General features: G+C 40.2%; 1 protein-coding gene across 4 annotated transcripts; it reads left to right on the top strand.

The window, feature by feature from the left end:
* Window positions 1-17,321: 17,321 nt before the first annotated feature.
* TMEM161B (transmembrane protein 161B) lies at window positions 17,322-58,841 on the top strand. Of its 4 annotated transcripts, none has more exons than XM_040089877.2 (12): window positions 17,322-17,393; window positions 24,864-24,967; window positions 29,333-29,413; window positions 33,793-33,890; window positions 35,599-35,737; window positions 40,870-41,021; window positions 41,531-41,591; window positions 43,264-43,404; window positions 46,316-46,429; window positions 47,512-47,686; window positions 49,708-49,804; window positions 50,552-58,841. In XM_040089877.2, exons 1-12 carry the CDS (start codon window positions 17,391-17,393, stop codon window positions 50,821-50,823), a joined length of 1,437 nt encoding a protein of 478 aa, XP_039945811.1. In that variant the 5' UTR covers window positions 17,322-17,390; the 3' UTR covers window positions 50,824-58,841. The 4 variants fall into 4 exon arrangements, with proteins under 4 accessions (XP_039945811.1, XP_039945810.1, XP_039945813.1 ...); XM_040089876.2 differs by having other exon boundaries at window positions 35,581-35,737; XM_040089879.2 differs by lacking the exon at window positions 46,316-46,429 and having other exon boundaries at window positions 35,581-35,737.
* The last annotated feature ends 13,248 nt before the right edge of the window (window positions 58,842-72,089 follow it).

Raw genomic sequence — 72,089 nt, 5'->3', positions numbered from 1 at the left:
GCTGTCCACGAACGCATGGTCACCTTCTCTGGGAGCAGCCTGCTGTTCGGGGGGCTTCTTCGCAGCACTCTGATGGGTTTTTAAGTCCAAAGGAAAACCACAGCCTTGCTCTGTGGAGTCCGGTGTTTCAGAGACGCTACAGCAAACGTCAAGCCTGACAGGTCTGTCTCTCTGTGAATGGGCCACGTTTCTGGACTCACATGCCTGTGTGAGGTTCCTTGCCACGTGCTCCACATGTGGTTCTTTGAGCCCTCTGGGAGCCCTTTGTGGCTTTGGGCACTATACTTCGGCACCACCTGAAGGTTCTCTCTCTTCCTCAGAGCCCGTGCTCGGTTTTAGCCTCTGCTAGCTTGAGAGAGAAACCACTTCACAAGGAATTTTCCTTCAGGGACCTAAAAGCGACCTAGAGGCTGCAAACCATTTCCTTCAGAGAGAGCAGGCATCTGTCGATGGCAAAAGGAAAGAGTCTGCTCTTTGTCCGGGGGGGACCACGGCTTTATTCTGGTGTCCTGCCATGCAGAGTCCGGAGCTCAGTCCAGTCCCCGTCCCCGTCCCGGTCCCAGAGCAAGAGAGATCCCCACCTGGTCCCAGGGCTTTTTACCCAGGGGGAAGAGGCTAGAGGCAGGGACAAGCCACTACCCAATTAGGGACAAAGTAGGAGTGGAACAGAGATGGGTTACATTCCAGCATGGGAGGATGGGCGGGGCAGAGGAGCAGGGACAAACTACTTGATACAGTTTCCAGCGGAACAGGGCGGTACAGAAGAAACCATTACAAAACCCAATATAAAAATGAAATACAATATGAACCATATTAATGCACTACAACAGACCTCTGCATCCCCCCATGCACTTAATGAATTACAGTTTGTTTGTTTATTGCATCATAGTCCTCATCAAGGCTTCTAGAAGAATCGCAGCTCCAACATCCGAAGCACCTCCTGTCCCTCCCTCCTTCCACCGACCTTGGTGTCACCATGTTGTTCTCCTCACGTGTCTTCACCTTTTCCTTTTCTCTGACTCAGGAGAGAATTGGTGTCCATCGGTTTGTTTGTTCTCAAGTTCTATCCATTGAAAAGTTCTCACAGGGTTTAGCAGTGCTGAAAGGTTGATCCTGTCCGGGCTCTGCATCAGGGAATGTCTCCTCATGCCGCCCCTCACTGTTGGCCATGGGGTCCCTGGCAGCTGCCACAGTGCCGGCTCCATTCAGTGCCTGTCTTCATGCGGGGCACCGAAAAGGAGAAGCTGCTGCTGCCCCTGCCCTTCTTCCCCGAGCATGGCGAGTTAAAAGCAGCAAAACAGGCACAGTTCTCTGTGAACCTTGCTGAGATTGCCCCAGCTCCATGGACTGGTGGCAGGAGATGAAGAAAGATCAATTGCATGTGTTTTTTTCCTTCTTAAATATGTCATCACAGAGGTGTTACCAGCTACTTTAATTTGCTTTGGCAGCATGTTTATTTTCGCCAGCCCGTGATTGTCTTTGCCAGGCATGGAGGAAGCTTCTAGCACCTTCCCACAGAAAAAATCACTTCTGTGGCTGGCTTTTTCCCTCCTCACCAAAAAATCAAGCCATGCAAAATTAACAAACCTCCCTACAATCCCCAGGGTTCAGTTTCATCAGACTTATAAGAACTTAGTATCTTTCAGGCCAGTTAGCTAGGAATTGGACAAGGCCTGAAGTAACCAGGTTACTATGAATGACTATGAAATGATCATGCACACGCTCACATACAAATAAACATAGAATTATTAAAACCAGCAGGATTTCTTAGAAAACACATTGAAATGTTTAAGGATGGAAAAACATGTTTATTTCCAGCATGTCTGAGTCCTCCTGTTCCCCACAGTGTGGCAGGCTGTTAGAGAGCCACTATAATGAGTTTGACAGGATCATTATTTTTTTTTAATAAATATTTTTCAATTTTTAATTTATTATTCCCTTTAATCTTGGAGAAACAGATGGGTGCAATTGAAAACATTCAGCTTTTTCCAACATTCCAACAAAATTTAAGGATCCTGGCATTCAAAACTGTATAGCCCCTGTTAACATCAAAACAATGATTGTTTCAGCATCATTTATCCAAAGCCAGTTTATAAAATTAATTGATCTCTCCTTAGCATACCAGGGAACTAATGCTAACTCTGCCTCTGTGACACTACACATTACTAAAGAATGGAAGAATTCTTCACAATTTTTACCCCAAGGCTATGATGGAATCACAATAAGGCACACAAGGACATACTTGAAACCATTCAACAGATGCATTGTTCTGTTGCACTTCTTAATTTAAGCCTTACATCATGACTACATTGCTTTTGGATATTTTTGACCCAGATTTATCCTGTGTTGAAAAAAATGGATTTACATTGGGGATTAGTTAGGCCCGTTTTCCTAACATCCCTATGTCTTCATACTAAGCCTGTATCAAGATGTTTTTAAGATTTTATTTTAAACTGATTGAAGATTTGCTCCTATAAGTATCATTCTGATAGGAAGCACAGAGAAGATCAAGAAAAAAATGGAGAGAGAAGTCGGTACAGGCAACAAAACTCCTTGATAGCTTTTATTCTATGATCACAGAGAACCATTTCCAGTTAATGCTACTGAAGCAGCACAAGACTTATTATTGGATACAAACAACACATAATGAGCATCTATGGGACACTAGATAATTCCCATTAGTGAAGGAAGATCTTCATAACTCACAGGTTGCTTTACCACTTCATTTTATTAACTCTCTCTTATTAGACAGCCGTAGTTAATTCCATTATGACAACAGCTAATTTCCTCAGGGCCCACTGTGTGACAGTGACAATGCTAGCCTTTTGGGGATTTTTCTGAAGAAAGGATTGCACATATGATTTGGTTTTGTGTTGGAAAGGCAGACAGAGACAACAAATAAAAATGAGGGGCTGCTTCGTTTTCTGTGCATGCAGCCCTCTGTACAAAGCAGACTGAGCCTGACCTGTTCCCTTCCCTGACAGCACAGGAAAGTTAAAAATTCATTACTGACCTTGATGAATAGCAGAGGGGGACTGGGGGTGGGGGGGGGGGGGGAGGCGGGAACTTACATTCTGACCCTTATCTCCCCTTTGACAACATGGGACTAGAATAAGTAATTACCTGATCACCACCCACTCATGGTCAGTCTATTTGGGGCCCCTGCTATGGTGTAGAGCTCTACAAATCATCATTCTTGTGAGGAATGGAGAGCCACGTGATCAGAGAATCAAGAGGGGCTGGAGGATTACTAGTCCTGAATCTTAAAAATGCTGCCTTTATATTCTGATTTGTAATTCTTCTAGTCAGTGTTTCATTTGCTTGTTTGTTTGGCTTTTTTAACATATGTTTGTAATACTTACAAGTGCTTGGTATACACTTCCCAATGCCCAAGGAACTGAGACACTGAGTAGAGGCCTGTGGCACCGTCCCCACATAGTCAAAGAACGCTCCTGACAGGTAGCTAGCTTGCTTCCAGGCCTCCAAACGTACTCTGCCCACTACATTGCTTCTCTGAGAAGCAGAGGATTAATTTTAAAATTCTGGTTTTTACCGGCAAGACCTTCAGTGGTCCAGCTCCTGCACACACATACACAGGATCTTTTCCCCAACTCACTGCAGATTCCAGTCCACTGATCATCATCTACTGCTGGCTCTAATACCAACATACGAAAGAACTTCCCCTTTTTTGCATTACATATCTGGAATGCTTTGCCAATTTGTAGACCTTGACTGAGAACAGGATTTTTACGCACTGTTGGGGGTTAGATTTGTTTCTTTTTTACTTATAAAATTTTTCCCATAAGTTCCTAGGAAACTAACTACTGGGTACTTATAAGTACTCAAGCAGAACAAAGGGGCCAAAAGAGAAGGACTTGTATGTAGCATCTGGCTACACTTCTTTTGTCTCTGGGAGTTTCTCTCAGAGTGGGGAGATAGAGCGAATTTTGGGGCAGGTAAAGGACAGGGCTGGGGACAGTTTCACTCCCTTGCTCTGGGCATCAGAGATGACGGCCTGAGTCATTGAAAACCGACATAATCAGAGACAAAGACCCTCTAACTAATTAAAGTTAGACAGTGGTATGTTTATTCACCAGCGGGCAACACAGGAGTCATCTCCAAAAGGCGTGGCTGCCCCAAACAAGGCTCTTTGCTCTCTATTTATTTTCCAAGATCTTACATACAATACATATGCATAACCCCAGCACCTCCCATCCCTGCTCTCTATTAAAATGAGGCTATTAGTCCTTCATGCGTGCCCAGTTCTTCTCTTGAACTGGGTCGGTGGTCTCGAATTGGGTCAGTGGTCTCAAAGGATGAAGTCAGGAGAGTCTTCATCAGGTCTCTGTGACCCTCTGGCACAATCCAAGGTCCCCTGCTTCGTGATTGATTGATACCAAGTCCAGGTGCTGGCCATTGTTCTTACTGGTTTCAATCTGTTCTTATGACAGTTCACTTACTCTACTTTTTCTATAAACAAGCTCATAATATAACACTTAGCTCTAGCTTAGACATCTAATAATCATTAACCTACCATTTACTAATCTAACTTACATCTTGATCAATATAAATTGCTTCTAACCCTTAGCTAAAATCTTAACTCTTTAAAATCATGTTTCAGGCCAGGCTGCTGCTTGCTGCGGGAGGAGTTCACTATCACCACCAAGTTCAGTCCTGGGAAATCTACCATCATCTGCTCCTGTGCTTCAGAATTCTGAGCTCGCCTTCTCCTGCCCTGCCGGGCCGGCTCTGTCCCACAGTTGCGGCTTCTTCAGCACTGCCCTCTTTGCTATGGTGTTGGCCCTGCAACCCCTGCCCTGCCGGGGCATCCCGCCCCTGCCTGCATGGGACATCCTGCTGTTCCAACTTACAACTGCGGAGCCTCTGATATATCTCATCCACCATCATGGGATTTTCCACCGTTCCAGCTTGGTGCTCTTGAGAGTCCTGCAGGGGCACAGAGATCAAACTGCCGTGGGCTTTGTGAAGCAAAGCTCTCAAGGTTCATGGTTCGGTTTTGTTGTTAATGCTGTACTTGTTGTTGTTCGTTGTTGTATTTCCCCATGAGACTAGACGACCGCCAATGGCAAAAGGAAAAGAGCCTGCTCTCTCTCACCAGGTGGGATATTACAGCTTTTACTCTTGAGTCCTGCCTTGCTTGGCTGGAGCCCTTCCCAATGGCTCCCCGGTGCCAGAGAGCTCTCGCCCCTCCCGTGTCGGGGCTTCTTCCCCAGGGGTCAGGGCCCAGAGGCAGGGACAAGACACTACCTCTCGGGTTTTTTCTCTGAGATTCAGGTGGTTTTAGAGTCTTTTTGCCCTCTGCAAAGCTCTGAGCCAAACGCAAGAGAGAGATGGAGTTTTCAGGTTCTGATTTTTCAAGGTTGCATGCTTCATTTATTGTTTCTTATCTTACAAATTTCTCAGTGCCCAACAAAGGTCTGTGCAGCTGCTCGGGCATCTGGTGACTCCTCTACTCCTCCCGGACTGGGCAGTCATTATCTTTTATACTAATTGCTACGTATTCTTTATTTATCATTATTTGCCAATACCTATCACTTATACTAAACAGGTCATCTCTACTTTGACCCAATCTCTTTAAACTACTTTGTGCCACCGTCACTGCAGAAAATGGAGTGAGGGAAGAAGAAAGAAGAAGCAGGAGACAACGCCCCAAATCCTCCATCTTGCCCCCATTCACTTCAATACTAAAACCCCAAACCTACTGTTTTCTCCTGCTTATCCTGTGATAAGCTAAACTACTATCTTTCACACTCTTGTGGCTTGCAATCCTTCCCGCAGTGCAGGAAGCCTCTCCCATGGACTGAGATCAAAGCCAATGTCCCTCTGGGCTCTGGGCCAGGGTCCCAGACCCCCCTGTCCAGGTCTCTGACCCTCCAGGGCAGCCAAAGGAATGCCCTGGACTCCAACATCTCCCCCTCCTGTTTGAACCAAAACCACCTCTTTGGCAACCCAGTCCACGGCCTGCCATATGCATCAAAGCAAACACGGCAAGATCATGAGAAGAATTACAAGCCCTACTAAAATATATACAAATGTTTTTAAAATTCCCTTCCACAATGGTGAAAGGTCAAACAAATTCAACACACCATCCATCCATGACCCAGTTACCTCTCCAAGTTTGTTCACACTCTCCTGCAATTGCTTGATGTTCTCATGAATGGATTTGGAATGATCTGACAAATTCATGCAGCACATTCCCTGAAATTCCTCACACCCATGCCTGTGGGTCAGCAACAGATAATCTATCACTGCTCTCTTTTGGAGACTTGCTCGTCTTACACTGTCAACGTCCATCAACATGTCACTCAGAGCAAGAGAGGTGGCTCAGGCACATTTGCTCAGCCAACAACCCACCCGATCTAATTGTGTCACGGCTACTCCTGATGCTGCCTGTGGTGAAAAAAGTGCAACCGCAATTCTCTGAGCCTTGTTTCATGTGTGAACATCGTCATCGCAATATGGATCATACATCTTGATAGATCTTTTCCCTCTATATATTTTTGTTCTCTCATCAATGTCATGCTGGGTGTTAGTAATGAAAGCATTCCAATGCTGCATGGACCACCTTTGACATTTGCAGGGATTGCGGGCCAAATTCTGTCCCCACAGATGAAAAAGTTTCCTCTTGGCAATTGTGCTGGAACATGGTTGGATGGCTTGTCCAGCATCTTAGTGTAATTACACCAAGATGATGAATTTCTGTAAAAATTGAGGTTCGGAGTGATAGCTATTGTTTTATTTTGTGCCAATCCAGAAAGGCCGAATTTCACACAGAATTGCATTTGGACCGATCCAAGAATTTCCAGTTCCTGAGGTTCAAAAGGAGCCGCAGGAAGGAATTTCGTCCAAACATCCCATTGGTCCACTGGATTTACAATGGACTTTGAAATCACTGGAGGGATGTTTTCTGGAATTGGCCATTTGCTCACTGGCAACCCCACTAAACATGTTGAGAAGGGTTTCCCTGGCTTTGAGTGTGTCAGGCAGATGGTATCCAAACCTGATGCATTGGCTAGAGTTTCCCAAACATTCTCTTTTGGTTGAGCCACGGGCAAAACTGCCGCATTGCTCAAGGCAGTCAAGGAGAGAATGAGGCACAAGGATAGTTTTTTCATGTTCAATGGCCTTTTTCCCATGGGAATCCCCAAAAATGCAACACCACCCAAGCCCCAAAGAAAACTCAAGTCTCAGAGTCTCTTTTGCACGTAGAACGAAGGGATGTCTGCTGTCTTGACACCGGCTCACGTCTGCGTGCCCAATTCTCTTCCTCCGGTCTTGGGGTCTGTCTCTGCTTGCGTCTGGACTCGGTACGGTTTCACGTGCCTCGCTGCTAGCCACTTCGGTCCGACCGCTGTGGAGACACAAGCATATCCCTTGCCCCAAGTTATTAGTTTGAATGGCCCTTAAATCTGCCCTGTTTCTTGGTTTCTGACCAAAACCAAAGGATTTTCTTTCAGATTCGCTCTTGTGTTGTTTGAAAAATGCCTGATAATTGGTGGAGTTGGCTCTGCAAAAGAGCCATTTAGAAAATTCAACACATACAAGGCTTTATTCAAGCTCATGTACGGTGTTGTGTCTGCTTCTCTTTTTTGCCTGTCCAAAAGGGATTTCAATGTGTGATGTGTCCTTTCAATGTTTGCTTGACCTGTTGGAGAGTGTGGGATACCAAAGGTATAATGGACACCCCAGATCTTCAGGCATTTGTCAAGCACTTTCCCTATATATGTTGGTCCATTATCTGTTTTGATTTCTTGCGGCACGCCCAAAGATGCAAATACCTGCAAGAAATGTCGACAAGCATGTTGTGCTGTCTCACCTGTGTGCAATGATGCTAAGACTGCACCTGAAAATGTGTCAACTGAAACATGAACATTTTTGAGCTTCCCAAAGGATGGATATTTTGTGACATCAGTTTGCCATAACTGCAAACTGTGCAATCCTCTTGGATTGACTGCTCTCATGGAAGCAGGAGGCTGTACAAGCTGACAATCTGGGCAAGTACTAATGATTTCCTTTGCCTCACTTTTGGAAATGTGAAAAGTGTCCATTAGTGTTTGAGCATTCTGATGGAAGAATGCGTGACTCAATTTTGCCTGTTCAAAAATGTTCAGTAAAGTCCTTGAAATTGGCATGGTCAATTTGTCTGCATGTGCATCACCTTCTACTAAAAATCCCAAAAGAAATAAATGTGCCTTGATGTGAAAAACAGCGTACTTACACATTTTCTGTGTTACAACAATGTTCTCATGCACAGCAAGCACTTTGGACAAACATCCAGTGAGCTTGCAATCTCTGCAAGTTCTGGACAGTCCTTCTTGAAGTGCCCTTGTTTGCCACACTTGTAGCATTGCCTTTGTTGAAAATTTGCGAATGCATCTTTGATGGCTTTTTCCACCTGATCCCCCAAAATTGTTGCAATGTGCTGTGTTTGCAGCTTCGCTGCCGCTTCATCCTTTCCATGATCTACCCGTTTTTGAGGCTGCACCTCATCCTGTTTTGTTTCCTTTTCCTTTTCCTTTTCCTGAAGAACAGGAACCAGGGACTGCTGGGCATCAGCAAATTTCTCTGCAGCACCTTTCCTCGGAAGAAAAATTCGAGAGAAAGAAGACATGGGGTCGTGTTGAAATTCGGAAGCTGCTTCACTGAATTGCCAGAAAAACTGCCTCATAAAGTCCTTTGATAACAAAAAAGATGAAGCTTGACATGAAAACTCAAGTGCTTTTGCTTTCCGGACAGGAATGCCCTCTGAAGCAGTGATGTGGATGATGTTGTCATCAGTGATTGACATGTCCAGATCTTCTTCTGCAGCTTCATCGTCCCTCACCATCGGCAAAGGTTCTCTTGGCTTTTGTTTGAATTGCTGTTCTGAAGAAGTTGATTTTTTATATGAAACTGGAAAAAAGCGATGTAACGTGGCTGTCTCGCTGCTGAAAGGTGCCTCGCTCGGTGTGATTGATGCCCGCCGTGTTTGTGATTTCACAGTCCCGCCCCTGGATAACGATGACACGTCAACAGCTGACATCTGCTGGCTCGCAGTACTAATTGGATCTGTTGTTTCTTTCCCTGCCTTTGACGGAGTATGTCGAGTTTTCAAAAGGCTTTCAAGTTCTGGATACACCTGTAAAATCTGAGATAGTTTTGGACGCGCGCCCATCTGCAGAAATGCAGCAGCTGTGTTTGAATCACCGCAGGCAGGCGAGTCAAAAGCCAGCGAGCCGCTGGTGGGCGGACTCGAGCTCTGTGACGTCTGACGCGTGGGGGTGGCACCCTGGGAGACACTCTCCGCCTCAGCCACGCCCCGTCCCTGCCTGTTCCGCCTCCGCCTGGCCCGCCCCTGCCTGTCCGGGCTCGGCGGCGCCTGACGGAGTGTCCCCTCCCTGCTCACGCCCAGGGTTCGCCCCTTCTCGCTCGTCATCAGAATCTGCCCCGCCCGGAGCAGGATCGCGTTTCGAGCCTCGTCCCGCCCCTGCCGCGCCTGCGCTGGACTCGCCGCTGAGGCTTCTGGGGTTTGTAGTGCTCTGCTCAGTGTTTCCGGGTTCGGGTTTCCCCCTGCGCCCCGCGACGCGGATATATTTTGAACTGTGTTGCTTCCCATAGCTTGCGTCATCGGCGTGCGCCGAATCGCCGATCCGGATCCCAGTCCCACCGCCTGCGACCTCGTGCTGCTCCTCCGCGAACTGGTCTCCCTCGCGATCCGCCCCTGCCCCGCCCGACGCGCTCCCCGACCGCGCTGCGCCGCGTTCCGCGCCCTGGCGAGATAGGTTAGGATCGCCCCCGCACGCATGCTCCGCAGTTCCACCCTCGGCTGCCGATTCAGTCGGAACCTGTTGTTCTGGCGGCGCCCCTCCCGCCCCCTCCTCCCTGCTCGCACCTGGTTCCTTGCACGGGAAGGGAAAGGAGCGGTGGGGTGCTGTTGCTTGGTCATTGTGGAGGGGTAAAGGGACTTCGAGGTGGACCTTGCGTCGGACCTGTTCCCCCCCCCCCCCCCCCCCCCCGCCTTGGGACAAATGTAATGCGTCCTCGGGAACTGCTTTGAAATAAAGCATGTCCAGTTCCTCTTGATCGCTAGGATGGATTAAAAGTTTCCTCTTGCCTGGGACTAGTTTCGGGGGTTTTGACCAACTCTGTGACGAACCCTGAGAGAGCTGAGAGCTCCCCCATCTCCCGGAGGAGGTATTAAACCTGGGGATAGCAGCTTTCTGTCTCCTCCCTCTGTCTGGCGGACAGGTAAAGCGCTACTTTCCTCCCCCTCGCTGCTTGGCAGTTGTCCAATCCTGGAACTTTCACTGGAATTTTCCGATATAGCTTCTAACATAATTCTACCTGCGGACAACAGCTTAGCAGCTATTTTGTCCTTCTTTATGGCTCTATCATACAACTCCCTATTTGCTTCCTGCCAAACCCCTGGCTCAAATAGGAAACGGGTCTCACAATGAGGGTAATTACAACGGACCCAGAGCATCAACGCCTGAAGCTCTTTCTCTTTGAGAGCTACACTGTGTTTTGAAATGACCCCCTTTAGGGCTTCTAAAATAGAGATTTGTTCCTGTGAAGTGGTTCCCCCCATGATCTAGATCCAACTGTTTTTACCAAAGCACAAAGGCTTGTGTGCAGCTGTTGTCAAATTCGGCTCAGAGGTGTCCTGATCACTGTCCAGCAGGTTTCAGGGTGACAGATTCCAGGGCCCTTGGAGATCTGTCGGTCTGGGACGAATTTGAGACGAGCTGCTCTGGCCAGAAATGTTCTTCTTCTCTGCGGAGCTGACCGTTTGGCTTTTGATCTTCTGAGAGCTTGCAGTGTTCACTGCAGAGGGTTCACTTTGACCCTTTCGGTGCCCCTTTACAGGAGGCCCACTCATGAACGCCGTTCTTGGGTTTTTTCTCTGAGATTCAGGTGGTTTTAGAGTCTTTTTGCCCTCTGCAAAGCTCTGAGCCAAACGCAAGAAAGAGACAGAGTCTTCAGGTTCTGATTTTTCAAGGTTGCACGCTTCGTTTATTGTTTCTTATCTTACAAATTTCTCAGTGCCCAACAAAGGTCTGTGCAGCTGCTCGGGCATCTGGTGACTCCTCTACTCCTCCCGGACTGGGCAGTCATTATCTTTTATACTAATTGCTACGTATTCTTTATTTATCATTATTTGCCAATACCTATCACTTATACTAAACAGGTCATCTCTACTTTGACCCAATCTCTTTAAACTACTTTGTGCCACCGTCACTGCAGAAAATGGAGTGAGGGAAGAAGAAGGAAGAAGCAGGAGACAACGCCCCAAATCCTCCATCTTGCCCCCATTCACGTCCATACTAAAACCCCAAACCTACTGTTTTTTCACCCTGTGATAAGCTAAACTACTATCTTTCACACTCTTGTGGCTTGCAATCCATCCCGCAGTGCAGGAAGCCCTTCCCATGGACTGAGATCAAAGCCAATGTCCCTCTGGGCTCTGTGCCAGGGTCCCAGACCCCCCCTGTCCAGGTCTCTGACCCTCCAGGGCAGCCAAAGGAATGCCCTGGACTCCAACAACTACCCAATCAGGGAGAAGTGGGAGTGGAAGAGAGTTGGGTTACAGCTGATTAAGGATGAACCACGTGATACAGATTACAAATCCGATGAAACACAATATAAACAAAATTAATGCATTACAACAGTTTGTTTATCTTTATTATACATATTAGTAAAGAACTGTCATTCCTATTCCCATATCTTTGCCTGAAAACCCGAATTGCAAAATTATAAGAATTTGGAGGGAGGGGTTTTACATTTTCCATCTCAAGGGAAGCTCCAGCTTTCCCTGGCAGACATCTGTCTTTCTAAACCAAGACACACACAAATGCCACTCTGGGACACAGCAGCACGTACTAGCCCATTGCTGATATAGTTATGTTCTGATAATGCTGTTATGACTTTGTTTTTCAGGTACTTTACTGTAAAACAATGTACATGAAACCTCAAGATACAATACAGAGAAAAAAAGCATCAAAACCACTCAGTGCTTTTTGAAAGGAAATAAAACCATCAGAGATGTATTTTTAAGCTCTTTTAACAAACACATAGTAGTTAAATGAAATCACAACATACCGCCGGCCTTTTTAGCAATAAACTGCTCAGCAAGAAGGCACTTGCTGCTCAGTAACTTGTTTTAGGGGAAAAAAAAAAAAAAAAAAGTGCTATCAGAAGGCATATTTCAAGTTAATTGAACAGAACAGTAATGACTTCAGAAATGTCACATAGTAGATAAAATGAGGAGTCTTTAGTTTTAGCAGTAATATATCTGATCTGCCTGTTTTATGTTGAGTTCCATTTGAAACAGCACATTTAGACAGCACAAGTTTTCTATGCACCTAGATGTGCATGCATGTGTCAATATTGTGTGCATGGCACAGCTGTGTGAACCAATGTATTAAAAACATGTACTTTCATACCTAGTTGAAATAATTTGGTCATATATTAAAAATACAATAGAGAGGCTAGGGTAGGGATTAATATCTAGAAAACCCAGGCCAGACCTAAATCTCGAGGCAACTTTGTAAACACAGACATACACACATGAACACAAAAATGAACCCACTGCCTTTGTAGTCATTATTTTCTGCCTTAGGGTATGGTAAAACAGGTGGAACAAACACACAGATACAAGTGTTTTCCTTCTGTTCTGATGACTTATGTAAATAAGGCATATAGTGCTGCAGTGTGGCCATATGTATATTCCTATGGATCTGTCTGCTTCTATGCTGGTAAGTGATTTTTCAACTTATTTGGAACCCACTGGCCTGTTTCAAATGCATTTATCAGTGGAAATTCTTGATTATAATTACATTGCCTGTGTGTAGGTCAAAGATACCATAAATGCCAAGCAGACACGTGTAAAACACAAATGTGCATTTCTAATCTAACTATCATATGAGAGAAATCTCAGGAAGCCAAACTTCATTAGCTCCACTATTCACGAAACTATTTCAAATAAGCTGAGCAGCCAGCTGTGTAAGTCCAAAGCACCACGAAGCAAACCAATTCCCACTTTTTATATTTTCATACTAAACCATAAAGTCATCATAGAATGGTTTGGATTGGAAGGCACTTTAAAGGTCATCTTGTTTCAACCCCTTTTCATGGGCAGTAACACCTTCCCCTAGACTAGGTCCTCAGAACTCCATCTTACCTGGCCTTGAACACTTCCAGGCATGGGATATCCACAGCTTCTCTGGGCAACCTGTGCCAGTTTCACCACCCTGACAATAAATAATTTTTTCCGGACATCTAATCTAAAGCTACCCACTGTCAGTTTAAAGCCAGTCCTCCTTGTCTGGTCACTACATTTTAAAATACAGGGAAATACTGCTACAGTAGTCGAAATATTTAGAATTATAACTATGGAAAATTTCCACCCTGACATGCTGCCTGCCAAAAAAAGAAATTAATGACCTCTCTTTGGGACATACTTTGATGATATTGCCACTATTTTTCCTCAGTATTGTCTGATGTGTTAAATCAGGCTTTAAATTAATCTCTTAATAGTTTTTTCCTTACAAGAATGAAAAGTATCTCGAATAATAGAAAGTTAGAAATAAACAGGACACATGGCAATGATGTGTTCCTGTTGTTCAGTTCATAAATAACTTTTTACTGATATAGGATGCAAGTTTTCATGTGAACTTGGTGAGCTGCCCTTTGTTGATCTAAACTTATCTTCTGCCATTTAGGGACTCTAGACAGTGTTATAATAAATTTTCCCTCAGCAGCTCAGCTCCCTTTAATGTTACACTAGAAGACTTCTTAATTATCTTTAAGTGTTTCAACTGCTTCAACTGTGGCTGCTGAGACTACGTTTGACAGTCTAGAAATGTGTTTTTGGGGAGCCTTGCCTCTTTTCTGAATAACGAGGCATATACATCCAACTTAAGATAGCCTTGTATCCAGCTGGCACTGGCAGTAAAAATGTGTCTGCTCTAAAGCGCTTCTTAAAAGGTACCCAGTGTTTGAGACGAGAGGGCTCAAGAGAGCAACTTCACAGGTTACGTGGTGTTTGTACCAGTGGCAGTGTTGCATGGGTGTCTCAGTTTGAAAGACAGGTATCTGCTAGGGAGAGGCAGGGCCTCTCTAGGAATGGGGAATTCCAACCCCCTTCCTCCAAGCTGTTATAATTTAGAAAAATAAAGGGGCTTTCAGGCAGAGGTATGGGGAGAGGAACAGTTCTTTACTAGTAAGTATAACAAGGCAAACAAACAACAACTACAGCATTAATAATAAACAGAACCAGGAACCTTGAGGGACTTCGTTTCACAAAGCCCAGAGCAGTCTGATCCCTTGGGACTTCAAGAGCACTACGCTGGAATGGTGGAAATTCCCAGGCTGGTGGCTGGAACAGCAGGATGTCCCCGGCAGGCAGGGGGGTGCAGGGCCACAGAGTAGCAAAAAGAGCAGTGCTGGAGAAGCCGCGACTCCTGGGCAGGGCTGGCCCAGCTCCAGCAAGGCAGGCAAAAGGGCTCAGAATTCCTGGGCACACAAGCAGATGATGGTAGATTTCCCAGGACTGGACTGGACTTTCTGTTGACAGTGGACTCCGCCCGCAGTAAGCAGCAGCCTGCCCGTCCTCTCCGATGCCCAGAGCAGGAAGAGCCCCCAGCTCTGTCCTTTTCCTGCCCCAAAACTCTTGTGATCTTTCCCCTCTCAACTTCTGGCCACCTCCTTTGTGTTGGTCAAGCACCATCTAAGCACCAGTACTTAGTCTACTAGCAACTTATTGGGAAAAATTCTATAAGAAAAAAATGGAACAAACCTAACCCCCAACAATGGGACAGTTTTCTCTACCTTGCTGCTGCAAAGGTTCCACTCAGCCCATACAAATCCATTCAAAAATCCATTTTTTTCATAGTGATTAGAACAACTTTGGCCTTGTCTTGGTATGAAACACAAATTTAAACAACACTAGAATTAAAATACTAGAGCTCTGAATACTAGAAAATACTATGAGTACTATGAACATACTAGAGCTCATGATTGTTAGAGCTCAAGCTGACCAATTCTTGTTTCAGTTAATGAAACAGTTCTGCTCACTTAGTTTTGATTATTTTTCATAAAATGCCACCAATTCATATCAGTGATGAAATCTTATGTCAGAGTTATACAAGTAAGAATTTTGTTTAAAACACTTTCGAGATTCTTACCTCCACAAGTAAATGTGTCTCAAATCAGTTGCTCTCCAAATGCATCTCATCTCTTACCATCTCTGTAATAAGACTGACACTTTTTTTGTAACTTTGCCTTTTAAAGAGCTTAATTTTCTTTACTATTTTGTCTGCAAGAAACACATGGTGTAGAATAAACGCCTTTAGCACTTGTTATTTTCTTGACATGTTTTCATTTGCCATAAATGTCACCAAATCAGCATTAATAAATTGTGAGGCCAAAGACCTACTTGTTGACTGAAGTTAAGTGGTTTGAATAGGCCAGAATCATCTTGTCTTTGGTACTACAACCTCTGTTATCTGAGAGGATTTCCTCTGAAATCTATTCGTTCTATTGTTTTAGAAATGTGGGTTTGAGTGGGTTTTGTTGTTTTTTTTTTTTTAATCTGCGACATACTTCAAAGGAACAATTAAAAATGCCAGAATGACAGTTTATAACTCTTCCTAATGGTAGTTGAGACTTTACTAAGTTAGCTTTTCCTAGGGATTTGCGTGTGGAGCAAGATTTAGATACCCTGCAGAGAAGGATTTCAAGGTTCTGGCAGACAAAAGCTGGACATGAGCCTACAAGGTGTACGTGGAGCCCGGAAAGACAACCATGTCCTGATCTGCATCCTAACCAGCCTGGTCAGCAGATTGAAGGAGGCGATTCTGCCCCTCTGCCCTCACCTCCTGAGACCTCCACCTGGGATCTTGTGTCCAGTTCTGGGGTCTTCAGCACAAGAAAGGCATCGAGTGAGTCCAGATGAGGTCTGCAAAGATGATCGCAGGACTGGAGCACCTCTGCTAAGAACACAGGCTGAGTGTTGGAAATGGTCAGTCTAGGGAAGAGAAAGCTCCTGGAGACCTCAGAGCCCCTTTATCTTAAAGGTGACATTATAAGAAAGAGTGAGAATGAGTTTTCACACAGGCAGATAGTGATAGGACCAGGACAAGCAGTTTTAAACTAGAAGTGGAGAGACAGATTACATGTTAGGGAAAAGTTCCTTTGTGTGAGGGTGGTGAGGCACTGGCACGGGTTGCCCAGGCAAACCGGATGGGTGTTCTATCCCCGGAAGGCCAGGCTGGATAGGTATCTGAGCAACCTGCTCTAATGAAAGGTGTCCTTGGACACGGTATGGCCTTGGAATGAGATTATCCATAAGGTTCCCTCAACCTCAAACCATCCTGCGATTCTATGAATTGCCCTCCTGGGTTTCTGGGAAGGCAGGCAAAGCTCGACAAAATACAAGATGTTAAGTACTTTCTACAGAAATACTATTTATCTCTACTAGCAAAATGCTCCTATTTGTTTCCAGCTCACACATAAGGGACCACAGCGATGCATTTTAAACCGCATAATTTACGACAAAACCGTTGAGCGACGCGACAATTTCCCAGTGCTCCTTTGGAACTATCCAGGTGTGTCCCTTCCGGACAGGTCCAGGCGGCGCGCAGTACTGGGTATTCTGGAAGGAAGACACCTATTTCCTTCGGGCCAAGCGACTCCGCCGCGTTCGTCGGAGAGCTAGTCCCGGGTACGGCTAACGGCGGCCATGGTTGGCACAGGCCCAGACACACTTCCGCCCTCAGCCGCAGCGCTGCGCATGCGCGGCGCTGGCACGGGGGAATTGGGCGCTGTGACCTCAGCGCATGCACACGCCGCGCTCCCCCTCCCCCACCGCGCTCCCCCTCCCCCACCGCGCTCTGTTCGTGTCGTCGCGGGGTCAGGCCCGCTCCCCGCTCCCTGCGCTCCTCTCCCGGTGCTCCGGCGGTGCCGCGACTCACGCGGGTGTCAGGGGTGGACGGGAAATTCCGCGCTTGGGGCGACCTCCCGCGTCACGTGGTTTGGGTCGCGGCGGAGTCCTCGCCGGGACAGGCTGGCCCAGCAACGCCTGACAGGGCCGTCGCCAAGGGGCCCGCGGGCCATGCGCCCCGGTAGCCGCCTCTACCCTCTACGCTTGTCGCCAGCCCGCGGGCGTGGGGCCGTGAGGCCGGGGCTGTCCATCGCGGAGCGGTTTTGGCGCTCCGGGGCTCCGCCCGCGCAGGCAGCTGGTTGGACAGCTGAGGCGGGCCTTGTTGGCGGCGGGCTCCCGGCGTGACCTCGGCGTGCGCTGGTCCGGAGCGACGGGCGGGCGGATTTATGTGCCGGGAGTGGGGCCGAGCCGGGCGGCAGCGGCGGCTGGTGGGGCCGGCGCGGGCACCATGGTGAGCGGGGCAGCGAGGAGCGGGGCGGCCGGGTCCGCTCGCCTCCCTTGTCTCGGGGCTGAGCTGCTCCAGGCCCCGGTCTCTGACTGTGGGGACAGCTCGGGGGTTTGGGAGCTGGCGTCGGGGGCAGGGAGGTGGCGGAGTGACACCATCGAGCTCTGTAATTGGCGCTCATGAACGAACACCGCGGCGTCTGCTGCCTTCCGTGGTATTACACCGACGCGCTTCCACTGCCCAGTGATTGTTACTCTCTGCTATATTTCCACTGGGAAGTAGAGTGAACCCTTAGTAGAGTGAGCACTTAGTGCTCTGCAACGGGTTTAGGCTATCTTTTTATAAATGCATAGGACTCTTCTCCTCTATAACTACATGACAGCAGGTTTTAGTGAGGTGAGGACTGGTCTGTTTTACCATGCCTGTAGTGAAATGGCCTCAAGCTAAGACGTTGAAAATATAAGTTAGATGTTAGAAAAAAGAAAATTCACTGTTCGGGTGGTCAGGCATTGGAATAGGTTGCCCAGCGAGGTAGTGGAATCACGATAGTGCTCGGTGATGTGTTTGGGTCATTTAGGGATTCCAGTGGCAGTGCTGGGTTGACATTTGGACTTGATGATCTTAGGTTCTTTTCCAGCATTGATTCTATAACTGTTTTGTTGGATCTCCTTAAATCCCCTGTAAATGGAGCACATATGTGATCTTGGATATATCCAGTCTTGCCAGACTATTTTGTTGTTCATTGGCACAAGTTCACGATTGGGGTGCTCTGCTAGTGCTGTGGCTGTCATAGAATCATAAAGCATTTGAGACTGAAAGGGATCTAATGAAAAAAAAAGTCCCGCCTCAAATTGCTTTTCACCGTAAGTATTTCAGCACAGCTACAATTTATTGGGCTGAATGTAATGCACAATAAATGACCTTGTAACATAGTAGGAGGAGAACAAAGATTCATGTAATTCCTGCCAATGATATAACCTTGTTGGATATATGTTGCTTCAATAGAACAGGCTAAGTATTTAATGAATATTGAATTATATAAAGATATATGTCTGTAGAGATATGCTGAATTTTGTATTTAGGTCTTAGTTATCACTTAAAATACTGGAGTTGATTGGCTCAGCTTTTAACGTACTTACATTTGAGATGCAACAAACAGGGTCTGCAGGTATAAAAGCCTATTTTGTATGTGCCATTAATATTATATTTCTTTTCCATATGACTGTATGACTGTAAGTGTTAAATATGTCATTTTAACTATGACAACAGTGTTTGTTGATTGATCCAAGTCTTAAGAAATGCACTTTACAACTATATTTTTGATAAAATCTGCCTTTTAACTGTTCTTGTATTTAAAAGTTTATTCATGTTATTCCACTAAAGTACTTTTTATAGTGTAAATTCTGGCTTATGAAAGGAATTGTATTTTTTTGTCATGAAGTCTATTTGTTTTTCTTTTTTTATTATTTTTTTTCCCCCTGGTAGGAATTAAAATATTTATTCAAAAAGCCTTGAGATGCTCCTCTCATTTGTGGAAGCCCACGAGTGCTGTGGTCTAGCATTGGAAGCTACATTTGTAAAATTGCAAGCAAAAAAAGTTTTTCCTTTCAGTGTAGGTCCTTATTTAAATTAATTGAGTGCTTGCTTGTTTTACTTAATGGGGTTGAAGGATCAGGTCCAGTTTTCTTTGCTGGGTGCTGGTAGTGTGGGCAAATAATCTTTGTGTGTGATTCCATGATGTAAGCAAGGGCAAAAGGTCTATGCTGTTTGGAGGCTGTATTTTCCAGTTTCAAAGCAACAGGAGAGTGAAATATTCATCAGTTTCTTTTATACCAAGAGGCTTAGTAATCAAGTTACAAATATCAACAGCTGCCAAGCTGGGACTGTCAGGACTCATCTGTGCAGCTGCAGTGCCAGTTAGGCCATGGCTTTAAGCTCTGCACAAGTGTCTTAACACTTTGGAGACCATGTTTTAGACTGTTCAGCAGGGGCATTAAAGGCTTTTCAATTTTTATACTTGTAATGATTTCTGTAATGGTAGAGCTTGTTCTTTAAAAAGCAAGTCTTCTAAAAAGAGTAGGAACTTCTGTATTTCCTACTTGTCTTATTTGTGGAAATATTGGGCAAACTAGATTTTGAAAATCTTAGAAAAGTAATAATGGAATATAACCTTCTTTTCCCTGTATAGTACATAATTTCTCTGAACTAGTTTTACTTACAATTTAATAATATATTCCATACAAATTGGTGTTCACTGCAACAGGTTTTCTGTATTGCCTTTTTGTAATAATGATAGATTTGCATTTTTATAAAGGCTCTTGTTCCATCTGTGAGATTTCTATAGCAATAATTTGATTTGCCTAATGACCACTAGTTCTCTAATCTTTGTGCTTAGAGAGCCTCAGTGGAAAATGATGCAAGACTGTCAGGTAAAATGCTGCTCGCCGACTAAAGGATCATTTTGGTTTCAAACAAATCACTTTGTTTTAAAGGAAGTCATGCGCATCTGAGTCCTTCCACAGAGCAGTTTATGGCTCTTCTTTGGCTCTGTGGAAGGATACTGGTCAAGAGAGAAGTGACCTTTGGGTGTAAATGACACTGTGAGGGTGAGCAGTTGTGGTAGTATTGAACACCTTGCATATTCTTCACTTTATGCATATTTTGTTGTAAACAGTGGTAGGTGTGTGAAAATTCTAATTCGGGGAAACCTTGGTCATAAGAACAGAAAAAAAAAGTTAAAATCTGAATTTGTTAAAGAGTTCTCTTGGCATAGATTTCTTTTCCAAAATTTGCTGTATGAATATCTGGTTTTACAAATCATAAGATTTTAACTGACACAGATTGCTGATTATCATAATGACTATAGGTATTTTGTGAAAAGTAGTCCTTTTCACAGGAAGCATTCACTTTAAGATGTTGCACAGCAGGCTCACTTTTCTTTGGCCATCCTATATAATATTTTCTACTGTTTAGGAAACAATTTTGAATTGTATTTATGCTTCAGAAGAACACTATTGATTTTGCAAGCTGGAGCTTTAGCATGGACATAAATATTCAGAGAAAAATTTGCATATGAAGAAAACTTTATATGGGGAAAAGTCTTATTTACAGCAAAAGCCATAATGTGTCAGCTATTAAATGGCACTTCAAAGCTGTTGTATTGATTTATCTTCCAGATTTAACAAATACCATTCCACTTTTAAAATTGCAGGAGATAGGGGGATTTGTTTTATTCTCTTAAAAATTTTGGTGGCCACTATTGTTAAATCTTTTCAATTTCTTACTTGAAAAATCACAGCTGTAGCATGCTGTTTCTGTGCTACCATTGAAGATATCGTTAAGCCCTGTTTTAACATCCGTAGAATACTTGAGTAGAGTTATGTTAAAATCTTGTTTTTACAATACTTGCCACTTCAGAAAGTACGCAGTGGGCATTCAATTTCTGAAGGTGAAAATGTAAATGGGATTCTACCAGCTGTTTTCCAGTCATGCAGTTGTATCCCTACTGCATTCCTGGTGCATACAGCAGTTGGCTGCAGCTTAAGGCCCTCATCTTGTAATGGGGGAGATAGTTACTGTCAGAGGAAAAGCAGTTTCAAAGTCCTGTGTAAAGCTGGGTATTTGAATTATTTGTAATATGTAGATAGATGGTAAAGGGAAGAAAAGATGGAACCCCTGCCCTTTTACTACAGGTAAGGAGGAATAACCTTGGGCAAGGTCAAATTAAGGAGACTGGAGTGGTGTCTGCATAATACAGTCAACCTTGTCTATCTTTGTACCTCATGTTCATTTAATAAATCATTTAATGATGAAAGGAAAAATGTTCTTTAGGTAGAAGTACTTTTAAAAATCTGTTGTGGTGTTTTTTGGTGGTTTTTTTTTTTTTTACTTTGATATAGCTGTTGGTGTTCTATAAGTGCACTTACTGTGTAGATAAGAGTATCGTAACTTTATCTTAATTGCTTATTCTTAGTTTTTGTCCTTCTCCTAATCAGCAACTCTGTCTCCAAGTGTGTAGTGTAAAAGAAAACCAAAGTCCAGGTTATACTTTATTCAATCAAACACTTTTGCCTTTTTGGCCTGCCCTATTTTTCCTACCAATTTAAAGAAATCTGTCAATCTTTACTTTAATGTAACTCCTACAACTATTCTTGTAGACCACTTAGTATGTTCTCTGCTATGTTTTATTTAAAGCTTTTATGTAAAGTGTGCAGTGTTAATCAAGCAAAGGTAGGAATGCCATGGTTGCTGGAGGATTGGGAACTGAACACAGGGCTCAAGATTTCTGAGACACCTCTCATCAAAGATTTTCCTCTGTGGCAGAAACATGGCCAGACTGCAGTTTATCAGACCGTGTTGTTGGTGCATGGCTTTACCATATCTGTCTTGTTTTTGACCAGGAGTTTGCTTGCCAGCCTGTGTTTTGCATAAAAGCTGACTTACATAGTCAGCTTTGGTCCCCAAGCTTTCCAGCATTAGAGAGACTGACAGAAATGTCTTTGATCGGCAGAATACAGACTCTAGCGTCGTGGACTTGGATTTCTAGTGTTAAGCTGCAAAGCTGAAGCATGAAAGGGACATGGATGTATATGGAATCAGTGTTGAAGGCCTTATGAAGTGGTTTCGATTTCACAAACTATTCTGTAACTGCAGACATTTTATTTAATTATCTGTGCAGCAGTTCCTCACCTCTTAAGAGGTGACTATTGCTTCTCTTAGTTTTGAGTCAACCTGATCACTGATTTTGTGCTATTCAACACAGATCAGGTGGTGGATTTCACGGTTTGTTTACTGGAGGTCCTCAAACCCCCTGTGGTGTCAGCTTTGCCACGGAGCATCTTCTCCTTCAAGCACATGCCACTCTATTTCTCATTCTCTAGATTTTTAAAGTTGTAGATTTCTGATTAAAATCTAAATCCTGTGTCCTCTAATTTAGAATGTGCAAGTAGAAGATGTGAGATGTTGGTGGAAACCAACGCCTGATCTTCATTTATGTTTCTGAAATGAGTAGTTTTGAATTTAAACTGATATTAAAGTGGAGACTCAGAAGCATGGAGAAGACTGGCTCTAGAGAGAGCCTGAATTGAGCCCTGTATTTGGGGATGGAGGGATGTGTTCTAGTGTTTCAATATGGGGTAGTTTGGGATGTTGTAGATTTTTCTGGAGTTGTGTTAGTAAACATAACAAGTAGAGCGTAAACACATCCAGGCAAAAAGGAAGAATTGCAAAAAGTCGTGCTGTGCACGTAGCATGATATTTGACTCACTATATCTTCTACTGTGTTCCTGTGACTAGTGTTCTTGGCAGGAAGATTAATGCAGTGGATTTTTTTTTATATATTTCTTGTGACAGCTTTTCTCTATTAGCATATTGCTTGTGATTGATTACAAAACTTCAGGAATCAAGAAAAATGCCCTTATAAGGCATATAGATACATACTTTCTTTTTTTTTTTTTTTTTTTAATTACTTAAAGTGTAAAAAAAATACTGGAAGGATATTAGGATATTTCCTCCACAAAGTCAAAATTAAGTTTAGAGATATCATTGGGGTTTTAGGTTTGATTTTTTATTTTTTCAAGTTGCTTAAAACTTGCTAGGTTATTTTCATTTGTACACTGAAGGGTTTGTAGGTATTTCTATTTTTAACAAACACAGCAGTAACTTCATGAGAATGAGCGCTATAAATGCTGGAAAGGGGTAGATAGGGTGCAGAAAGACATTCAGTGGCTAAGAGAAATTGTTTGTAGTGGGTTCTGTTGCAACATGCGGGCTTTGCTTGAGTAAGGAAGTAGTCTCTTGAATTGTGTTAGTGGACCTGCTGCCCTATATAAAAATAATTGCCTCAATTTGCATCTTTTTCCCTCCTCTTGTCTTAAGGCAATTTTTTTCCCTTACAGATAGGAAGCACTAGGATAGATGAAGTGACATACTGGCACCTGATCAGGCTGTGCTTCTAATAAAATTATTCTAGAGAAATAATAATGTAAGTTCACCCTGAGAGAGTGAATTGTGAGAATAGTGACTTAGTAGAGAGGCTAGATGAGGGGACAGTGGTTTCTCTCTTATATTCAGTGGAAGTGGTTAGGGCTTAGTGTGAGGTGGTCAGGTTAAACATTTGATTTTAAAATGGTTTATTTTGTACCCAAAGGCTATATCCTTCCTTAGCAATTTAGTAATGTAAGTATAGCATATATATTATGCATGCAGGTAGTAACACTTTCTTTCATTAAAAGTACACTTCCCTGGTGGCGACTGGTGGAATTGGTATGACTAATCTGTGCACAGAACTATGCATAATCCTTAATAAAGGTTGAGTATTCAAATACGTACAGCTCTTGATCCTGATATCAGTGAAATAGAACATAAACAGAAGTGAGGTTTTACTTTTTTGAGGTACCTCAAGTTGATGCGTCCAAAGTGTAGAAGCAGTAGAAATTCCAAGGAGGGAATTTCTACGGGTGAAGAGACTGAAGCACCAAAGAAACTTGTTGGTATCTGACCCCCTCCAAAGGTGTTACTTCAAAGTATAAAACAGTAGCGCCTACTTCTGATTGCTGCCTGGCACTTTTTCATGAGACATGTGGTAACATATTGTAAGTGTTTATAAATACTTAAATGATACCTTGTGCAGTCTCAATCTCCTGCAGTCATGTTAAATTACAGATGATAATGTATATCCAAAACATTTTGTCTGCCTATGTTTTTTAATAAAAGCAGTATTCACACAAATTCTATTTTACTAAAGGAGAAAGCTTTGAAGGAAGAAAAGAATAGTACTTTCCTTAGTGCACTGTTTAGGATGAAAGATTATACTGCTGATAGGGAGGGAAAAGGTTGATGAAGAGTTGTAGGTTAACAGCTCATTGCATAGCAGGTGCTGGTAGCAGGGACTTGGCTTGTATGACCACGGGACTCTCTCTTGAGGTGCAAGGACTGCTATGATGGAAGAGTATCAACCTGAGCAAGTGGGACAAGAGCATCTTTTCCAGTAGTCTGGCCAAACTGGTATTTAGACTGGGATTTAGAGAGTAAAGAAATGATAACCCTCAAATCAAGAGGGAAAGGTGGTGGACTGAGCTGGTAAAATAAGGATGAGGATTATGCAGAGGAGTCCTTGAATGACTAATCAGAGAAGATAGAAACCCACACATGTAGGTAAACAAAGGTAAAAAAAATCTGTACACAGGTAATGAGGCCAGCATTATGTGGGGGAGGATCTTAGACCTCCTCAGAGAGATTAGCTGTGGTGACCTGGGAATGCCTTTTCCCTTTGATGAAGTTTGTATGTGATTATATTAAGTTTCAGGGATTTTTTTTTTTTTAACTGCTGCAGTATTCTCTCTCCTCCCGCTCCCTATTCTTCCCCAGTGTATCATTCCTCTTATACAGACTGTTATTAAATTGGTCTTTTTTTAAAGATGCTTCACCATTTTTCTAAAACACATACTGACTTGTTATTAACTTACTTCTCTACAGGGTGTGATAGGTGTACAGTTGGTGGTTACCATGGTAATGGCTAGTGTCATACAGAAGATCATACCTCACTATTCTCTTGCTCGTTGGCTTCTCTGTAGTGGCAGGTAAGATAAGTGTGAATATGGTAATGTAGTTATGCATCAGAGTAGTAACAGTAAAACATACATAAAAGTAATTGTCTTTTATTAAATTTATTACCGTAGCATTGTTACACCTGATTTGTGGGCTCAAGGCAAAAAGACAGTGTTACTGTAAAAGAACATATTTGTTTGTTGCTATTAAATGTATCAGTCATAAAATTGTTGTTCAGCTCTTATATTAAAGGTACAAGGTGCATCCTTTAATATTAAAAAGCTAAATTGAATACAAGATACTGAAGAATAAAAGGATTTTTTTTCCTCTCTTCTGTCTCTCTGTTGTTGATAATCTACTAATTTGTTGATTAGCCTTGTATATGAAGAGTGCTTAGGTATTTATTAAAAATTCTATTCCTTTTTAATACATCAAAGGACAGGATTAGTATAAATTTCAGTACACTACTTCCTTGTAACAATGGATCAAACAGACACAATGAGTTGCAAGGGTAGAATTCCTTGTGTGGCTGTATCCATAATAACAATGAAAAACAGCAGCTGTTTTGAATATAAATCAGTATGTTAAATATTAAAAGGAATCATAGATACTGTGTTTTTTCATTTGGTAAGAGAACACTTTGCATCATTAGCAGGTAGCGTGCTGTCTTTTCTAACTGTTAAAATTTTGAAAATATAAAATCCTTTTAAAATATAAAAATGTACTCCACAGGAGTATTAACAAGTCCTTCCGTTGACTTTTTTTCTGTCTGCATCTCATAATTATCAACTTGTTCCTTTTTAATATTCCAGATTTCATCACCCATCAAGCTGTGAGAAGTGACTGTAAATGTTGTTTTGATGTGTGTTAGGTTTAACAGAAAGCAGTAATTGTCAGGTGGATAATACAAACAGGAATCATACTCCTAATTGTGTGAAGTTTCACTTTTAACCATACTGGCAGGGTGTGATTGCCTTTCTTGTGCTCTAAAAAGAACATGACAGTAATGAATATGAAACTGCATACTAATTATTTTTAAGATGTGTCACTGTGAGTCTTTTTTATCAGCAATTATCCAAATGATATATTGTACCTTTTATGTCTAAGATTGATTTAAACTTTTATTTGAAAAATTAAAAATCTAATTGCTCTTGTAAAATAATTTGTCACTAGTATGCGCATGTTCTTAATTTTGTGAAGTTTTCACTCACTGTATCCTTGTTTTAAGGCATGCCACATACCAGTGATAGGGAGAAGTTTGCTGTTCAAATATTTTTCAAATCCATTTCTCTTTTTATCTTTGCACATCTGCAGATTAATAAATACCTCAAGCAGGAATTCAGCACTTGTGCTTAGGTAATTCTGCTCTTACTGAAGCCAGTGAGAGTCTTATTATTGCCTTCCATGTTAGTAGCCTGGAAAAACTTGTCGTTGCTTTTCAGTTTTCTTTTGTTTATCTGGTAACTATTTTAGTGCATTGTAATTTCAGGCACTCTGAATAATTTCCTTGAATACAGGAAGTGTATAGAGTCAGACATAATCCAGTGTTCTAGAAATAAAGTAAGTCAGAAGATTCACTGCAACAAGAATCTGAATTTTAGTGGCAGAAAGAAAAGCAGTTATTTTCTTAGATCACCTGATAAACTTTTATTTTTAACCCATTTCTCTTTCTCTCTGTCTTTTGCCAGCAGTGTTTGACAGACCTTTGTGGGTGGGGTGGTAGAGGGTTTTATACACGTAAGTGTGCAGGTACAGGCACACTCCTAAATCAGTCCAGCTGTCTAAGGAAAAATTACCATCTGCTCCTCCTTACCTTCGTTAGTAGACTTCAACTAACCTTTGGTATCCAACACTGGTTTTTAAGTGACTTTGAATGTCTTGCTTCCAAAGGATTGGCAGACAAGATATGAAATGTCTGTAGATAGCCCTTGCTAAATGCGAGGGAGGGTAAACATGGTATCAGACAAGACAGAAACATTAAGTAACCAGTTTGTTTAAAGAGGCCTATATGTGTTTATGGGAAGTCCATTAAAAGGAAACAAAGACTTTTCAAAATCTAAAAGAATTGTTAGGATAGACAGACTTAAGGTAATTACTTGTTAATGGAATAAATAGCTACCATTGACTCTTGAAAAGCAATTTACATAAATTTGTTAAGAAATACAAACTTTTTCAATCAGTGCTATTTTCAGAGCTTGGATGCAACTAAATAGATTTGTTGAAATATTTGGCAGCCTAAATATCTGCATAGGCCTTGCATTATTTTTAACTAATAAAATATACTCTACCAAAGCATTGCTTTTAAGTTGCTCAGCTATTTCAGTTACTATGTTTTCAGGACATGTCAGGAAGACAGGAGAAAAGGATGTTTTGTTGTGGATTCATTAATGACCTTTATTCAAATTAACTAGGGCATGTGTGTGTGTCTGTTGCTATTTAGACTGACTTGGATATGTCAAAGCCACAAGGCAATCAGTTGTGGGATTTCAGTTTTAAGCATATGTAAGCTAAAACGGATATAAAATACTTTTTATTAGCTCTTTATGAAAATGTTTGTTCAAATCTCTTGGTTTTGAGATTTTAAATGCATGGTGTGTAGGATTTATCAACTGAAAAATACCAAAACTCTTTATTCCATTATTTGTAATTAAGTATCACTTTCAACGTTGTTTTGTAGTGTAGTTGGGAGCAAACTGTGATCTAATTCGTGGTTTGATTTATGTTGCCAAGCTAGTGAGAAAAGAATTTTGTTTGTTCTGTTGCATTAGCTACTGTGCGTGCAGGAAAGATTTTGAAAAACTTCTTTAGCACGTAGGTGGCTTTCATCATTAGCATCCTAAGTTCAGATCAGGGTGATATGGTAAATGACAAAACAGGAGAATTGCTTTGGGTCATGTGAAGGATAAAAGTTAACATCAACAGAGTAGTTTGACGTGGATGAAAAGCTTGTTTCTCTGGTTTACTTGTGTCTCAGTCTTGAAGTCTCTTTTGCAGCAAAGTTTGCAAATTACAGATTCCTCAACTGGACCACAAATAATAAAAATAAATTAATGAAGCAACTTTCCCTCTTACTTATACAAAATTCAGTTCCTTTTTTCCTGTCCAAAACTGTGTTCATGCAAAATTCATAATATTTGCCGCTTTCAGTTTTGGAACTGGCAGTGAATTCCTTCAGTGGAGATTTGCAACGTGCAGTGATTTGATGTTCTCTTGGCTGGTACTAGCATTCTTTTCTCTTGAAGTGTTCCAAAGATGAAAGGAAGCCTTTCTAAAACAGAGTTGGGAATCAAGTGTTATCAAATGGCTTGAGATTGTCTGAGTTTTGATGCCTTCCAAATTTGTCTTTGCTAACTTTCTGAAATTGGGTCTGACATCATCTCTAATTCACCAACATGGGTTTGAATGGTCCTACTTGGTGCAGTTTTCTTAATGTGAGGTGGTGGTTGTGGATTCCTTTATCATCTCTGTGTTGACGCATTGCCACCATGGGCGACAATTAGTGGCCTTTTACTTCCTCACACATTTCTCAAGTCTGTTCTTGTTAATACTTGGTCTCCTTTGCCTCAGCATTTCAGAGTGGAGATCATAGTGACATCCTTCCTGCATCTGGACAGTAACCCTCCCTTGAATGTGGAAAAGGCCTTGTTTCAGCTACTAAGGTTTTTGCCATACTTAGAGATTTAGGTCAAATATACCATCTTAGACACTTGACCATCGCTGTTTGTCCTCTTCAGAATCTCCATGCCATTTCTTGCATTTTAAATGAATGAGCAATGAATGGTGCATTGATCTGTGAAAGTGGAAAAACTTGTAGGTCAACTATGTGTAAATTAGTGGGTTTTTTAATAACAATTTTTCTAGTAGAAGTTGAAGATATCACTGAGGGGGTGTTTAAGAAAAGGGATGTTCAGGTTACGATTCACTCTGCTTAAGAAAAAACACTGGTAACCATTATTAGATAACAGCTATTTCAGATTCTGGAAAAATTCTGGGTTTGGAGGAGATATAATGTACTTTTTAAAGTTGTTTAGAATATGGTTCTGATGAGCAATTGTAGCGTTATAATTATTCTAGTGAACTTTCCCACCTTGTATTATTGTATTTGCAGTATTTGATGATATCTTTAAAAGTTGGTGTTTTGAGAACTGAAGGGCTTTCATGTGAACGACAAAATGGCAGAACTTTTTGATTATGTATAAATGCCTATTTGCTGAAGAGGACTGAACTCTAGCTGTTTTTCGGTTCAGGCAGGGTTGGTAGTCACACACAAAGGTGCCTTGCTTAGGAGTGACAAATGACAGGTGTCTTAGTAAGTATATAAATCTGTGTTGTGATATGGTTTTTTGAAAGCTGTGCTCTACGTTGCTAATAATGGTATTGATTTTCTTTTTCTTTAGCTTACGGTGGTATCAACATCCCACTGAAGAAGAGCTGCGGATTCTTGCAGGGAAGCAAAGAGGAAAGAGTAAAAAAGATAGGTAAATACTTATTTTAGGCTTGTCTTCCCCCACCTTTTGGGGTTTTTTCAGCGTGATATGGTTCATCTAATAACTTTGCCACCCTACTTTTGTCTTAGCATGAGTTAAAAACTGCTAGTTGCATATGACTGCCTGGCTTGCATTAAGTGTCACAGTTCTTTACCAATACATGTTTTTTCAGCTTAACAGAATTGGACATTCCCTAATTGTGCAGAATGGATTAATTTCCACCCACAAAATGGTCTGAAATGCTAATTTGATGACGAGTTTTTTCCAGTGAATGTATGCATTTAGATGAAAACTGAGAAAACAAATCTTAGGATTGCAGCTTTTCATCTTGAAGCAAGAGAAGAAAGATTTAAGTTCAACATAGGATTACTATGAGCCGCCACTCTTAACGTAGCTGTGAAAAAGGTAAATGGGCTCCTAGGATGTATTATGTGAAATGTTTCTAGTGAAGAGATAGGGAAATATTAATCCTCTTGGACAAGACACAAATGTACAACTTTATCTGGATTACTGTGTACAGTTCTGATCACTTGTGTTCAAGAAAAATTAATTTTGTATGTGAACAGGTTAACAGAGCTGCTAGGATCATCCAGGAAACAAAGTCTATCTTATTCAAGGGGGCTAAAAGAGCTGGGCTTGTTGAATCAGTCAGAAGACAACTGAGGGGATGGAATAGCTGTCTTTCAGCTTAAATGGGAAATAGATTTTTGGTATTCATGGAGTTCTGGACTGCCATACCAGAAGTACAGCTGTGTCAAAAACTGAGACATCTTCAGGTGGTGGAGCTGGCCATGTTGATGAAATATTTCTAAATTGATTTTGCTTAGAACCAAACAACTCTGGTTTTCTTTTTGGCAACACAGGAGGTTTGCTCTAGCTCTGTTTCTTCTATCCCAGTATGAACTCTTATAAGTATTAAGATTTGAATTAATCTCTGCACTGCTTATATAATCTGTTAATTGTAATGTAATTTTTCCCTGTTTCCTAGCTCTTAAGCAGCATGGTTAGCAATCTTATTTACATCATTTAGGTTGAAAAAGACCTCTGAGATCATCTAGTCCAGCCTTTGATCACAGGTCACTTGGAACATGGCCCCAAGGGCCACATCCAGGCATTCTTGAAGACCCCCAGGGATGATGACTCCACCACACACTGCCCAGGAAGGGCAGCCCATTCCAATTCCATGACAAAATTCCTCTTGAGGTTCATTCTGAACCTCTCCTGGCACAGCTTGAAGCTAGGTCCTTTTATCCTGTCACTAGTTAACCTTGAGAAGAGACCTTCCCCTGCTTGGCTACAACCTTCCCTCAGGTAGTTGTAGAGAACAAGAAGGTTCCTTGTGAGCCTCCTTTTATCCAGGCTGAGCCCCTCCAGCTCCTTCATCCTTTCCTCATCAAACTTGTATTCTAGACCTGTACCCAGTTCTATGGCCCTTCTCTGTACTGACTCCAGCACCTCAATGTCTTTCTGGTTGTGAGAGGCCCACAACTAAGCACAGGATTCTAGGTGTGACCTCACCAGTGCTGAGTACAGGATACAGTCACTGTACCTGTATATATAGTGTCTACAGTACACTATACACGGTCCTGCTGCCCGTACTATGTCTGACACAAGCCAGGATGTCCTTGGTCTTCTTGGCTCCCTAGGCCCATGCTGGCTTATGTTCAGCCAGCAGCCCCAGATCCTCTTCTTCTGGGCAGTTTTCAAGTGACTCTGCTCCATCCTGTAGTGCTGCATGGGGTTGTTGACTCAAGTATAGGACCTGGGACTTGGTCTTGTTGAACTTCATGCCACTGGTGTCAGCTGATCAGTCCAGCCTGTCCAGATTCCTCAGCAGAGACTTCCTGCCCTTGAGGAGATCAACACTCCAATCCAACTCAGTCTTTGGAAATTTACTGAGGGTGCCCTCCATCCCCCTATACAGATGATCTAAAAAGATCTTGAACAGGACAGGGCCCAATACTGAGCCTTATGGAACACTATTAGTGATCAGCTGCCAGCTGGATGCAGCATCATTCACTGCCATTCTCTGGGTTAAGTTGTTCCCTGTAAAGTAGTATTTTTTCCTTTTTTGCAACCTTCCTTAAAATTAAGAACTTTTTTTTATCTTAACAGTTTTTTGTGACAAAAATGAGGCAAAATAATTGTGAATAAGATAATAATTTATAATTATCCATTTAACCAGTGATATTTATTCATATGAGAAATAACTTCAGTTATCTAATTGTAAATCCACCTGTAGGAGCTTTATACTGAAAAACACAATTACACTGCCAAATAATAATTGTACTTTGCTCTTAATGCCTTTCCTCAGCCTTGCCAGTCTTTTGCAATAGTAGTAGTAGGTGGTTTTACCAGGGTGAATGTTAATCAAAGGGGAATATAAAACTTCAAAGAAACTAAAGCAGTAATGTGGAGGCTTAAATGACACTTTCTTTGCTTTGCTTGTTTAACAGCTGAATTAATGGTAAATTATTTTTTAATGAATAAATGTACCTCTGTGTCCTTGGAAGAGGTGACTCTTGTTCAGGAAGGGCCATGGTTATTTGGAAATTGTTTCTGTGGAATTGGTTTGGATTTTCTGATTTAGGTTGCACAAAATGGAATGCACATCTTGTGAGTCATCTCAATAAGATGTGAAACAGATAGTGTGGGAGAAATAAGGATGCATCTGTTTGGTACTCCCCATGATAAAGAATACATTCCAAGATAAAGAGTCTGCTTTGTCAAGCCCATAGTCTTACAAAGTGTAATACCTGCTCCTTAAATACACTCTCAGTCTGAACTAATTTAAAGATAAATGATTAAAGGAGGTATAGGGAGGTTGCTTGAAATTTTGCCTTAGAAACAGCTGTACTACGAAATTTTAGTCAATTTTATTCAGTGCATATTATGCTGTAGGCTTTAGGAGTACAGGAATATTAGACAGGTTTTCTGCTACAGAATAGCTTGTATTATATGAAATTGTTAGGCTAATGAAAAGGTCCATAGCTACTGTGAATTACTTTGAACTAAAGCATCCAGCGATCCTGGGTATGATCTGTCTGTGCCTCTTGGATTGTGTAGCCCCTGGGATAATTAAAGTGTAGGAACACTAAGTTTTTTCAACCTGAAATGGCTTCAGTAGTAAAAATCTGCATCTCATTCAAGGTGATAGTACTCCTGGATACAGGCAGTAGGAAAATAAACGGGAGTACAGCTGGGGGCAGGGAAGTACACAGGAGCTTGCAGGTAGTCTAGTCCTTGGGCAGTGTTTGGGACTTCTTTGCACAGCTAAATTTTTTGAGTAATGATTTAGATTCCTATCTACAGTCTGTCCATTAAAATTCTTGTGCTTCAAGTTGTACTAAGCGTTACTACAACATGAAAAAATTATTAATGCTTTCTGCTTGTATTTTTCTCTCACATTGGAGCTGAGATGAAAGCATTCCTGAAAGTAAATTCATGATTTATCTGATTTCTTTTTAATGTTTATATCCCAAGAATTTGTTTTTCTGTGGAAAATCCACCTCTCCTTTTCTAATTTCAGAAGTGATTTCTAAAATGTGGCAGTTTATTGTTTCCTTCTAACCTTTTAGAGGTTTTAAGCTTTAGGTTTGATTTTTTTAATCTAACAAAACATCTTCTGATCTTCTTTAATGACTTTTTTTTTTAATAGTGGGAGAGGGAAGTTTTACATTAGTTAGTAATGCTCATCTACCAGATCAAATTCTTTAGCTTTGTTCATGTTCTTTTATGAGTTAGCTGGGTTTTTTAATTTGAAGTCTACTAGTAATTTCAGGGAAGCAAAAATCATAATACTGGTATAGTTTGAGAGCTCCAGATGAAAAATGCCTTTTCTAAACACACACCTTTTTAGATTAGAAAGATATCTTAAATTGCCTTCACTTGATGGCTAGTAGGTTGCACCTTTTAAGGATCAGCTTATGTGATGTACCTTCTTGTTGTGACAAGAAGGACTGATGCAGGAGGTTTTTTTTATTTTTTTGACCTTGGGAACACCCTGTATCTCTGGAAAATCAGTGAGCTGAAATAAATACTGTCCCCTGGATTTTGACTCAATACATGCTCAGATAGAAGTGTCTGGAAGCCATTTAAATCCATACCAGAGTAGTATGTCAGAGTTTGTCAAGTTATAGCTGGGAGCCGTTGACATACCTGGTTGTTTTCCAAGATTTAAACTTGAAGGGGTTTTTTTAGCTAGAGACCTAAAAATACTTGTATTTGGGGGGGGGGGGGGGGGGGGGGGGGGGGGGGGGGGGGGAAGCATTCTGCATTTTTCTAAAATTTGAAATGTCATTATATATTGAAAAAAAATCTATTTTGTCATACCCATGCTTGTACTATCTATTTATTTATTTATTTTACAGAAAATATAATGGTCATATTGAAAACAAACCCTTAACCATTCCAAAAGATATTGATCTTCATCTGGAAACAAAATCTGTAACAGAAAGGGACACTATTGGTAAGAGAATGCAAACAATAATATATTATTTCCAAAATATCCTGAGTCTTTGTACCAAGTAATTATTTGTAATTAATGCTGAAATATATATTTTTTGTAGACAGTGAATGAATAGAAGCAAAACCATCATAAATGAGAAAGCAGGTAGTAGGGCTTTTCATGTTCCATGACTGGCAAAATTTAATAGCAATGTTGTGGAAAGGGATGAGTAGGTGAAATCCAGCATAAAGTACAACTGTTTTATCAAGTGTCCATAGCAATATGAGACAACACTGAAAGAATCACATAATAGTCTATTCAAAAGACTTTGTACAAGAAAATAACAAGTTTAATCTTTGTACAAGAAAATAAAAATTGGCAAATGTCAAGTCATACACTTTCTGCTCATCTAAAACAGGAAATGTGCTGTAGCATTGGAACCAAAGCCCTTTAAACCTTACATCTCAAGCATTCAGGTAAAATGCTTAAAAATGGCAAGTGACAGTACAAAAATATGCAGCATTAAGTGTTTTGGAAAGTACTATTTTTTTTTTAGATGGTAATTTTTTATTTTTAAATTATAATCAGTCATTTTGTTACAGAAAGTTCATGTATGAATATGTACGTGATACTTGTTTTCTTTCTACTGACATTTTTACCTATATGTGTTCTCTGGATAAATATAGAAAGAAAGGATATTCCTATGCAGGAGACTTCTCAGCTTAAATTGTAGGAGACAGCATTTGTGTAACAGAAATGAAGCTTTTGAAGTAAATAAACGAAGCATTCACAAGTTTCAATTAGTGTTAGTTTCCTGAAATTATAGCATTTAACTGTCAACTTGAGTGATACAAAATAGGGTTGGACTGTGTTTGAAAAGTAATATATACAATTTGTTTGTAAATCTAACCAGATTGTTATTTCAAAATAAGCGTAGGACTTGGAAACCTAAGTTTGCCCAACTTCATATCTTTGCCAACAGGTAGCTTGTAATCAAGTTAAACATTCAGTAATGTTTTTCTGCTTTCAAATTGTGTAAATGTAGGGAAGATGTTTGGGAGGGACAATTTGTGTTGTCATAAACGGTTCTTTGCAGTTTCTAACGCCTTTCGGAACTCTCTCCGTAACAGCCAGCCAGTATGCAACACAGTATGATCCCCAGAATTTTTGCAGTGAAGTTTACACAACAGATACTGCTTTATAGGATAACTTAAAATCTTGATGAGCAAATCATCAGTATCCTAGATGGTGGTGTTTGTAAAATAAAAAGAGCTGTTTATTTGTAATATAATAAATGATAGCCAGTGAGATTTTAATCTTTAACAAAGATTAAAACAAGCCTTCTTACCTGGAATTGCAGCAAGACACAACTGGAAAACTGTTTACTCTGTGTGTTGTGAAATCTAAATTAAGCATGCTTTTTGGATTTAGGATGTTAATGTATAAAAGCTGAGGTGATAAAATAGTAAAACCTTCTAGCCTTATAAATTTGAGTAGCAATCAAGTGTTGGATGTCAGAAGTAAAGAATGAAGTTAATTTTTGAGTAACTTTTTCATTGTTGTTGTATTTCACTTGGTTGATCTGATTCTACCTAAACTTTAATACACTTAATACACAATTGAAAACCTCTTTTAGTTGCTATTCTATTCTGTATACATCAGTAACTGCCTTAAAACGTATTTTTAGCATTCACAAACTTATGTTTTTCAGCATTGCATTACTTTCCAGAATATCAGTGGTTGGTGGATTTCACTGTTGCAGCTACAGTTGTGTATGTGGTGACAGAAGCCTATTACAGCATTATGAAGCCCTCACAAGAAATGAATATCAGCATAGTGTGGTGTCTGCTTGTCTTGGCTTTTGCAGTGTATCCTTTTCTGTTTCGTTGAATCCCCCTCTACCTGTTCCAAATAGTTTACATCATTCTGCAATTTGTATAAAACTCTGTGCCATTGATGGGAAGGATGCAAAAATATTTAGCGTTTGGAAGAATGATCCTTTAAGTTAATGCCATTGTTGAATAATATTTATACTTTACATGCACTTTGTAAATGCTAGTATCATTAGCTTGTTAACATTAACACCAGACCATTTAGGAGAAAAATACATGTATGCAAATATAGTTAATGCTCACCTGTAGTATGTAGTGGTTCTAAACTAACTTGATTTTGCTCAGTTTGGCAATCAGAAATAGTTATGTATAAAGAAAGTACAACTTTAAATGAAGGTTGGAAATTTAATGTGTGTTTTTTGTTTTCAGTATGTTTAATCTGATACTTCCGGTTAGAACAGTACAGTTACGTGTATACTAGTTTATTGCAAAAATAGAGGTGTGAATTCATAATTAAAATATACATTCAAGGCATTCTTACAGGAAGTAAGGTATGCTGAGAGTTGTAGGAACTGAGCTTTGTGAAAAGCTAAACTCACCTCTGAACCTGAGGGAAACAGAAGTGGAGTATTTGGGAAACAGGCATTGTCAAACCATAAAATGATTATTTTGTTATGGAGAAGACAGGTGGGGGTTTTGGGGTTTTTTTTTCATGTTTTGTGGTGTTTGGGGGTGTTTTTTGTTTGTTTGTTTTTTGGGTGTTTTTTTCTTTTTTTTGGTGGTGGGTTTTTTTTGTGTGTGTGTTTATTTGTTTGGGTTTTGTTTGTTTTGTGGGTTTTTTTGTTTGGTTGGTTTGATTTTTTGTTTTGGTTTTTTGTTTTTTGTTTTTTTTAACTGGAGAAGGCAGTATCAGACATAGATGCTTGCATGGTAAATAACTGTATTCCACATATGAATCCAGACACCAAATTTAGGGAGGAAAGTTGCAGTTTAAAGATACAATAGGGGATCAAGCAGTGGAATTGAATAAGGGCTTGTAAGAGTGCAGACTATAGAAAGTGAATTGCTACAGCTCCTCTGTTCCTTCAGCAGCTGAGAACAGATAAAATGCTAAGTTACAGCTGATAAACCTCTTGAATATTCAAAATTGTTTCCTCTGTATAAATGCTAGTTCTTTAGAGATTCTTACTGTGTTGTGGTTGGTTCAGTTGGTTAGCAGTATATATCAGCAGTAGCTGGTGGTGTTGTGTCAAACCTTGAACTCTAATGTTTGGTTACATTTGGCTAAGAGTTTAGAATATGCTTCATGCTTGCCTGTCCTGGATAATTATTAAAATGTGTGCTGCTTTTATAGTATGGACAGGAGTTCTTCTCTAAGTAGGCTGAATTTTAAATTATAGGATTTTTCCAGAGTCTTTGCTTGTAATGTAGAAGAACTTGCTAGGAGAGAAAGTCAACCCACATCTGAATAAAAAGAATGTCGGTAACATGCTTCCAGATCAAGTATTTCCCCTTTGACTTGTCAGTGAACAGATCCATGGTCCAAAAGGTTGTTTTTCTAGTCTACTCTGAGAAGAGAATCAGTGTCTGGCTTTTTTGCACCTTTTAATTGTATTATAGCTAATAGGTAATATATAGTTTTTACTGCACATCTTCTGTTATTTTTTGGTTTGAAGTTGGGAATTTTAGTTTAATCTTTGCAGAAGGAAGGAGAAAGAGGTGGCTACTGTTTCAAAAATCAGAAGTGATAGCCAACTCCTTTCACTCCGATTTTGAGACTGAGGGGGAGTTTAATAGAACTAATGGAAAAACAAGGTTTTAATACTAAAGCCACAATGTACTCTTAAATTCATTGGTGACAATGCCCTGTTTGCTTCATCTCTTGTATCTCATTAGTAGTCAATTTAAATAACACTATAGTAATTGCATTTCTAAGTGAATCAGAGTTGTGAATTATATATTGTAGGAAAACGACTGCAGTAAGTTTCTTACTGTGGTTTTGTACACTGTCCTATCACTATTTTCATTTGGTCGTCATTTCAGGGCAAAACTTCTCAAAATATTTAAGTTGCCTGTCAATGCAAGATTTTTGTCTCAGTAGTGTGAATGTGCAAGTCTGTGCTTAGTATCTGTGTGAGGAGTTAGTGGCAGTGTAGAAGGATGCAGTGACAGGAAATATAGTCTAAATTTTATATTAGCCTTAACATCTCCATAACTATGTTAACATAACTTATTCCAGACATTACAGCTTTTGGGGTGAAGGTGGTACAAGACAGAGGTATTGGTCACAATTCTTGTGGTCACTGGAACCTAGTCAGGTGAGATTTCAGAAGAGATTCATTCATGTGTTGTGACATCAGGCTTTTGAGATGCAGAGAATACTTGAAACTTTCTCAACTAATACGTAACTAATATGCTCACTCAGCATGTCAAGACCACAAATGATTCTGTGATAATGAAAAATTCAGAAAAAAAATATTTTTATTGGAAAGCAGTCAACATGATATGTCAGAGTTAAATATAGAACAATTTTGTGTTCTGCTGATAAATGTTTCTGCTGTTTCATGCCTGTGTGTTGAGGTAAAAAGTTGTACTAAGGATACAAAGCAAGTTTGCAGATGATAAAAAACTGGAAGGAGCTGTTGACTCCCTTGAAGGCAGGGGTGGCCCTGCCGAGCAGCCTCAAAAAACTAGAGATCTAGGCAATCACCAACCATGCTAAGTTCAACAAGGGAAAGTGTTGGATTCTGCACCTGGTAGTATGGGCAGACCAGGGAACAGGAGTCTGGAAAGTAGTGCCATGGAAAAGGAACTGAGACTGCTGGTTGACAGAAAGTTGAGTGAGTCAGCAGTGCCCTGGCAGCCCAGGAGGAAAAACTGGCCCAACTTGGTCAGCCAGGCAGGGGAGGGTATTGTCCTACGCTAAGAAAGACATTCAGCTATTAGAGAGCATCTAAAGGAGGCCACAAGGATGATGAAGGAGAGGAAGCTGTATGAGGAGTAGCTGAGGTCACCTGATCTGTTCAGCCTAGAGGAGACTGAGGGAAGGTCGCATTGCAGTCTTCAACTTCCTCATGAGGGAAGAGGAGGGGCAGGCACTGATCTCTTCTCTGTGGTGACCAGTGACAGGACTCGAGTAAATGGTGTGAAGTCAAGTCAGGGGAGGTTTCACGTGGAGCGTGGTTGGTCACTGGAACAGGCTCTCCAGAGGAGTGCTCGCAGAACCAAGCCTGACAGAGTTCAAGAGGCATTTGGACAGTGGTGTCAGGCAGATGGCATGATTCCTGGGGATGGTGCTGTGCAGACCCAGGAGTTAGATGATCCTATGGGTCTCATCCAACTCGAAATGTTCTCTGCTTCTGTGAATTTTCATGTGTTTTAGTAGGAACAGAAGATGGATCTTTTTCACTTCAACCATATGAACTGTAAAATTCAAGAATACCATAATTGCAGCAGTTTAAAAAATAAAATCATTTTTGTAAAAGGGCATACCATAAATTCAGCAATGCCTGCAACTACATACAATATGCAAGGTATACAATTCTATAATGCCTTTGTGGCCAAAAAAAATGGATTAAACGGTGGGGGGGGGGGGCTGGTGCGGGCAGTGTATTAACTTAGCACTAAATACTCCCAAATTATTCTTTCAGTAGATGCTAAATATTAGGTCTTGCAATGGAAGGAAATGATGAAGCAAGCCATAATGCTTCAATTTCCTCCTACCCAAAAATAGAAGCAGTGGTGATTGTTTAACTAACAGAGGGTTTCAGTCATGTAGTTTGCATAATCATGAATTTATTGAGTTTTGAATCTGCACTATAATTGTAATTTATTGTTAGTATGCTTCTTTTTCCTCCTTGAATTTTCCAAATCCTTCAATCACAATCCATACTTAAAGTCATGAAGTATCTAGGGGCTCATAAATCTGATGATAGATTAGGATTGTTGATCACAAACTGTTATTAAGTCCTTTGTACAACTTCATGGTGTTTTCAATTTGTGATTAATGTCCCTAGCTGTAAAAAGAGCCTTGGTTTAAGCATGTAAGCACTAGAGAAACAAAGCTTTCCATTACACAGTCTGTATGATCTATTATGTACTTCTTTTGGGGATGAGTTAAGTCTTCCTTTTGATGTATCAGGATTTTCTGTAAAGTATAGAGGAGTCTGAAGGTGATTAGTGTATGAGCTTAGAATTACTAGATGCTGTCCTTAGACCACGTTATGCATATAAGAATCTCTGCATATAAATGAAATTTAGCAGTGTGTACGTTAAATGTGTGCTGCCTGTTGAAGTGCGCTATTGCATAATCATAGTTTTATTGAGAGACTTATGATTGTTCAAATGTTTTACTGAATAGATACCCAAATATGTTTTCATGTACTCTACATATTAAAGTTCTTTACTTTATTCTGGACTGGTATTGCCTACCATTTAAATTATAATGAGCTGCAGTTCATAGTAATAGGAGTTGACAGTGTATCATGAAAAGTTTACCCTAATCTGTTTCAGTTTAGAACTAATTTAGAAATGTGTAAAAAAAATAAATACTTAATATTTTTAAAACACCTGATAACACAGCAGGTGATGTCTTAAATGTTTATCTTTGCGGCAGTGGGGCTAGATAAAAGGATTTGGTATATCATACTGGAGCATAGAGAGGGTTTTAAGACTGACTTGGTTTTTCCAAGGTGAATAGGGGATAGATTTTTCTTTCCAAGATGGGACTTAGTGTGCTGTTGTCTTACAACTCTCTTTGAGCTCAAAGTCTCAAGTGTGTGCATAGTTGAAGACCTTGAGGAAATGCCTTAGTGGTGAACTTGTTGGTGTTAGGTTAATGGTTAGACTTGATCTTTAAGGTCTTTTCCAAACAAAATGATTCTGTCTGAAAGGAGAGAAATACAGGTTCATCTTTTTATGTGTCTTCTTTCTTACTATAAGTAAGCCTAGATCAAAACTCTACTCCAGAGTATTCCTGGCTATGCATTATGTGATTATTATGCTTTAATTTGTTCTGTAATTTAACCTGAAATTGGCTGAACGCATACTACCTTCAAAAGAAATAAATGCACATCATAGAACAGTGCTGGCGTAGATGACCAAATTACAAGATTATAATTCATAGTTATTTTACAAACTTAATTTTCCTTGACCTATTTCTTATGTAGTAAGATACTATTTTCATTGACTACCCATTATTTCAAAGTTGAGGATGGAGGTGAAAGATCAGTCTGTGTAACCTTTGGTTTTTTCTTCTTTGTGAAAGCAATGGCAATACTCATTGTGACAGAAAACTATTTAGAGTTTGGCTTGGAATCAGGTAACTCCTTTCTTTAGTGTTTAAAACAGCTGTAGTTACTGGATTATTTGAAAAAAAAAATTTCCAACATTTTTGAGAAAGTCTTTGTTAAAATGGATGGTGTAAGTCATATACTTTTGAGAAAATTTACTTTGGAATGAGGATTCTAAATATACCCTGTATATTTTCCTATTTTCTCTTAAATAGTGTATTCTTTGCCTAGCTTGTTTGTTTTGTTAATTGTATTTGCCTTCCAGTTATAGATTTAGCCCTTCTTGACTTTCAAAGTAAAATGTAGCTCCCTTACTGGAAAAGTATTTAAAAAGTTATCTTTTTTCATCTTCCCAAAGTGTCCAAATATTACGGATGTTGTTAATCAAGTTTTATTGTATTGTGGCCAGCAAATTAGCACATGAAAGAGTTCTGCTAGACCTATGAAAAATTGTTTAAAAGATAACTTGTTATCCAGCACTTTATTTCACAAAAGGGATTCTTCATTTGTACTATAATAAATATATGTGTCTCTGCAGGATTCTCAAATTTCTCAGAAAGTGCTATGCAGTTTCTTGAAAGACAAGGTTTGGAGTCACAGTAAGTTTCTGGAAATATACTTGTCTGTTTATATGTGAATTTGTGAACCATTTGGATTTTCTTAGCAAGCCTTTGTCTTGCATGTTTTGCTTTCTACATAGTTATAATCCCTGCAACAGTTTAAAGATATTAATAAATCTGAAAGTACCCACAAGTAACTGAAGTTGCATTAAAGTTTTCATTTTAATATGGAGATAATTTCTGACATTTTGATTGTAGTTCATAAAATATAGTTCAAAACTGTAAACACTTTTTTCATAGTGTTTCCCTTCAGCAAGGTTTGTTTAGATAAATAATTTTTTTGTCATTCCTGTGGCGTGCAAGACCTTCAAGATGGAGTTTGTGTTAAACTTCGCATTAGGAATAAATAGTGTTGTTCAATTCCATTTTCAGGTTGTAGATATGTTCCCATCATACAAAAACATTTGCTTGCTACAGGACATCGAAGCCTCATATAGGCTGTTGAAGGAACATATAGCTTGTGATGTTACATAAATATAATAGGCAACCTTTGTATATTGCAAAATGGATTTCTGTTACAGTTCCTTATATATGTGTGCTAAAATTTAGGGAGCATTTCATCACTGGGAGCACAACACTGAATTTCTTGGTTGGTAGATCTCAAGAATCATGCAGAAGCCATGAGATATCTTTATTTTTGAGGAACAGAAGTTTCCTCAAACTGGATTAGTGTAATTTATGGATAAACTCGTGGGAAACTGGCAACTGAATCCCATGTCTTTCTTAGCCCTTCTTTAATCTGCTTTCCTAAGTTATTACAAGGTTACTAACTTCTGTATTCATTTTCATGTTAAGGGTTTGTTTAGTTATTGTAGTGCTTTTCCTTTGTTAGCAGCAACTGAGTTAATGATGATGTCTCTCAATAGTTAGGTGACATACATTAAGAAAGAATGTGAAACTCATTTGAATCACTAGATTTGGTTTTGTTCCTCTTTAATCTTAGTTACATTTCACTGTAACTGATTTTTTGGTTGTTTGTTTGAAGGTTTTGTCTTGCTGTGTTTTTTAGTTTGTGTAATCCTGTGTTTGTTACTTATGTAATTAATTCTGTGATTTTGTTGATCCAGGATATTTTTCACATAGTTTTTTTTGTATACAATGCTAATTACTTGGAAGAGACATGTTAATGACCACATGTACATTTCAGATAAATCTGTGAAAAGCTGCAGTAATAACAGTTTGATATAGATTTTCAATCAATAATGGTAGAACAAACGATCGGTTTTGTCTTTGAGCAGTTAAACTTATGAGACATCTGTTCCTCTTAAAAACACAGTCCTTAAATTAATTCTATTTTAGAATTAATTTGTTGTATAATTTGTTGTTAATTACAGTATAAAATTATTCTTTTTTCTTCTTCTCTACTAACAAATTAACAGTCAGTAATTTATCTCACTGTCAGTAAATTAGGTTTTCTGTTTTTCTAGGAAATAAATGGGTGACTTGGTTTGGTTTTGCAAGTACTTTTTAAAATTTTAATTTCTGATTGGTTTTTAATAATGCTAGTATTCCAGAGGAAGCCTATAGAATACTATTGGCTTTTTTTTATTAAGTGTTAGATACTGTTGGGTTGAAAGTAGTAGTTTCTGTTTTTCCCTGGTCCCTAAACTTCCTCCCAAAGAAAATGCTTATTTCCTTTCTTTTCTTTTAGGGGTCCTGTGTCTAAACTAACCTTCAAATTGTTCCTGGCTATTCTGTGTTCACTTATTGGTGCTTTTTTGACATTCCCTGGCTTGCGACTGGCTCAAATGCATCTGGATGCTCTGAATTTAGCAACAGAAAGAATAACACAGTAAGAGAAACTCTATGCAAATAGGTATATGCTACTCAGTCTTAAATCTTTTATGTCTAAAAATAAACACAGCAAACTATTCCAACAAGAAGGTAGTGACTTTATGACTTCTGTTGCTGCCTGTTTATCGTATTTTGAGCAGATTTGCCACCTGCTACTTTCTGCTCAACCTGTGCTCTGCCAGTGTGTTACATTCTTTGCCTTGTAATTGAGAGTCGCAATTAAAGGAGCTTTCCTTTCCTCCTGCAAAAGCTCCACCATGAATGTCTCTGTGTCTAGCTTTCTTTTCCCCATCATGTCTTTCCAGAAGTTAATACAGCCTTCAGGAAGTACAACCACAGACTGATTTTTTTCCACCCACACTTCCAGCTGGGCATTATTCCTTTAATAAATGTAGCATAGGATAAAATGCAGACATGACCCAGAATATTTTAAAAGGGTCATATGTTAATACCAGTTTAAAGGAATTCTTCATTTTCAGCCATCCTTCTATTCAGTAGTAAAATGTTCTGTCCAATTTAACTATTTCTCTTGAGCATTCTCATTCTCAGGTGACACTCCAAGTGTTTTTCAGAGACCTTCACTGTTGTTTAGTACATGATCATGGCAGATTCTGCAGCACAGGGTAGTGTTGGTACTCAGTTTGGTAAAATTCCTAAGAGAACCATTATATTTTCCACTAGGAAAATAATTTTTGTTCAAACTGCATTTTTTTTTGCTTCAGGAATGCTCAGCTTAAAAATTAATCTGTTTGAAGTGAGTTCATCAGTCTTGGTAAATTTATAAGTAAGTACACTTGCATTCAGTATAGTTGTCCATGTATAACAGCCAGCTACTGGCTTGTTTTATCTGCTGTTACATTTCTGTCTGTGTTTAGATTGTGACTTGAGTCACTTCCTAGTGTGTTTTTTCCAGAGAGATAACCTACTTAGTTCTTAATTGTTATGGTTCTCAATATTTTAAAATTCCTTGTGCTTTTTCTGTAAGTATTCCAATTATCTTTCTTGATCAATGGACATGCTAGGCAGAAATATAAACTCTCTGAAACATAAATCCCTTAATCAAGAACTAAAGGCAATTAATATCCATTGAAGTGTGGTTATGAAAATTAAAACTTCTTTAGATGATACTGGAACTGGTTGTTGAAGATAACTTTGTTCAACACTACCAAGTTATTTCTGAAATTCTACCAATCCTTCAACTATTCAACTGGAACAATGTGAAAATTACATTAATGGATTAAAATTGATAAGGTATCCATATAATTAGGCAAATCCATTATAAAGAATATTTGTCAAGTGATAGGTTCTAATAAACCTGAAGAACATAAATTGTCCTTGCTGATGCGCTTTTGTCAATGGGTAGATCATTTATTGACCATAGTGATTGTGATTAAAGGGGAGTTATAAATGAGGGTGACATGTCACCTGACTCTAAGTTGGGTGCTAAAACAATGTCTTATTTCTGCGGTCAAATACATACTCTATTTTAAAAACGCCAACCAAAACAACTACAAAGAAAAAGGCAATCAACTAAACAAAACACAAAAACAGCAAAAAAGAAGGAAAAAGCCTTCATCAAACCAAAAGCCCCCATGTCCCTTAAGCGGCCCAAAAATTGCATGAATCTCCCTTAAAACCCAACAAAAGAACCAAAACTAAACAACCCAAAAAAAGCCCCAGAACTTAAAGGTTAATGATCAAGTACCACTTCATTAATATGTTCAAAATTATTAGTGTGGTTCTTTTATGAGTATACGGAGTAAGTTCGTTGTTTCTGAGTAAAGAGAGTAACAATCATCTGGTGTCCATTTTGGTTTTGAGAACTGGTTTGATGTTTTTTTCTTTGGCAGTAGTATCCTTCCCTGCATATATTTGGAGTCTTCTTAACAAATCTGCATGATTTTCATACACATTCCCTCTTTTGCCAGAGGAGTATTTCAGCTTTCCTGCCTGTTAAGAATAAAAATCCAACCACTCTTTGGCACATTCCAGTTCATTAATTCAGTAGGATCTCTTAAATAACAGAAGCTCAGGTAAAAGGCTTTCATAATCTAATGAAATACTTTGGAAGTAGCCTTGACGCTGTTGCATTCTCTAGCACCGCTTAATAGCTAGTAGAGCTTATTTCTTCATCTGAAACCAAAAATTAAATTTGTGTGTGATGACAGCTCCTGTAACATGCAAACATTTTAATGGTTTTAGGAAGCTTGATAGTTTGCAGTCAGGAAGGTCATGTGTTATTTTGAATAAGTTTTGATGACATCATTTTTTCTGTAGTGTAGAAGCACTCTGGTGAAGGTGGAGACAAACCTGATTTTGTTAGTGAGGAAATACTGCTAACAAAACAACCCAATCCCTTCAACTGTTCTCATTTCATTTTAGTAATTAAAAATGAATTAGGAAAATTGGTTTAGAAATAGAGACGAAACTTTAGAAGTTCAGAAATAAAGAAGGATATTCATTTCAAGGAGAACTCAAAAAAATATATCCCCTTTTTAAATTCATCTGGTTTGTACTCAAAGATTACTAAAGAGTACTGCTTTTATTTTTGTTGTGCAATTTCATACAGTATTTTTTTTTGGTCTGAGTACCTTTAATTGAATTTAAGTACAAAGTTTCATTTAACCAAGGCTTCTAAATAAAATGCTTCATTAAGCTGTGAAATCTGACCTCTGACAACTGTTTCTCCTGTTCTTTTTAAAGCCAAAATCCAGTGTGATTTCACAATATATAATATTACTGTTTTGTTGAAATATAAGTCCTACCCATAAAATAGGGAAGTAATTTTCTTATTTATCTTTCTCCCAACTATTTGAAGTTAATTTTTCTCCTTTTGAATCGGTATACACTTTCAACAGTATGGTCATTGTTTTTGTTTACTGAGTTACCTCTTTTTTTTCTTTTTTCAGAACATTGCTACATATAAACTTCTTGGCACCTTTATTTATGGTTCTACTGTGGGTAAAACCAATCACTAAGGACTACATTATGAGCCCACCTTTGGGCAAAGAGAGCATTCCTTTGTAAGATTTCCTTTAAAAGTTCTTTCTGGGATATTGAGAACAAAACATTGTCTTAGAGCTCTTTGAAAGTCCTAGCATCAGCTGTCTGGAGGTATTGTGGAAGGTGCAGCTGAATTCTAAAGAGCTTCTGTTATTTCAAAAGAAGGAGAATTTGTTGCAGAATGTTGTGTGTTAAGGTGGTGGTTCCCAAAAAGCTGCTGTCTTCTGACATCTCCTTGGCAGTAATTCAGGCTTTTTTTTAGGGGTGGAATACCACCTCACTACTACCTGCTGGAACCTTGAATCTTGCCTATTGGTGTAGGAGAGAATTTGTTTCACGGAAAACAGTAGACAGATGTTGGCTTGAGAACTAGGCTAGGAAATTTATCTTGAAATTTACATGCTGATGAAGTGGTATTGAATTGATTGGTAGAATATTTAAAATATGAAAAAGGAAAGAGTTTCCAAGAAAGGTGGTATCTGAAATCAAAAGTATCATATTTGATTGTCATTGTCACTATTAGTCTTGCTAATGCAAAATAGACTTGAAACAGATACAATGGGCTGATTCATTTCTTGCTTTCTAGAGGTGAGATAAGCTTCTAAAGTGATCCTGTTGACCACTGAGCTATTAGATAGCAAAACACAACAGATATACATATTTTGTGTATCTTTTGTTTCTCAGCTCTTCTTACAATGAGTGTTGAGGTATTACTGGGTATCTCAGGCAACTGAAGTACCCATTTACAATCTAGTAGTATTTACCATCTAGTCCTGTGTGTCTGAAAACCTGTAATTACCTGAGCAATGTTGGGTTTTAGTGCCCTGCTTTCATTACTCAGAATTTAAGCATTTAAGAACTGTTCTTTTTTACAATGAATGCTGTTTTGAATCTTATGTTATAGGGTTACCGAGAAGTAGTAGGAAAGAGAAATATGAGGCAAAAGTAAATATAACTTGCATGTGAACTTCATAACTGTAGTTTGTGTGTTAACTGCTTTTGACAATTTGCCTTAAGATTACTTTACACATAATACAAAGAAATAACTGTAGCAGTAGGTGGTCTTTGAAAACAGCATTACCTTTTTTTTTATTATCCACAGAATGTCAGAAGATACATTTGATACCATCAGATTGTGGATTATAATCCTCTTGTGTGTTTTACGATTGGCTATGATGCGTCATCATTTACAGGCCTATCTGAATTTAGCCCAGAAAAGTGTGGATCAGATGAAAAAGGAAGCTGGTAGAATAAGTATGGTTGATTTACAGAAGATGGTAAGTGTGGTGGCACTGAGGTCATATGTAATACCTGGACTGTGCAAATGACTTTTTTTTACAATTTGTTGTCTTCTATGGCAGCAGAGCTCAAATTTGAATTAAGCTTTCTAGACTACATCTCCTATAAAAATAGCATAATTACAGAGAAAATCTGTGAACCAAAATATGGAGAGATGTATCATCTATGATGCAGATAGTTTGTCCTTGATTATTGGGAAGTTATTATAAAGGATCCCTTACAAGGAGTGGTGATCAACATGAGAAAGAAGAAATTGAATTTTGAAAGAAGGGTAAAATACTGTTACCAACTCAGATTTTTAAATTGAGGGAAAATTTATAAGATGGTTATATTTCAGAATAAAATGACAGATGTTTATTTCTGTCAGACCACTTTGAAGTGCCAGCCTAGTTTAAAAAATTCCTGTCTTATTGTGGACAAGGTGACATTTCTGAGGATTCTTTTTTTTTTTAAGAAAAGTAGTAAAGCATACCTTGAACAAATAGAGGAGGTAGAATGGCTGTTGTGTATTGTCTGCAAAATAAACTTAAATTTCTAGTGTTGCATGATAGTGCTGTCTAATGATCCTACTGAGTTGGGGTCTATGCAGGAGGAATATTGAAGGATGCCGTAAGGCAAAGACTCCTCTTCCAGGATTGTCATTATTACTTGTAGTTACACTAAGTGTCTGAAGGTCATAAGTGAACTGTGCAGTAGTTATTTACAAACTGGCAAGGAATTTGCTACAGAAAAATAATTAGGAAATACATGTAGTAGCAGCTGGTTAGGTTGAACTGTACCAATTGCTGTAAATGTGCTATTTTAGTACTGGGAGTTTTATTCCTATCTATAAAACAGTAATGTCTTATCAATGTGGCATTTCTTAAATCCATTTCTCCAGTATCTTCATATATTCTCTTTGACAAGGCCATAGTCACTAGATGTCACTAGATGTCTTGTTTTACTAATCATTTCTGCTTTACCTTTTTTAGGAACTTCTGCCAGTGAATTCTTTCCTGTCTGTCATTCTACAGTGATCATTACTTTTTAATTTGTTATTTTTGTCATATTCTATCAAAATTTTGACAATATTTTTGTTTCATGCTTTTTCTTCTGTCAGTGTCTTGCTACTTTTTTTTTCTCATGTGAGTTTTTTGATGCTTGCTCGTTAAGAAGCCGTTTGAGGCTTGAGAGGTATTCCCAAAACTGTCATGTCTGCCTTCATCATTTTTGCCACCCTGTATTCTGTTCTTTTTTAAAACCCAGGTAGTTTTATTTCACTCCTTGATTGCTATTGATTTTATCATGTTTTTTCATCTTTAGTTTTATCTTTTAGGCCAATAGCTTATATAAAATATGTAATGTTACAATCTTGATAAAAATGGAACAGATGGAGAGCAGGGATTTCAGTGAAACACAGTATGTGACTGAAAAAAAGACCATTTAAATGCTGTTATTGATCTAATGAAAACTCCTCATTGTTTTTAAAATACAAGTGTTTTCCAGTTGGAAATCTTAAAAATATCTTGCTTTTGAAAAAGGACTGTAATATTAACCAAGATTTCATTTACTTTTTATGGGGCTTTGGACTGTGAGTACTACTTCATTTTTGAATAGGATTTAATTTGTAGATGACTGGAAGCTTGAAAAATTAAACATATATATTTATTTTTGTACCTGTGTATTAAAATAGGAATCATTGAATGATAGCATGCAGTTTGCAGAAGCAAAATTGATTCTCTTTTTTTAAATAGAATTGATGCTTTTAATTATTTCTTTTCAGCTCTTCCTCTCGGATTTGTAAATGTCCTGAAACTAGAATTCATTATAGGGATTTCTTCATCAGGTCTTTTGAAGACAATATGTCACATGCCAAGGGTTACTAGAAAATTCTTAGAACAGCTCTAATGTATAAGTACTGGGGTTTTTCAATAAATTATTTGTTTTTTCTAGACATGTTCATAAAGGTCTGCCTTGATCAACTGGGACTCATGAACTTTACTCTCTTGCATTTTTCCAGGTGGCTCGGGTATTCTATTATCTCTGTGTAATTGCACTGCAGTATGTTGCACCAATGGTAATGCTCCTTCACACAACTCTGCTCTTGAAAACACTAGGTAGGCAAAATTGGATCAACACTAGTTTATTCTGTTCTACACGATGCTTTTTCATTTTCACCTCACTAAAGAGAATTACAATTCATGCGTACTTGCAATACAAAAACATATTGTAGTTTCCTGTACTTTAAAACATTCATATGTGGCATTTAAATAGTTATTTCTGTTGCTGCTTTTGATGTCTTCCAATTACGTGCTAATTTGTTTGATTTTTTTCTGAGAAATTATGTAATGCAACTGATTAAACTGTTTACTTCTGTTGAACTATTTGTCTTTTTAGAAGTATTTTAAATGTTAACTGTATAAAGCTTGGTTGTTTTAATTTCATGAGCACCTCATAAAGGAATTTTTTCATCTTTTTTTATCTTTAGTAGGCTTTTAGAATGGGAATTGTGAGAAAATGGTGTTCATGTAGTTAGTAGGTTGTGATTCATCCTGCCCTGGAGCAGACATCTCCATCTGGTGAGATGAATCATACCCAGGACATACTGGGGTCTCAAGACAGCTATATCACATGTAGATATTAGGATGTCAAAGTACAAGATGAATCCTATCCCAGTAGCTTGCTGGTATGACCCAGAAGTCATGCAGATGAATATAATTTGTATTTATTAAGTTACAAAAACTTGAATTTATAAAACATGTGTGTGTGTATAAAAATAAATCAAAGACAATCTGTAGAGTGATTGAATTAACAGAACTTGAATTTAATTCTACAAAAATCTGTTACTTGTTTCTTTTTAACAGGTAATTATTCTTGGGGCATATACCCCAATTCTGAAACTCCAGCAGAAAACAGTCTTCTTTCCAATTCTGTTTATTCTGAGTCTCCACCTGCTGATGGGAAGATGAAAGTAACTGTAGTACAAATAACAATGGCTCTGGGAAGCCTAAAGAATATTTTCACTCCTCTCCTGTTCCGAGGACTCCTATCTTTCCTCACCTGGTGGATTGCTGCTTGCCTTTTTTCTACAAGCCTTTTTGGCCTCTTCTATCACCAGTACCTGACTGTGGCGTGAACAAGTCAACTGACAGAACAAGTGTGAGGTCAAATTCTAGATATAAACCCAGGTACCCAAGAAGAGATGAAGAGAAAAGAAAACTATATATGTCAAGAGAAAACATATCGTAATTATTTTTAAACAATTCCTTGGTGTTCTCAGGGTGAATAATCTTAAAATGTTGAAAATTGCAACTGGGTTTGTTATTTTTGTTACCCAAATGGTAGGTGACTAATTCAGTTATAGTCATGGGATTGACTGACATTACTGTGTTGTAGATGGTGGTAAGTGTGCTAAAAAGATGTGACCTCTGAATGTCATGGTTTCCATAAACAGCAAGCCAAACTCAAAAATTTGGTTTTTAAGCATCAACAGCCACTGACTGAATTCAAAGGGTACTGGACATAGTGATGGTGGCTGCCTATCAATTAAGTCTTGAAACTGAGCCATACAGTGAAAGGAGAGAGAGGGGATTTAAAAAAAAAAAAAAAATCTGTTGGATAGGTATTGATCACTTTTCTCCTTGGAAAATGAAATAATCCAACAGGACAAAAGAGATGCTGTATATTACAGTAAGAAAAGTTGTATAAAATAAAAATTTAACAGGAGTAGATGTATGTACCTGACAGGTATTGCTGCCTACATATTTTGCAGAAGTGCTTGTGCAGTAAGAAGAGAGTTATAACAGATATATTATTTCAGTCCCTGCAGTCATTTTGAAGTAATGGCCATCTGTATTGGTGCTAGTATTGATCCACAGATTGCATCTGGATCTTTTAAATTTCTTCTTTTGAGGTAGTAGACAAATTCCATTGAATTTACAAAAGAGTAGAAAATAATTAGTGACACCAGTCAAACATTTCTAAACAGAATGGTTTAATCCTGCTGACAGTGTATGTATATGTGTAATGTACATATAAATATATATTATATATTAAATATATAATATATATGACGGTATGAAATATGGAATCTTTCTTCTAAATTCCTGAATATATCTTACAGGGCTGTGGGAGAGGGGTGTATCTAGTAATTTCAAGATTCCCTTTTGAAATGAAACTTTTAATTTTTTTTTTTTTCAGTTGAAAGGGCTATTTGTTTTTTGTGCCTCTTTAGAGGTACTTAGCTATATTAAAGAATTTTAACTGTCTTGAAAGAAAAGATCTACTTAAACTGTTAACTTTAAAATTTCTCCTCTGTCAAATCATCATCTTTTGCCACTTTAATCTGTGCTAACTTGATCGTATAATGATAATTAATATATCTTGGCTTCAGAAATAGATTTTCTGTGTAATAAAACAGCTATGTAATAAGAAAAAGAGCAAAGTATTAACTTTACAGTTTTGCTTAAATGGAGAGATAGATTTCAATCATAAAATTATTGACCGTTTTTCAGATGTTTTGTGTATTTGCAAAACAGCAATGGGGATTTATATGCAGTAGCTTTTTTAAACAGGTAATATTACACTTTGCAGAGGTCAGTGGGTTTTTTAACTAATACTAGCTGTTTTTATGTTACTGTTCTTTTTGTCTTGAATTTGTCTACAGCTTTGGCATATAATAAGCATTTATAAATGGAAAAGCTTAACTAAATGTTTAATATGTAGCAAACCTACCATATGGGAAAACAAACTCAATGAATGCAGAAAATCATGATTTTAAGCTGGTGATAAACTATTTTACTGTGTTGAGAGCCTTTTAAGTTATTTATTAGTTTATTAAGTCGCATTTATTGGGGAAAGATTTGTGTACACAAGCGTAGTACCTACTGCATGCATTTGGGGTGTCTGAGAACGCCTTGCATGATGCTGCTGGTTTCATTGCAGTATTTCAATGTGACTGGGGCTGCGAGCTTTGTTGTTTTCATAAATTTTTGTAACTAACAGGGATGAAGCTTTACTGTGAATTGGCCTAAAGAATAATGTTTGACCTCATAATTTCAAATCTCAAAGCATTCCTATGAAGTATTTTTCAGATGAATAATTGAATGACAAAATATGACAGGTCCAACAATACTGGACCCATTTTTGTATTAGTTCAAGACATATCATTACTACAAGATGCATCATTACTAATAGAATTAATAAGGCCAGCTTTTAGGTTAGAGTTAGGTGTTTAATACCAATCTCTTGATCAGAACAATAAAACAATGCAAAACAGTTTGATTTTGATAGTGAATTTGCCTGATGAAGCTCACTATATAGGAGATGTAACCTGTTTACTCTGAAGGAGTAAATTTTGGATACTTGAGAATACTTCACAATAATGTTAAACAACAGTTTCTGCTGATATGTTCATTTTGAAAGCTCCTAAGTAAAAGTGAACTGTAGTTATAATGTATTCAGCAGAGTTAATAACTGGATTATGTAGCTGAACTTCACAAAGTTTTTCCTAAGAGCTCATGCCACCCTACTATTCAGACATCACACTGATTTTGGGGAAAAATAGGCACCTGGTGTTACAAACATGAAGATCAGTGCTTGTAGCCACTGTGCTACAAGTCCGTTGTTCTACAGACCATTGTTCTGCAGAATTGAATGGTTGTCCTTCTGGTCAGCAGTGAGTCGGAGATGGTGTTTCTTTGGATCCATTTAATCCTGACATGAGTCCAGAAGGCTTATGAAAAACTAAAATATGACAATAAAAACATTTGAAACATGCGGTGACAGTGAAACCAGAGGGACCATATTGCAAAGGTTGTGAGCAGTGCCTCCTACTAGTACATGATACAATCAAAAATGTGTTTTAAAGTATAAGTAGCAACCCTGATAGTCCTGACTTCCATGTATATTGTGTAAGGTTCAAAGAATATCTGCTCACTTCTGTAGTAAGTTTCTTTGAAACAACAGCTGGCAAATGGCTTTTTCTTTTTTTTTGTTTCATGGGGACCTTTATCAGCACCTAGTGATGGAGGGGAAAGAATCTTGCAGAAATAGAAAAGCAAGCAAAATGTGATTGAAAGGTTGGTAGGTGTTACTCAGGTTTCTTAAACATTTTGTCTTGTTTTTTGCCCACTACTTAATCAAAAAATTTTAGAATGGTTTGGGTTGGGATGGGTCTGGAATGGACTACTTTCCACCAGACCAGGTTGCTTGCTCCAAGCCTAGTCAAACATGGCCTTGAACACCTCCAGAGATGGGCAGCCACAGCTTTTCTGGGTAACCTTCTATGGTGCCTCACCACCTTCACAAGCAAGAGTCTCCACCTAATACCTAATCTAAATCTCCGCTCTTCTAGTTTAGAACTGGTCCCCCTTATCCTATCGCTCCCTGCCTGTGCAAAAAGTCATTCTTCCTCTTTTTTATAAGCCCCCTTTAAGTATTGGGAGGCCACAGAGAGATCTCCCTTAGTTTCTGAGATTTTAGAAGGAAATGTTCCTTTGGCAAAGAATTCATGCCCGTTTCTTTATTCTTAAATTCAGATCTCCCGTCCTCTCTTAGTGATGTGACTTCCATTGGAGATATACAGCACTTACTCTATGTTCCCTACTCAGAACCAAGTAGGCTAAATTAGTTCAAGATTGTATTTTGACTTCTGTTCAGTTTAAATGTATCTATTTTTGAAGGATTATTTCCTTTAAATAGTTCAAATCAATTCAAATTCCATCTGAAACATGAATAAACTCATTAACATTTGTTTAAACTCTGCACTTTTATTATGTAGGTCCTTTTAGACAAAGGTTTAAGATAGCATCTTCCAGCAAGTTCAGGGTGGTCCATACATAACACTTGGGCTATTTCTGAGCTAAGAGAAGTTGATTAAGAACAGGAGAATAGATTATAGAAAGCCTATTCTTACACTTTGTAGCTGACATTCTCAGGCTGCACTTGTCCTCTTTTGATTCCTTCTCAAGCTATAGGTTATGCCAGTTTGAGGTTTTGTTACCTGCATAGTCTTTTGTTAGCTGTGTAGTCTTTTCCAGAATTCGCTTGCATAAAGGATCCATGGATTAAATAGTAGCATCAGTACCAGAGTAAGTATCTTCTGTACATCCTTGTACAGAAGATGCTTACTAATTTCTGTTGCCATTGTTCTTCTCATTTGGATTACAAGTGCTGCAAGGTGTTTAAACAGAGATATGTTCTCCCCTGGATCATAAAGTCAAATTTGTCTTGAGAACAAAAATGCTACCAAGACATTTAGGCAGCATAACCTCAATCTGTGTAGTGGTTAGCAATTACAGAAATTTCAGCTAACTTCAAAGGAACAATTCAAAGTACTGTATTTTGTTACAGTAACTACAGCTAAGTAGTAATAGGGATATTGGATATATCACATAGAAATTGAACATATTTGATCTTAAAGCTGTTAGAAGGCTCTCCAAAGTAGAAGGCATTATGTCTCTTTATTCTCAAATTGCTGTGTTTTCCACAGAGATAATTTTGATCAGTTTTTAAACACTGCACTTCATACTTTTTCACATGATGTATTCTGTACATTTATTTGTTCAACACTGCCTCTCCACACCCAGACTTAACCCCACACTTACATTTGTCACTATAAAATTCCTAGATAGTTTTTGTTAAGGTTTAAGAATTAAGTGCCCAGATAAAATGGAGACATTGACCAAGAAGAAGGCCAAAGAAAACTGCATTCTCTTGGAGAAATCTGTTAGGGCTGAGCAAAATCTTAATGGAGGAAGGCAACAGCAGGTTACTTGTGTCCTAAATCAGATATTAAATGTGAATTGTTACCATTATGAGTAAGACTGTTATTTTTAGCATCTGCAGCCGAAATCCCAAATGGTAAATAAAGAGCAATATTTTGACCTCACAGATACCTACTCTAAAGAGTATCTAGGCAGCAGATGCTTAGAAGCCAGATGCCTGATCTCACTAAGCAGGGTGATACAGATTGGTCTGTCTGTGCTTCAGAGTGATTTTTGTGCAAATCCTTCTTTAGGAAGGCCTGTCATGCTTTGTGACCAGTGCAGCACATGCAGTGAAGTGGATGGCATGTCTCATTTGCACTCCTGAGTACTAGACTAAAAGATCTTCCTCTAGATGAGATCATGAAGCCAACATGCTGTTTCCAGGCTGCTTTTACTGACATCTGTATATGCTGCACTTAACTTTTTCCAGTCTCTCACTGTGGACTACTAGGAGAGTAATATTGCACTGGAGGTTATTTTGCATGCCAGTGTATATGTATTTTTATACATTTGATTTCAATGATGTTTTTAATGGAAATTATTTTTAATCCTAATACCATGGATCATACTTTAGTTTTTTTAAATTAATATCAGTGCCTGCAACTAGAAGTCAAAAACTTCTACACCGTTTTTAAAAAAAAAATTTGATGTTCAGGCTGAAGTATTAACAGGTATGCAGTTTGATATCAAAGTCCACAGTCTACCTGCAAATACCAGATTTTTCCATGTGATTACATGTCAGTCAAGAACCCTTAAAATTTGTTCTTGCAGCATTTTTTCTCAGCAACATACTATCTGTATGACCCTGCTATCTATAAAATACACATCTCAAAAAAGCTTTGAATAGCTTTTTACAAAATCCTTAATAGTAGGTCATTACTTTTTTATTGTGCTGCAACATTTTTTAAAACCTGGCTTAAAATTCTTGTGCTTAAAGTCAGCCTTATTCTTTCTTCCTCTGCTTATAGTTACTCTGTATACTCCTGTATGTGTTCTACGCTTGCAGAATGCATATTCACAGTATTTTTGATAAAAAACACAGGATTAAGAAAAAGGCACCAACAGTCATATTTCACAAATTCAGTTCATACGCCTGTCATGATGTGCCAGCAGTTTTTATCTTTCCTGTCTTTGGTCATTCCTTTGTTCCATTGTTAACAGTATGTAAGGTTTTCTAGGAGGAATACACCTGGAAAAATATTATGTAATAGAAGTTACAGAAAGCTGTCTAATGTTTCAGTCTTCCCATTTATGTGAGCAAATATTAATGCAAAGATGCTATTAAATAATTCAGCCTAAAATTTCTCATAAGGTAGACATGTTACAAATTGCACAGGGAACATCTTCCAAGTTGTAAATACTTTCCTTTAAATCTTCTACTTGTCTCTTTGTTGCTGGGATTACAAATTCAGTGTTATTCTTCATTTAATGTTTGTTTGGGTTGGTTTGGGGTGTGGGTTTGTTTTTTGGTGTTTGTTTGTTTTGTCTTTAAGTGAAAAGCGCATAATACTTTCTACTCTAGAACAAAGACGTAAGACAAAAAGACTCCCTTCCCTTCATTTCAGTATTTGCCAAATGGGAAAAACCTCTGATGTTATATATGTAAATTTCAGCTTCATCTTACTACTACAATACTGTTAAAATACGATTTTTATAGTTACAGCTTTACAAGTACGAAGACTATCATGCTTCACAGTGAGGATAGTGTCAAGTGGTGTTTGCATTACATGGATGTGGTGTTGCACTACCTACTGTTTAAAAACAAATTGGCTCCTTTGCTTTTAAAGGTTCATCAGTATCTGTGATCAAAAGAGCACAGCACAGGTTGAAAAAGCTCACTTTGGGGGTATTTTTTACTTGTTTTGGGGGTTTTTTTAGTGATGTGAATATATGGGTACAACTACTACAGCTAATAACAACCTCCAGTAATATTGCATTCTTTTTGTACACTGTAAAGTGCCTAATCATGGGTGATTGTGGTAGCCCTTGAAATGGGGTTTGCTATGAAATTATTTTTTCATAGTTTTTGGCTTATGTAATGTCCATATGTGGTTTTGTGTTACTTCATATTGGAGACAAGATTTTGAAGAAATCTTTTCCATTCCTCTTACTTAAATGGTAATCTAACAATTAAAAGGTAATCTAACAATTTGCCCATATCTGACTGATAATTGAACACCCCTAATTTAAATTAACACCTCTCCCTCTGCCACCTCTGCATTGTTTTCTTTATGACTGAGTAAGAGTATGTACAAGATTTGGAGTGGATTGACTTAAAAAGTTTTGCAGTGACACCTCGGTGTTTATTATGCCCCAGTTGCGTGGGCACCTCGGTGACTTCAGCCAGGTAAGTCATTCTGCTTGGGTTCAGAAAGGTGGCACTGGAGGTTACTGAATCCTTATGGATTTGGAGCACAAAGAGTACCAAATGTGATACAGCTGACTGACACCAAGCTTCAAAAAGTTACACCTTGTAGAATTTTGTGGCATTCTGTTAGGGTATTCAACAGTGAAACCGCCATTACTTTAAAACTGCTTGTCCACCTTCAGGAATGCAGGAGCTGAAGGTAGAACCTGACTGGTTCAACAAGGAAGTTTTAAAAAGTAAGGAAACAACAGCCCCCTGCTTCTGAGTTAATTATACATTCTGCATGTGAAGTTCTTGTAATTTGAGGTGGTCCTGCTGATTTAAATCTACCAAAGGAAGCCACCTTCTGAGGGAGGCTTGTCACAGCATATTGAGCTTTTAGCTCTAAAAAGAGGGTCTAGAAATCTGTACTATGTATGGTACACTGTTTGGGAAAACCTGATACAGTAAGCTTGCTAAATATTTCCTTACACTGTTTGTAAGATGTTACAATACATTTTCTACTGTGGAGCATTTAAGAAGGTAGTTTTGCCTTGCTCATGCAGCATTTTATAATAATGTGAAAATAATAAGAATTGGTTTGTCATTTAAATGCCTAAATTTCTTTATCAACAGTAAATTTCACAAAATTGAACCAAGGTTATACTTTCTTATTCCCTATTCATTTTGTTGAAATGTTACAGTTTAACTCTGCTTTTATAATGCACACGTTATTAAAATGAAATTTATGTCTATTAGTTGCTCATGGTCATACCACAGCAAATCTAAGAGAAACTGTGATACCTGCTGTTTATCAAGTGGCCCCATCAACTTGCTTGCCTTTGTAAAGTGTTAACCCAAGTTGGACATAAAATGTCTACTGCAGTGATGTTCCTATAGTGTTTTAGCATCCGTACATGTACTCTGCATGCTTTGCACTTGTGCACTGTAAAGGATAGACTGTTTTACAGTAATTTAGGTTTAAACCTATTATTTTACATACTATTTCCCATATCCAAAATAGGACAGTTTCTAAAGCCAAAGATCAATAAATGTTTATAGTCTACCAGTGTGATTCTTTTTCCTACTTTGTGTGATATATGCAACATTTTACCAATTGCAAAATCCCCAAAGAGCATGTAGTAACCAGGCTTCTTATCAGTTTTTCTACTAGTCTAAATTGTTTATTTTTAGAAATAATTGAGTAGACTGTTTATTCCCTCCTTCTTTTGGGTAAAGCAGAATAAATAATTTTTTGAGTATAAATGCAGTTATTCACATGAACAGCAGTTTAACCACAGAGAACCATTAGAGATGGTGTGTTTTCATACGAGTGTTTTCATTTTTGTGTATTTCATATTTAAATTTTTGGGCCATTTCTGGAGAAAGATTGGCTATACACCATGATAAGTGGAGGAAATTCTGAGTTTTACACTCAGATGATTTGTCACCCCTCTTGACTGTCGCCCTTCCTAGTAGGAAATCACTTAGAAAGGCATTGTGTATCCTTCTTATAAAAAGAAATGTGTTTAAAAGCATTATGTGGTCTCTCCTATTTGTTTCATCCTAGCAGCACTAAGGAGTATACTTAATAACATCTTGTAACCATCTTGAATTTGACTTTTGGAATATCAGATTTGGTTATGCATGCATTTTCTTTCCATGTGTGCAACAAATGCAGGTGAATGATACCAACATTGCTCAAATAAGTCCACGGCTGTAAAAAAAACCCTTGAGAAAATATCCTTCTTTAGCCTAAACCCAAAATGGTACCCTTCAGCAATGGCCATCACTTGTGTTGCAGAAGCAAAGTGTGGCATGGTGCTGAGAAGAGCCAGTCTTGACATTTGGGATAGAGATTTGAAAGCCTGCAAGGCATTTGAGCTGTGGGACCCCTTCCTGGAAGTAACAAAGGTAAGGTTTAAAGTGATGGCTAAGGGGAAAGAAAGGAACTGTAGTGGGAGATCTGCTTATGTCTCAGAAGGCAACTTACCTGCTTTCTCCAGGCAGCCTTCAAGCTGCCTTTAGAATCCACAGTCCCTGGGACTTCACAGTAGAATGGTTTAGCCCAAAATACAACAGTGAAAGCCTTGGCAGTATGCATCTGGAATGAAAGCAGGCCTTGGATTTCAGTGGTTGTATGAAATCTTGCCTTTGAATTCACCGGGTTCACACTATCTAACTTGACTTTAAAAAGGGTCTTCAGCACACCTCTGCTGTCATGTGCAAACATGCATGATTCAGTGCAGTTCCATAGCGAGTACTTAAGTTTTTTAAATGTTTATTTTAGCTGAGTATGTGCAGTGGGAAAGCCTGGAAGTATCCTCCAGAGAAGAGGGTAAGCATCTGGTACCTGTCCTGTGCTGTCAGGTCTAGGTAGGGGTTGAGAAAATGTTGAATCACAGAATTTTTAGGTTGGAAGAGACCTTCAAGATCATCATGTCTAACCCATCTCTAATACCTCAACTAGACCATGACACCAAGTGCCACATCCAGTCTTTTTTTAAACACTTCTAGGGATGGTGACTCCACCACCTCCTCAGGCAAGCCATGCCAGTACTTTATCACTCTTTCAGTGAAAAACTTTTTCCTAATATCCAGCCTATATTTCTCTTGTCATAGCTTGAGACTGTGTCCTCTTCTTCTGTCTGTTGTTGCTGATGAAAGAGACTAACCCCCAGCTGACCACAGCCACCCTTCAGGAAGTTGTAGAGAGTGATAAGGATACCTCTGAGTCTTCTTTTCTCCAGGCTAAGCAACCCCTGGTCCCTCAGTTGTTCTTGGTATGGCTTGTGTTCCAAGCTCCTCACCAGCCTTGTTGCCTCCTCTGGACACGCTCAAGCATCTCAACATCCTTCCTAAACTGAGGGGCCCTCAACTGGACACAGCACTCAAGGTGTGGCCTGACCAGTGCCAAGTGCAGGGGAAGAATGACCTCCCTGCTCCTGCTGGCCACACTATTCCTGATCCAGACCAGGATGCCATCTTGGCCACCTGGGCACACTGCTGGCTCATGCTCAGCTGCTGTCACCAGCACCACCAGGTCCCTTTCCTCCTGAACACTGCCCAGCCACAATATCCCCAGCCTAAAATGTTGCAGGGGGTTGAAGATGTTGCTGGTTTGATTCGGATTTTAAGACAAATTTTCAAATAATGTTTTGCTTCCCTTCTTAATAGGCTATTACCTGGACTGTGAAATGGACCAGAAAATCACTCTTTTTAGAGGAATATTCATGTTCCATCTAAATCCATATTAAAATATAGTAGGTTTTTAATACTTAGTTGTGATCGGGATACGCAAAGCAATCACACGGAGACAAGAGATTTTGCAGGGCAGAGAGTTCCTCCGAGAGAGCCCAAGGCTGAGCCAAGGCTGAGAGCCCCTCTGCCTGTTTATTTCTTACTTTTTATATGTTTTGTGGGTCTGCCTGTGGATTGGCTTCTGGAGTTTTCACCTCCCAGCCGAATGGCCAGACCAAGTGTCAGTTACGATTGTTTTCAGGTTAGAAATATGCAAACAAAGGACAGAGAATGAAAAACAAAGGATTTGTTTCTGTTACATGTGTGAGAAAAGGCAGAAACTGCTCCTAATATTGTACAGTAGCTAAAAAGTCTGACTCCATCTTATGAACAATCAAAAGGCTTTAAAAAACTCAGAAAAACCAGAGTGACATCTCACCCTTTTAACTTTACAAAAAAGAAAAACAGAAAAAGAAAAATGAACAAATTTACAAAGGAAATATATACAAATTCAATCACTGTCTGTGGAGGAATCATCAGAGTGATCACTCGAGGATTCATCCTCTTGGTGGCTTTCAAGTTGATCACAGCTTCCACCTTGCCTGTCGGCCAAATTCTGCCTCTGTGGTTGCAGGTCAGGACGGACACATTTTGAAGGTAGCCAGCGTGTCCCAGTGTCCGTGGACACACACGCATACCCACGCCCCATAGCGATAAGGTCATAGGGTTCTTCCCATTGCTTGCTGACTAAATTTCGGACCCGTACCTTCGCTCGAGGCTGTTGCTCACCGTCCGAAGCCTGCAACGAGAGATGATGGTTCAAAATGACAGGATTATTTGAGTTCTGAGGCACCGTAAGGTGATTGATGGTGTACAAAGCCTTTGCCAACTGACTGTGTGGGGTTTCACCCTGCATTCCCCGTTTTTGTTTTTGAAGAACACGCTTGAGTGTACTGTGATTGCGTTCTACAATTGCCTGTCCCGTCGGAGAATGAGGGATGCCAAAGTTATGTGACACACCCCATGACTGTAGGAACTGCCGTACCTGCTGCGGGGCATAAGCAGGACCATTGTCGGTTTTCACAGCAGAAGGTATGCCAAGAACAGCAAAGGCCTGCCTCCAGTGGGCAATGACATCACGGGCTTTCTCTCCTGTGTGAGCAGAAGCCCACATCGCAGAGGAGAACATGTCCACCATGACATGCACATACTTGAGCCGGCCAAACTCAGCGACCTGGGTGACATCGGTCTGCCAAAGCTCCAAGGCTTTAAGGCCTCTGGGGTTAACCCCTGCCGGCAATGGCGCACCAAGGGTGTGACAGTCGTCACACGACTCGACAATTTCACGAGCCTCAGTGGCTGTCAGTTGGAACTGCTTCTGCAGCGTATGCGCATTTTGGTGGAAAAACCCATGCTATGCCTTGGCCTGTGCAAGCACGTCAGGCTGAGGGGCTACCCATGCTGGGTTAGCCAACTTGTCAGCCCTTGCGTTACCTTCCGCTACAAATCCTGGCAAATTAGTGTGACTCCGTACATGCAGAATGTAGCATGGATGAACTCTGGCCTGAATTGCACACCACAGGGCCTTCAGTAAATGAAACAAGGCAGGGTGACTGACCTCCTTCAAAACTGAATAACCCAATCGCTGTGTGATGTTGGCAACATAGGCAGAGTCCGTGATCAAATTGAAAGGTTCCTGGGAAAATTTCTCAAATGTCATGACAGCAGCCTTTAGTTCAACCAGTTGGGCTGACCCATCCTCATGGCTTTCCAAAACCTGCCACTCAGATCCATCCTGCCAGGTAACAATGGCTTTTCCTGTTTTGCCCGAATCGTCAGTGAAGACGGTGGGTCCTTGCACTGGCTCTTGGCTATTTTTGGGTGGTAGAGAAAATTGAGTCTTTCACCACTTGCAATAGCTTGTGGCTAGGCAGATGATAAGTGATCTGCCCTGAAAAACCCTCGAGAGCACTTTGCCGCGAAACATTGTTTGCATAGCTCCAATCAAATTCTTCCCTCTTAACCAGGAGTATGATCTTTGAGGGATCTGCACCCATCAATTGCAAACAGCATTGCCGGCACTTGATTATCAAGCGCGCAATCAATTCAAACAGCATAGTCGCTGTCTTATGCGGCTGATGAGGCAGGAAGACCCATTCCAAGATGTGCAGAGGATCAGTCCAATCATCATTCCATTGGCCGATGATACCTGTAGGATGTAAATCAGGAGTGGTAATGAACACAGTGACATCAATGGAAGGTTCAATGCAGTACACCTGGCGAGCTGCAACAGCTTGCTGAGCCTCCTCCAGCACTTTTCGTGCCTCAGGGGTCAATTCACGAGGTGACTTTAAATCAGCGTCCCCTTTCAACAATTCAAACAAGGGAGACAGTTGTGCTGTGGTCAGTCCCAAGTAAGGATGTAACCAAGTGATAACACCTACCAGCTTCTCAGCATCATTCAGTGTCTTCACCGATTGCACAAATTGCACCTCCTGTTGATGGATTGTCCGTTCCTGAATTTTGACCCCCAAATATTTCCAGGGAGGTTGTTGTTGTACCTTTTCTGGAGCCACCTGCAGTCCATGTGAATGCAGAGCATTCAACAATTGAGGCTGTATCCTCAGCAGCTCATCCTAGGTGGGCATAGCCACCAAAATGTCGTCCATATAATGATAGACGTGAGCATCAGGAAACTGCTTGCGAACTCCAGACAAGGCACGGGCTACATACCATTGGCATAACACTGGGGAATTTCGCATGCCCTGAGGCAAAACTTTCCATTGATACCGCTGTGTGGGCTCAGCATTATTTATTGTTGGTACCGTGATGGCAAATTTTGGTCTGTCATCGGGATGCAGAGGGATTGTAAAAAACCAGTCCTTCAGATCCACAATGAGGACCACTGGCCAGTCTGCGGGAAGCATAGTAGGCAATGGCATACCAGCCTGCAATGTCCCCATGCCTTCCATCACAGCATTGATCTTTCGGAGGTCTTGTAGCAACCTCCATTTCCCAAACTTCTTTTTGATACAAAAGACAGGAGTGTTCCAGGGACTGGTAGATGGTTCCAAATGCCCCTGATCCAACTGCTCCTGTATAAGTTCACGAAGAGCGATTAGCTTGTCATGAGGGAGGGGCCACTGGTTCTCCCAGATGGGTCTGTCCACCAGCCACCGTAAAGGAGGCGTGGGACACTCTGCGCCCTTCATCACAGTGGCCCCAATCAAAAATCTGTCCTCAATCGCACCCCCCACGTGGCCAAAACATCCCTCCCCCAGAGGTTCTGAGGAATCTCAGTAACATGAGGCCCAATTATGGCCGTTGCTCCCTCTGGGATTGTGATGGCCACGGGATTCTGGCTCACGTAGCATTGCTTCCTTCCTGCTAAGCCCACTATTGATGTCTGCCAGGCTCAAGGGCCACTGCGGGGGCCAAGCAGCTAGGGAGAGAATGCTCACATCGGCCCTGGTATCTAGGAGGCCACAAAGGTGAATCTCCGACGGCGTGGCACCAGCCATGGACACGGTACACAGCGTCTCAGGACGGTCTTTGGTCAGGACAGCAGTCCAGTGCACTTGAGGCAGCCCAGTGGAGCCGAAGCCGCTGTCACCTTGCGACCGGTCCTCGGTTCTGGAAACAGAACGCTCAAAAGGAACAAGTTGAGCAATTTGTGTGCCTTTTGGGATAGTCGGGGGGGGGGGGGGAGGGGAGGCTGTGGAGACCATTGCGTGACTCTGTCCCGAAAAATCCGCATCAATCAGTCCCAGGTGCACCATGATACCCTGAATGGTGGCACTGGACCTGCCTATCAAGAAAGCACTCATGCCATCACCCAAGGGACCAAAGGCATCCAGGGGAACCTTGTGTATTTTGTCCGAATCAGTCACAACAGACTCGGCTGTGCAGACATCAACACTTGCTGAACCGCGGGTGCTGGCTGCAAGCCTGCTGAGCAGACCTCCATTGGCTGGGGCTGAGGCAGAGACATTTATGTCGGCACGCGTCTCACCTTCGCGCTCCGCATTGCGTTTCCCTAACTGACCAACGAACGACCATTCACGTGCACCGTTGCCTTACACCCGTCCACAGCGTGATTCGGCCTTCCACAACGTGCACAATGAAACAAGACAGCCATAGGCTTCTGTGCCTTTCTGCCCTGTTTCTTCCTGGCCCGAGCACCCCACTGCTGCTGGTGCACCCCCTGGGGAACGACCCAAGCAGGCTGCACAGCAGCAGCCACAGCCGGTTGCACGGCCGTAGGCACGGCTGGCTGGACCGCCGTAGCCACCGTCGGTTGGACAACCGTAGCCACGGCTGGCTGTACAGTGTAGGCACGGCTTGTTGGACAGCCGTAGCCACCGTCGGTTGGACAACCATAGTCATGGCTGGCTGTACAGCCGTAGCCACGGCAAACCATCTGTTGGCTGGAAGGGGTTACCCTTGCACAGGCCCCAACCATCTCCGACATGGATGGTTCCCCAGGAAGCGCCTCAATTATCCTCTTGCAAACAGCATTGCAGTTGCTTCGAGCAAGGGACTGAAGCATGAGCTTCCTTTCTGCAGGATCACCCACCTGCTTCTCCACCGCAGCCATCAGCCATCCTGCAAAACACAGGAAGGGCTCATCAACTCCCTGGACGATCGTTGCAAAGGACTGCTGTGGAGTAGCCAGCTGTATGGTCTGAACCAGGGCTGCCATGCCTGTTTGCTGGCACTGCTCCTGGACCAAGGGCTCATAACCAGCCTGCCCTTCAGCCCTGGTATAATTGCCTGTTCCCATTAGCATATCGGTATTAACCATTCGCCTAGGATCACCTGGATCCAGTGTCGTATTCCGTTCCACCGCTCTGACTGCCAGCTGAGTCCATTTATACTCAAAGAAGTCATATTCAACTGGTGGGAAAAGGGCTTGAGCCAAGCTCCGAATGTCAAAGGGCATCAAAAGACTGGCATTAAAATAACCTGCTCACCTTGGCTGAGCCCAGACCATACTTCTTGACTGCATCATGCAGCTCTGCCAAGGCCTGCCAAGCCAAGGGTTGATAGGTGTTATGAGTAGTACCCTGAAGGACAGGGAAGGCCTGAAGACCCTCAGATGAAGCAGCAGCACCTGCCGTATCCTGCCCTGTGGGCCCCACAGGGTCAGAGGCAGGCACTCGGCTGGGGACCGGCTGAACACCAGACACTGCAGGTCCAGCACCAGCATCAGCACCATCGCTCAGTCCTTCAACCTTAGCTTTTACTTCCCCCCAGAATCGCCCACGGTCTTTCGGGCGTACGGTCACCTGACGGGGGGGGAGCGTCCAGGCTGTGGAGGAAGAGCCAACGGCGTGGGCCCCTCTGCTCTTGTCAAAGACCGGCCGCATTCTGGCCGTGTCCCCATTCACGCTGAACTTAAACACCCCGGCGCCCGCAGCCACCGTAACACTCACAGCGGGAAGCGGAGGTGGGGCCTGTCCAGCCGCTGCTGCCGGGCCCGCCGCATCCTCAGCGGGGCTGGAGCCCGCCAGCTGCGCCGCTTCACCCGACTCCATCGGATAGGTGATGGTTGTGCCGCAGCATGGACAGCACACAGTGACCGAATCCCGGTCAAACAACAGTGGGGGCCGCACTCCCAGGCTGCCCCCCCCCCCCCCCACCACCACCAACGCTGGAAAGGCACGGAGGGGAGGCGGCCCCGCCCCGCTCCGGCGGCTCTGTGGCGCGGGGACAGGCAGGACCAGCCCCAGGCTTACCAGGGTCCTGCCCCCCCGCTGTCCGAGCAGCGCCGACGGGGTCGGGACTCGCCCCCTCCTCGGAGATCAGTGCCGGAGCCCGAGAGGGAAAGACGACCCAGCGCAGCGACTGGGGAGAGAGGGGGTGAGTCTGTCTCACAAGGGAGCTGAAGTTTGGACTCAGACAATACTTCTGGGTCTGATATAATGACACCCCCCCCCCCCCCCCCCCATCCAGCCCCCCGTCCAGCTTCGAAACAGGGGTGACAGCCCGCGAGGTCTGCGAGCTGGGAGGGGTCGACCTTAACACAGCCCTCTCAAATAACTTCCACTGCAGCAACAAGCTTGCAACCTCCAAGGGCATCCATCAGACGTTCCCTCAGGAGGAACCATACCTGCCGACTGAGCACAGCATTTGGCATGGGAAAGAACCCACGCTGTCTGCCCCACATGAATAGACGCTGAAGCCCCTCCCGGGAGACCTCAACGTGTTGCCACTCCAAGAGGTCCCCCCAAAGCTCCAATACCAGAGCGTCCTGCATGGCAGGCACACAACAGGGAAAGAGGGGAAGGAAAACCTCACCAGACTGTTTCTCCCATATGTCGAAGGGTCACCACTTGTGGTCAGGATACGCAAAGCAATCACATGGAGATGAGAGATTTTGCAGGGCTGAGAGTTCCTCCGAGAGAGCCCAAGGCTGAGCCAAGGCTGAGAGCCCCTCTGCCTGTTTATTTCTTACTTTTTATATGTTTTGTGGGTCTGCCTGTGGATTGGCTTCTGGAGTTTTCACCTCCCAGCCGAATGGCCAGACCAAGTGTCAGTTACAATTGTTTTCAGGTTAGAAATATGCAAACAAAGGACAGAGAATGAAAAACAAAGGATTTGTTTCTGTTACATGTGTGAGAAAAGGCAGAAACTGCTCCTAATATTGTACAGTAGCTAAAAAGTCTGACTCCATCTTATGAACAATCAAAAGGCTTTAAAAAACTCAGAAAAACCAGGGTGACACTTAGTCTGGAGTTGAGATTAGAGTTTTTCCTTCCAAGGAGTGCAGTGCTAATTAGTCTAAGGGAAGATCAGCTTTTCATTTAATGAAATGGGATCATGATACATCTCTCTTTAAAGCAGACAGGAAGATCTTTCTCTCTTAATTATGAGCTTTACAAGATACTTTCAGTGGTTCTGGATAACCAGCCCCTGTCACATTCCTCTCACTTGTCAAATTTTAAAGCAGATTTTCAACAAGTATAAAATTTGTATGATTTCCCAAAGTGGTCATTTCTATGGATATATAGTGTATATTATGTAGCATTTGTGCATTGTCAAAAATGAAAATAATCCAGGCTCTTAGGTGGAGTATGGTCGGTCTTCAAGTATCAACAGTGTCCATTTGCTTCCCATTCATCTGGGTTGTATTGTGAATAGGACAAACCTCCAAGTTTTGGTCATATACTCTGTTTTCTTATTTGAATGAACGCATATTTTGGTATTAGCCTGACCAGAAGAGTAAAATATAAAAATCTTCAGCCCAAACATCTGTTATTTATTCCGGATTGCCATTTCCTCTTCATGGAGTGGGATTAAACTGTTGTTGTCATTTCACAGACAGCACAAGCTCACAGTACTGGGAAAGGGGATATGGGGAGGGACATCAGCTGAGTTGTATATCAAGGAATTTGGGCTGCAATTTACAAAATGAAAGCAGTTGTTCTGGACAGGGATTTGTTTTCTACGGAAAAGTACTATGTGTTTTCTGTTTTCAGTGCATACTACTAGACACTATCCTTTGTATGAGGAATGAGTATCACATTAAGAAACAAAAGGGGCAAGCTGGAGATGATACCATGTACTGCAGAACAAGGAAGACTAATGCCATAAAACTGCAAGGTGAGGTGGCATGTATAGTTTTTCATGTGAAAACCTAGGGCACCAGGGACAAACAACTAAACCACTGTTTAATCAATTTTTATTCTTAGTATTGGAATTTTGGAACTTTTGGATTGGCATAGCTGTGGCTGGTGTGCCACATTAAAGGCACAAATCTAATTTCTTTAACAGAGACTATGCATAATTTTTTTATATTATGTTGCTTTTAATGCTTTCAAAAAGTTTTAGTGGTAAAAGATTTTAACATTTTGCTGACATCTAGTAAAAAGGTAATATAAATTTGAAAATAAAGTAAGGTAATACAGATGTTTTGCTCTGTCTAAAGACAGTGATATCTTAAAAGGCAAACTTTCTATGAAAATTCATTTTCTAAATGCTGCTGAATTGAACTCCATTGAGCACGGTCTTTAGCTGAGGAGTGTTTTCAGTGGAGCAACCTCCAAATGTAACAGCTGTGTCCTCCCATGGACACAGTGGGCTAGGCAGACCAGACACCTGCTTACCATTTCTCTTTGCATCCCATAGTCTTGTTACCATCCCTCACAAAGAGGCCAGCAGGCACTAATGCTCCTACTTGAATCTGCAATTATAGATTTACAAAACTTATTACCCTATGTATACTCATACAAAATAGTACTGTGTTTGTGGTATTTCATGTCACCCCTTATGCTACCCCCCAAGATAAAAACCTCTCAAGTGCTCATTAGGCAGCCTTATTGATGCAAATCATAATTAACTTGTTGTTTTGCAACAACTTTGAGACTCTGATTCTTACCTCGATATTTGATTATCCTCAGCTCCTTTTAGGCAGTCTAATTGCAAAACAATTGTTTCCCCTTTTTTTGTACGTATATGTGTTTTCATCTTTATCAAATGTACTACTTAGCACTTTGTTCAGGTTCTTTTTAAAAATGTGCTAATTTTAGACCATTTCTCCAATGCATCAAAATTACTTCAATTCAAACTGTTTTTAACTTGGATTCATTAGACTTCCTTGTTTTCTGCAGAAACATACTAGGATCTTACCATCATAGAATAGTTTGGGCTAAAATGGACCTTTAAGGATCATCTAATCCAGCCCCCAAGATGTTCAGGAAAACACTGTGAAATGCGTTGCCATCAGAGAATTGCATGCACACATGCATTATACGTAAGTTTTCGTATATGTCTTTTTATATATAACCACCAACTCCATGCTAGCCATTGACTTTCCTCAAGCATTCCTATATATCTATTACATCTAATTTGTCTTAATATTCCCTAGCCTTTTTTCCTGTATCCTGGCCTGCCATTTTGAAAAACAGACAAAAGTATTCCAGCTGAAGCCTTTTCCTGGTGTTAAAAAATGGCAAGCCAGACACAGTTAAGGGATAAGGGATTTTACTTTGGTATTTTAATAAGGATCCTTATGGTGCACCACTTCGCCAAGGTGGGACGTGCCGCAATGCACCCATGTGATAGATCACCTATACAATTGATAGACCTTACAAATTAGCATATCTAACAAAGATGCCCCAATAATGGAAGGCCTGGATAAATGGCATGATATTTCTGCATTTGAGGAATTCCCCCCTTGATGGGCCAAATCTCTGGTTTACGGGATATGTTCTAGAGAGGACCTTCGTTTCCCAATATAGCATAGGGTTTTCCAGCCTCCTACTATGAGGCCTCTAGGATGTTTGGTCTCCTGGCCTAACAAAATAGTAGGACTATGCCAAGTCATCAGACTTAAGGAATTACAAGTATGCATGCTAAGAATATTGAGGATACATAAAAGTTATATAAAAGAAAAGGCAAAAAAATCATCCTGGCATTACAGCAGCTTATTTGTTTCATTTCTATCTTAAGTGACAGCTACAAATTTTCCTTCTTATTTTTGTTGTCCCTTAGACATTCTCAGCTTTCTTGCTTTTTCCCTGTCTTCCTGTTGTAGATTCTTCTTATATTTCATCTTATTTATGTACTCTTTTTCTGCTTTTGTTTTGAGTTGGGTTATGAAAGAAATCCAGCACTCTTGTTTCTCTGATTCTCTCCTTCAATGTTACTGTTTCTCCTATCCACTGTTTCTTATCACTTCTTTTCACTCCCACTGGGAAAGTCACTTTTCTTAGACATTTTAGAGAAAGAGTTGTTGCAAGATTTAAAATATACCTAAGTCACCCCACAGTGTGAATTTGTCTTTTTGGGAAACTGTAGAAAGTCAAGGTTTGCTGCCTTTTGTAAACAAATCCAATCTCTGGCAGCTCCTTAAGATCCTGATGTTTGCATCTGTACAAAACACAGTTATTCCTAACTCACAGAAAAAGGATTTTTGTTACACAATTAATAGTTACCTTCAGTCATGCTTTACCATTATTTCTACCAGATTTTGATTAACACAGTGCTTTCAATCTGTATTCTCTTGACTTGCTAATCAACACAAAAAGCTTGGAAGTATGTTCTTTCCATTGCAGAGCTGTACCAAGGAAGGCAGCATTTGCCAAGAAGGCAGTATCTGTGATGCACATTAAACAGAAACGTGCCTAAAGTCAGCTGATGCCTGCAATGCAGAGCTATGCTAAATAGAGCAGCTCTTCAGCAGGACAGGAAGAAGTACTCTGAAAGTTGGTTTATTTGCTTAAGTGGATTTAGTAGTATTTCTGCTTTTTAACAAACAAATTATGTTATATAAACATCAACCTGAAGTACTGAGGACTAAGTTTTGTAGTGGGCAGGGTATGCTGCTTAAATGTATTTCTTCAATTTGCATTCAGTCTCTACAATCCAGTTTTTACTTCAATTTTCTGTACCTTTTGATTCAACTACATAGAAGAGTAAAGGGTTTCTTTTGACAAACTTGTTATTGGGAAATGTGTGTGTATATAATCTGAGAAAATTACAACATGCAATATATATCTATATAATGTATGTGTGTATATACATGTATATATATGTATATTTATAGATATAGATACATACTATGTACTATATCTTATATCTGAGAAAATGACAACATACAAGTGCCTCATAGACTCAAAAAGTAAAATTAGGGTTTAAACTGTGTTTTAAACTCTATTAAAGTTACTTGACTGTATTTCATGGTTATGGTGTCTCTTTAACTTGTCTGCTACCAGGTGTAAAAATTAAATGTAAGGTGGGAAGGAAGGGGTAGAATCTGAATGCTGAAAAATGGCCACTGGTCTCGCATGTGTTACAAATACATATTATATGACTGGCTTTTTGGAAATATTAAAATGAATACTATATGTGTTTGTGGTGGTGTGCGATTTGTTTTATATGCGTTTTTACGGATTTTGTATAATAGTTCGTTCCATGTACCCCCCAGTTTCTGTTATGGTTCGGACTTGTTTACCAGAAAGTGCTCCCAGTTCGTTTTATGTCAATCATCCCTTCCCCCTCATACTGAGTTGTCAATCCTCTCTTTCTCCCCCTTTGGGCGCC

This window comes from Hirundo rustica, chromosome Z (assembly GCF_015227805.2).
Source record: "Hirundo rustica isolate bHirRus1 chromosome Z, bHirRus1.pri.v3, whole genome shotgun sequence".
In the NCBI taxonomy this organism is placed as follows: domain Eukaryota; kingdom Metazoa; phylum Chordata; class Aves; order Passeriformes; family Hirundinidae; genus Hirundo; species Hirundo rustica.
Note: the sequence above shows the minus strand (reverse complement) of the source record. Positions and strands in the feature narration are given on the sequence as shown.

Excerpts from the sequence above, each read along its gene's own strand:
- TMEM161B (XM_040089876.2), top strand. Across the intron at positions 24,968-29,332 it reads TGGCTTCTCTGTAGTGGCAG|CTTACGGTGGTATCAACATC; the intron begins GTAAGATAAGTG and ends CTTTTTCTTTAG. Across the intron at positions 46,430-47,511 it reads GGCAAAGAGAGCATTCCTTT|AATGTCAGAAGATACATTTG; the intron begins GTAAGATTTCCT and ends TATTATCCACAG.